Raw genomic sequence first — 72,089 nt, 5'->3', positions numbered from 1 at the left:
ACATTGCGAGCACGGTCATCTGTAACTCAGCATTATCTGCTCTCTCAAGTTTCAATTGTTCTCTAAGTAGATCACAGTCACGCCTGGCAATTTTCAGGGCATCTTCAGGGCTGGTCAAGGGATCGTCACTCACTGGTTCCGGCTCCGCTTCCCTGGGATGACTGGTTGAGGGTTCCTCACTGTTGGCACCGGACAGACACTTCTTTGGGGTACACGATTTCTACCTTGGGCCCTCTGGATATTCGGTTATCCGCGGGACAAATTCTCCATTTTCTCTAGGCTGCAGGGCAACTCGGAGCCCCTTTTCCTCCACAGGATCTGCGGACGTGTCTGTCCCTTCCACGGTAAGTGAAGAACCGCTTTTCTTTTTCCGCCTTTTTGTTTTGGATGATTCCGTCCCATCAGGAATACTGGGGTCTCCTTTATTTGAAATTTTAGCAGCATCACTGGATCCACCTGGCTTTTCTTGCAACTGTAATAGATGACGGAAATATTCGGTGATCCACTGCTCCCGCTCTGTCTCCTGCTGATCATATTCATCATCAAAGGGAGCGGTCTTTTCTGTTCGTGCCGAGTTCAGGCACACCCACAATTCTTGGGGTGTTTTGTGGGTGTGACTCGGTACGGGTTCCCCGTAAGAGATATCTTCCTCCTTATTGGACTGGAAGGGCCACTCTTCCGTGGGGTAGGGTTCATTACAGGAACGCTGCATCTTGTCCTCCATTTTTAGGCTATCAGGTGTAATTTTCTTCCTGACCTCAGGAGGCGCTATTGCAGCTGTTGCCACTGTATTTTCTAGAACCTCCAATTGTGGTAGTCCTACAGGTGGGCATATTTTGCTTGAAGAGGTCGTAGCTCTCAAAGGCATCCCTGTAGACTTTTATTTCTTGGGTAATTTTTTACAATATCAGCAGTACTGTGCATGCATTTTCTCTTATCAGGTATACAAGATGTGCAGTTGCTAGGTAAAAATGTCTATTTGCTTTACACCATTTACTTGCTAGATGTAATCTCTCATTAGGTATGCTGAATGTGTGGTTGCTAGGTAAAAAACTTCTGTTTGCTTTACACCATTTACTTGCTAGGTCAAATCCCTCCACTTCAGCAACAAAATTTGGTTTTCTGCTTGAGTTCAGTAATTTTCAGTCTCATCTTTGGGTATTATGGCATTCACAATTCACACTTTGGGTGTCTGTTTTGCTCCCAAGATATATATAGGCAGACTTTTTTACTTGCAGAAAAAAACATTCTTTGCAGTGGACTATTTCTTTCATTCCTGGCAGGGTGACTCAACACTCAGCAATTGGCTTTGAAATACCTTTTACACAGTTCAGGAATCCCTTTTCCCCCTATAGGGCAATTTTACACTCAGCATTTGTTTGCTAAAAATTCCCCTGCTTCAGCACAGTCTTGTATCAATTTTCACACTTTTCTGCATATACTCCATTCACAGCTGGTAGCCCTATGTGGTGTGGCAACCTTTATTTGCAAAATCAGTATCACTCGTGGGTCACCATCTGTATTCACTGCTTCAGCGAAACTTTTGAAAACAACAAACACCTACCCATTTTTAAGGGCGGACTCACTTCTTGAACCCTGACTATGGCTGAAAGGCAAAACCCCTATTTCAATGACCATATTACACTTTGTGATAGGCAAATAAGTTTTAGCTGCTTCAGCAGTCTCTCTCCTTTTGGGATTGGGGAAAAGAGTCCATCTGTGGTTTTGTAAGTTTCAGTGGTATGTATCACTTTAACTCTGGTCTCTGCAGCATGAATTTTTTTTTCTAAGTTGCTCAGACTGTTTGTTTGTAGGCAAAAAGCATAAAAAAAAATTTCACATAAAAAATCTCCGGTCCTTTTTAACTTTAAAGACACCTCTCGTCCCACTTTGGACACCATATGTAGACGGACGTTCACAGAGGTATGCAAGAGAGACTGATTATTGTGAAATTAAAGAAGGCTTTTTATTGCGCCGGTTTCCTCAACATCAGGAAACCATCCAAACAAAGGGTAAACAAAGCTTTTATTCATTTGGGAGTATTTGTAGTGAAACACTATGCAGTTCACAACTCCCCTAGATAAGCATGTCTCCCAGCCTCAAAACACATAGCATGAAATAAGCAGATATACGAAGTCTCTTAAGAATGAAAGTCTTATCTGTTCCTTGGAGGGAAAGTCTTCTCTGTTCCTGGTTCAGCTCCCTTCCCTCAGGGTGTGTCAGCATTCAGGTTTAGAAGTTTTCCTTGTGTCTAGAAAGCAGCTATGCTGTGTCTTCTGGCAGAGCTCAAGACAGGTTGTGAGAGTAAAGACAATCTCTCCTCTCTCTCCAAAGTTCAGCTCAGGTATGAGCTAATGAGACTCATTTCCTGTCTCACAAGACAGGCTTTTGTAAGCAATCTAAATCTGGCAGGTAGTGTTTATTAATTGACTACCAGCAGTTAACCACCACACTGCTAGATTAAAGGCACATTACTTGAACAGGTTATTACTCCCCTGTTACAGTTACAATAACAGATCTGTAAGGCTATATGAATATATCTGTAGTCTCTCTGTATCTCTATCTATATATGTATATACACACACACACACGCACACACACACACACACACACACACACACACACACACACACACACACACACACACACACACACACACACACACACACACACACACACACACACACACACACACACACACACACACACACACACACACACACACACACACACACACACACACACACACACATTGTGTGTGTGTGTGTATATATATAGATATATATAACTGATATATAGATATATATATATCTCTGCCAGTGCTGTCAGCAAACAGGCCTTGTGTTAATGAGATATAAATGTTAGGACACTTGCTACAATTATGGTATCAGTATGAGTGAGCCCCTAATTCACTCAGCTGTATTTAACTTTGAAAATGATTACAACAAGGCCTGCTTACACACATCTATGCCTTTAGTTTTGCACTCTATAAATAATATATATATAATCAGAATTAACAGTACAGGCCTTCATGGTGCAAAGAGGCCTTGTTTGCTGTTAAATACAACTTCTACACAGCTGACTCAATTAGGCCCTCAAATATACTCACCCAGTAATGTTATAAACTATAATGAACTGTTAAGATAATTACAACACGGCCTATTTGCACACAACAAGGCCTTCAATGTAGCAATATCTATATATATCTAGCTACTGTAAATATTACTGTATGTTCATTTGCACGTCTTATATACACACACACACACATATATATACACACACACACACATATATATACATACATATATACATACTATATATATACACACAATATATAGTTAAATATATATAGATATATAAATATCTAATTATATATATATATTTATTTATATATATATCTATATATATCTATATATCAAGAGAGACAAACAGAGAGAGTCAAAGAGAGAGAGAGAGAGAAAGAGAGAGAGAAAGAGAGAGAGAGAAAGAGAGAGAGAAACAGAGAGAAAGAGAGAGAGAGAAAAGCAGAAAAAGAGACAAAGAGAGAGATGTGTGTGTATGGTTAATTTTAGCTAAGTGTAAGTACAAATCTGTTCATCATAGCACTGTAGATGATTTCACACACATTGTTATTGTAATTAAAAGAGTAAACTTGTTTTGCACATTTTGATTGCCTAAGCCGAAAGTAAAGTTTCGATTCCTGTGAAAAGAGGGTATCTTAGACAAAGAATCTCAGCCAATTATTGTAACAAATTTCTTGTGGGAGAAAACCTAGACGTAAAACTGTTAGGTTGTATTATAACCTTGGAACAAACCGCGAAGATAACATGTAACTATTCACACATTCAGCAAACATCCGTATGCGTTCAACTTAGACACTGTACACTTGAAGAGAGAAGAAGAGGCAGGAGCTTCCACATTGCACAGCCATCCACGTAAATCATACAAATTTTTGATTTATGAAGCAATCGAGTCAACGCCACAGAAAAAGGCAACCATGGGGAAAATCTATGACTTGATTCAAAACAAATATCCATACTACAAAGAACCAGCCAAACAAAGAAATTTTAAAACTTCTGTACGTTTCACTTTATCCGCAAATGAATGTTTTGAGCGTGTCCATGATCGTCAAGATCAACGATATGGATGCTGGCATGTTGCTTCATCATTTAAACTTACCATGGAACATGGAACATATCTTCTGTTAAATAGCATATTTTTGCCTAATACCAGTTACATTGAAGCCGCACAGGCTGTCGCGTCTGCTGATATACCTGCACCGTCCATTCATCGAGACCAGATGCAAGATGGACATAACGACTATGATATGTTTCCAAACTTATATGGCCAATACCAATGTGGATGTGAAAACAACCAACCACTGTACGTACCTCCGGATGTCTTGTTTCAAGAAGCCACTGCAGATCCATATGACGGCCTCACGGAGTGTTTCTACTAACATTTATGTATTGTCATGTGATATATGCTACCCACATTATCACTCAGCAAACACATTAATCTACTATATATGATATTCTCACGTGTGACTTGTCAAATAATCTAAATGCTACATAACAACTCGTAGACATTGTATCTGAACGTACACAATAACAATAGGAAGGTGATAGAAACTTTTTAGTCGTGTGAATGTTATATTATCACCTAGGTTATAGTGGTAACCTAACATGCATGAGATAATGAATGTTAGATACAGATCATTACACCATGAACATTTGTGTGTACATTTAATTCACACGAGTAACTATAGTTTAGTGTTATTAGTAAACGTTCAACACATACATAGCTAAGTGACGCCGATGATAAAAACAACATTATTATGTAGGTTTATATTATTTTTGGTAGAAATACATGCATCACACAAAAACTAAAACACACACACACACACTATGTTGCTGAAATGTGTGAGTATGTAAATGTCTACTTCATTTATGTTCATATGTTGACAGTAGTTATAAAGGATCATGATCATTATGAATAACTAACGTGAATGAAATTAAAATTTTATTGACTACATTGTCATTGTGTTGAATGATTTAGGAAAAGTTGAGAATCCAAAGAACTATACTTTGGAATGGTGTTAACATTTTGACAAATGCTAGATGTACGTAAAATCAACACACATCTTTCACTTATACATACACATGTGACAATGTAGTAATCAACATGAAGATGAAGTGAGAGAATAAATAATCACATACATTGCAATGTTAATGATGTTGAACACATTTGGGTCATTTCATACAAACATGCATTGAGTGTTAACATCGCTCATGTGCATGAATGGATGTTGTTACGTTGTCAAAATTACATGTTATGTAATGTACGTAATGATTTCAATACACACTGCACAATAACCACCAAGTGTAGTTAATCGCATGGACACAATACAGAAACGACATTTTTCAATTGTCACATCTTTTTCATTACGTTCTCTTTATACATCCTGTAACTATACCTGTATCGAGGTTTGCACATCTTATTACAGATGTGAATTCAAATGCATGCCATGAGCAGTCTTTGGAGTGATATACCTTGAAAAAGAAAACATGAATGAATAAATCATTGTCATGACATGTTCATTAAGGTAAGCAACACACAGAAGTGACACCTTTGTATGTGATATGAAACAAAATCTAGAATACGTCAAATATGATCTTAAATACACAATAGTGTACACATTATTGTGACACACGTCACACTCCAAAAGAAAAATTGTATGTAACCATATTGCACTAGCTATTGGCTATCGACATAGTACTGTAGGTTTATTGTGTATGCATAACCAAAAAGAGCATGTACAGAAAATATAGATTTAGTACACATTATTTCCTCACGTACACACAACACCTTTTAGTGGTAAGAAGTATAATACAACCTGTTGATGAATGACATACTGGTGCCACATGCAATTGTCCACACAGCAGAGAACAGAAAGGTGTGAGAACCATGTTCATCTGTTTCCTAAGTGAATAGTATTTGGACACATGTATTTATCATTACAATGAATTAATACATCTATGTAGTACTATGAACATATATGTATTTGCTTAAATGAAAAATATGTGTTTATGACATTCCGACGTGTCTCCACACCACAGGCTGTTTGCTCAGTGTCAGCTGGTAAATTTACAGGATGCTCCTCCTCCAAGCCCTGACGTATGTCTGTTTCTAAATTATTGCAGAGTGCCAGATTGTGCAAAATTCAACATGCAATTATAATATCTGACACTTTAGCAGGCTTATATTGAAGTGCCCCACCAGTTCTATCTAAACACCTGAATCGTGTTTTCAGAAGCCCAAATGTCCTCTCTATGATGGATCGTGTAGATATATGTGCCACATTATACCTCTCCTCTGCTTCACATTGAGGGTTTGCCACCGGGGTCAACAGCCACGGCCTAATTCCGTATCCTGAGTCACCTATAATCCATCATGCACAAATATGATACAATTTGTGTTAACATTATTACATTCAACAGTTCATAGAAAAACAAGAGCTGTTTGTTAACACATCATAATATGTACTCACCCACCAGCCAACCAGGTCCAAAATAGCCTTCTTCGAAAGCATGGAAGACTGATGAGTTTCTCAGGATAGAGGAATCATGACTGGAACCAGAGAATTTGGCTACCACATGCATAATCTTCATCGTGGCATCGCATACCACCTGTACATTCAGGGAATGGTAGTGCTTACGATTGTGGTAAGCATGCTCACTCTGACTAGGCGGGATCAAAGCAACATGGGTGTAATCTATTATACCCATCACACATGGTATCCCGGCTATGGTATAAAAGCCATTCCTGAATTCCAGCCACTCTGTGTGCTCTGTAGGAAAATGAATATAATTCCTAGTGCGTCTATTTATTGCACATAGAAACTGGGTAAAGGCCCGCGAGAATGTAGATTGCGAGACCCCGCCCACTAATCCCACAGTTGTCTGGAATGACGCGGAAGCAAGATAATGTAATGAGCACAGCATTTTAACAAGCCCAGGGACTGCACAACCTCTGGCTGTCACAAAATCTAAATCTCCCCTCATATCTCTTCATAAAGAGCTAAGATTGCTGCTGAACTCAAACGATACCGATTTATAATCTCCTCCTCACTCATCCCATCTAACATGGTTCTCTCCCTGTACAAATGAGGACGAGGCACAACTTCTCTCCTCTCTCTTCTCCTCTCATCTCCTTGCCCTCTCCCTTGCCCTCTCCCTCTCCTCTCCACGTCCCTGTCCCTGTCTCTGTCCCTGTCCCTGTCCCTTCCTTGGCCTGTGACATCCTGTCCCTCAGCAAGCCTCTCCTCCAATAGAATCTTCCTCCGTCTCATGAACATTCGTATCATTTTCAGGTCTGTAGCTGTCAATGCGCAGGTAATTGGCCTCCTTTAAATACCTATGTGATGATGTCAGGTGACTTTATGAAGTGCAAGGTGTTACATTAACATATCCAAGTAGTTAACTCCAAACGGGTATCCAGTATGAATTAAAAGGATTATTTTTGTGTGTTCACCTGGCAATCATTATATTTGACAATGATGTAACGTTAAGCTTTGTACAAAAATTTATTCGCAAGTATTTATGGAATGTGTAATGCATGTACCACTTCTGAACGCAACACTCAGTCATCTCATTAGGATACAACCATGACATTGATGTTGAAAAACTACGTTGCAACATGTCTAATTTCACATGTTATTGTCAAATGTTCACATGAACTAATTGTAATGTGCAAATGCATAATTTAATGCCATCAGGATAGTTGCTATTGATTATGTTTCAATCGTGTAAAAATGAGTAACTATTATAGATCTGTGTATAACTTAGCATGAACTGATTATAATGCATCGTGTACAATGTAAACATGCAATGTTATTGAGTGTCCAATTGCGGACGTCATCAAAAGAGGGAGGTCACAAACAACATGTAAACATGAAAACAAACAGCTACATTTACATTTGATCATGCGTTACACATTCAAAGCATTCTCTAATGTATACCAACATTACTATACGCTGGATCTGTTAGATTTGTGAAATCTGTTACATCATATAATAATTTGAAGCACACTTAAGTAACATGTTTCATATTATGTGACCTCTGCCTTTAAGAGTTTACTATAGGAGTTTACCTTGACACATCATAACATTAAGACTAATGTGACACGCAAATCATCATAACATAGAAAAGTACAATGTTATGCCAATAATAAACGTAAGCGAAGTGAATCACATCGACACTGTAATGCCAAGCACATTTTTATTATGAGCAATAGAACGTAAACACTCCTATAAAGTTATAAGTCCCCTCTCCATTGACTCCATTGATGTAGAGATGAGCTGTTTTTCTAAGTGCCGTCCCGGCAACCTTGCCGATCCTTCTCCCCTCCAACTTGCCAACTTTAGTTGGCGGGACAAATTGCCATAGAAATCTCAATTTTTGAGTGCCGATCAGCACCGATAAGCTAATCGGGGCTACTAGAATACAGCCGATTTCAAAAAGTGCTGAAAGTGCCGATAAGTGGGTTATCGGCAGCCGCATGCCGATAAATTTTTATTGGGAAGAAAAAATGCCGATTTTGACCACTTATCGGCGCTTACTGAATCTGAAATGCAATTTTGGCGGGAAAATGCCGATAAAAGCCTTATCGGCGCTTACTGCATGAGGCCCATAGCCAGCCTGCAGTTACTCCTTTTCTCTGGGCCTTTCCTCTGTCAGTCCTTTTAGTGCAGGCAGTGGAAAGGTTACTTCTTTCTTTAGGCCTGTGTGTGTGTGTTACAGCCTTGAATGATGTCATCCGTATTCAAGGGCAGGCCTAGCAACTTCTGAGGCTGTCAATCTGAGGGGTGGATATTGGTTGGAACGCCCCTTGGTGTGTGTGGGCCAATCTGTATCCGGCTCTAACTTGCTATGAGTCAGAGTTAGAGACACTCCCCAAAGATACCAAATTGGGACAACCTCCTAAATTAGTTCAGTTGAGTTCTGGAAGGATTAGAGTGAACAGATAGAAGAAAGAGATAGGTCTGGAGATGGCGTGCACCGAGGGTACAAAAAGTCGCCAGGTAAGTTAGTTTGTAGACACCTTGAGAAAGAACAATGGTCGAAACGCATTGGTGAGGGGCCCCCTGACCCCCTCCATGTATTTGTTTTATATTTTGGAACAATAAATCTTTTTTATGGGCACGCATTTGAGTTAAGATTTCATTGAACATGCATCAGCTAGGTGGTGCTTTGTTTTCTTTTTCTTCTTCTGCAAGCTGCTGAAAACGGAGGCACACAGATATCCTGAAGGACTACCATTGAAATATACCCCACCAAAACGTGAGTTATTATACTCTTGTTCTTTTATTCTTGCATATCCACTCCGATGCGATTGTGACTGGACACCACGGGTGTGGATTCTCACTGCAGTGCAAGTGGAATCCTGGCCATCTATTCGGAAATATAGTGGAGTTACATATATACCTGTTTCTTCATAAAGTGAGATATATTATCTTGTTTATCGAGGATATCACCTCTATGTACATAGTTACAAATGTTTAAGGACTGTGCACTGATTAGTCTGAAGTTTGAAGCATCACACAGCTTTCTACAACCTACGAGGCAGGAAAAGGGCCTGATTTTTTCTAAGTCCCCACTTATTGCAGCTCATCGACGCATCTCCCCACCAATCTGCCCAAATTTTGAGGCGTACTGGATTGCGGAGAAGATCACCTTTTTAGGGATGCGATAGGCTGTGAAAGGCAGCGATAGGCGAAGTGCGGCTTCTAGAATCGCACGAGTTTATGATCATTCCGAAAATGGTCGATAAGTGGCTGATCGCCGCTCAATCTGCGATTTTATTTTGTTCATAAGATTTTGTGGCGATACAGGCCGTTATCGGCCACTTATCGAGGCTTACTGAATATGAGTAGGCATTTTGGCCGATAAGTGATCGATAAGTGCCTTATCGACTCTTACAGAATGAGGCCCCAAAGGCCTAATTCTATTAGCTTCGATGACTTTTCTGCTATCTCGAACGGTGTGGCATGACCCCATTGAATGGTTTGTCATTTGTGTTATCACAGCCTTCAGAAAGAATCTGAAACAATCTCAAACCGTGAGGTAGGAATGTTAGTACAGAGAGCAAAGTCCTTGGCGCACTATCAAGTGCATAAACCTGATAAATTAGTCCTGTTTGTTGAAGAACTAGTTGGAAAATGTCCACAGTCTGACTTCCTGGTTTTCTTCTGATGTTTGTTAATCTGCATTTCTTCTGATGTTTGTTAATCTGCAATCAAAGAGAACAGGAGACCATTGCGCAGTATCTCATGTGTATTGAAGCCTCATTCACACAGCTGCTAGATACTTACATCTAGATGGGTAAATGCAGGCCTTGAAAGGTATCTTTAAACCGGAGGTTGGTATCTGTCACCGGGTTCCCCACTGGTGTAGCTCCCGCTCCACAGATGGCCGATCCGCCCAATGGTACACAAAAGATAAAAGGCCCAATAGTGTGGTACAGTACAATTTAATAAAACAATAAAAAGACCAACATTTGATGCACTCACATGCTAGATGATCTAACTGCACGATTTACAATGTGCCGTCCGCAAGCATGAGGGGCTGAACCGTGGTGTGTGTGGAGGCTGGATCCTGCGTGTATCTCCTCCTCGCGGCCGCAAATCGGAGCGCCAGGTCCACCTCAGATGACGTCACCTCCAACAGCAACCTCCTCAGCTGGTACTGGCACGTAGCAATGCGTGCAGCTACGCTCCACCCTACGCGCGTTTCGTGACGTCTGACGTCACTTCCTCAGGGGTAATGGAGCATGGATGTTGTAGAGTGCTATTTAAGCACAACTAATTGGCCCTAGACTTGCCCTGATAGGATAATTATTCCCAGAGGGGTATTGGGCTGATTGACTGGAGTGCTGATGTTATCATTGCAAACTCCTGTCATACATGGTAGCTGTATCACAAACTTACTATAATAAGACTGTAACACAACACTTCTAAAATACAATTCACACACAGTACTACATATGGTATCAAAAAAACAACAAATAATACAATTGATAATTCTGATGCATAAAAATAAATATATATAAACATTCATGTCTGGGACCATTAATACAGTGATACTTGATTGTGTAATTAAAATGAGCTTATATAAAAAATGGAACTTCAAATAGTATCCATATGGTGTATATGGGACAGATTGAGCAGAGGACTCATAGGAATTTATTGATGCTGACTGACAAATTATTATGTTTGTGTATTTGATATTCTGAGAGATAGTTAATAAATCAAATACACAAACATAAAAATTTGTCAGTCAGCATCAATAAATTCCTATGAGTCCTCTGCTCAATCTGTCCCATATGGTTTATGGTTTAAATCCATGGTTTAATACTGGGCCAATCAATGGTTGGAGGGTGGGGGTAGTTGACCCACGGAGGGTGGTTAGGTCTCCCGGGCAGGTAGTGGGGGAGGTGGGTGGTTGACCCCTTAATTACTATAGTGGTTACTAACCGGTAAGGTGATTAAGGGGTTAGTGGCTATTAGTTTTTTTAATTATTGTAATGTTCCTGCCAATGGAGGACAAGGACGGTGTTGAGGATGACAGGGGTAAGTGCAAGTTTTATTTACTTTATGCTGGCTGGTTTTATTTTAATGGGCAAATGCACTATTATCCATATCTGGATAATAGTAATTTTGCCCATTACTGTACTGTATGTGTTAGAGGGGAGGGGGGTTGTAGGGATTATAGGGGGTGGGTTGTGTGTTGGTAGGTTGTTGGTGTTTTCATGTTTATTTGGGGTAGAGGGATTGGGTGATGGAGGTACTTTGCCCAGGGTGGGTGGTTAGGGGGGTGGGGGGTGCTACCGGGAGGGGGGTGGGGGGTGCTAACCCCATTCATTACCGTAGCAGATACCACTGCTGTTGGTAATGAAGGGTTTAACTCCTCCCGCAACTTTCCCGGTAGGCCTAACCACCCACCCTGGGCCAAGTACCCCCTTCCCTCACCCAGTGCGATCCAGGTTATGGACACGCTCCAATGCAGGCCGCCAATGTTATTTTATATATGTAAGTACAGAGTGCTGTACTATATTTTTATGTGAATACATCGCTTTTTAAAACAAATTTTCTCTGTGCATGATTATTGAATATGAAGGGAAAACACTATATCCTAAGAAGGGGTTCCATTCCGGTTTCAACTTAAAAACAAGCCTCTGCTTCTTTTTCTATATCGTATCTTCCAATACCTGGTAACTCTCTGCTCCTACCTCTCTCCCTGCCTCTTATTATGCCCTGCCTATTTGATATTTTCTCACTCGTTTGTAAACTTTTCTTTTCTCACCAACTTCCCCACTCCCCTCCTATCCACATTTCTACATCGCTCCTCCCCTCCACCTATGCATGCACCCATAAACTGCAACAATATTTACACAGCCGTTCCCAACTTCTACACCCCTGAATAAAAAACATCCACAAATCCTCTATTCCCCTCCTCCAACTCTCTCTCTCTCTACTCCTTGTTGCTGCTGGGGATATCTCTCCCAATCCTCGACCCAGCCATATATATGACTGCTCTCACCCATGCCTCCATGCCACCTCTTTCCCTGCTAATAGTATTAACCCATCTAATTTAATACCGACCAACCTTAAAACTCACATCGTAAAGAGGCTTCCCAATAGCCTAGACTCATAGCTACTGTTCCAACCACAGTCACTCCTACCAACAATTGTGGCCAAGCACAGCCATCAACTGTACTTATTCCCTCACCTGCTGTCTGTTAGTCTCCCATCATACCACATAGATTGTAAGCTCTCTGGGGCAGGGATTTCCTATCCTAGTATCTGATTTTGCTGCTCTTATTTTATTATTATACTTCCCTGTACTGTATTGTCTTTGTGAAGCACTGAGTACACTGTTGGCGCTATATTATTAAAGATATACTGTACACACATACATAAGGGTCAAGTGACCTGGATTTAGGGTCATACATAAATACTGTATGTGAAAAACTTACCAAAACCGAGTTGCAACATTTTTAGCTTTTTCCCCCCAAAATGGAATTGTTGTATGAAACATTTTCCCGAACCTAAAGCACAACATTTAGCAAAATCACACATTTTCACCATGAATTCGCTGTTTTGCTGAGTCTAGACACTGAAATACAGTAGGTGTAGAGAGTGCTTGGAAGGTTTAAAAGTCAATGGGTATGCTACAAATGTAGTCTCTATTTCTCCCTTTTCCCACTCATAAATGCCTTTCCATGGCTTATAATGGCAATTTTTGGCATAATCCATGTCTTATCATGTGACCGGCACACTGACTTTTAATGCTGGGTAAATTCTTTAGGCAAATGTAAAAAAAAATCAAGAGAAATGGCACATTTTGCCTGGGTCAAGAGCTGCAGTGAAACAGTCTCACAGCTCTACTAATGATAATGATATATATTTTGAATGTCTATCATATTGCATCTAAATTTGTCCTTTTTGTTTTGTCATGAACTAGTGTTTACTTGTCAAAGCAACTGTCATTGTGCATGCATATAATAATATAGTAATATGTCAATATTCAACAGAGGTTATCTGAAGTGTACACTCATTTCATAACCTTTGCTTTGGTGATGGAATAATAGGAATGATAAAGCTTGTAATTATAATGTTTAGTTTTGAGTGGAAAACATATAAAAGTGGAAAAACAAGGTCTGATCTCCAACAAAAAAAACCCCAATTGGTAGTTGAAAAATCAGAAAGAAACAATGAGAACAACATACAGCACATGTTATAAATTACGACTTTGTAGTCAATAGTTAACATGAATATATTTATATTTATATTATTTCCCCCAGTTTTATAGACTGAGATAATCCTAATGGAATAGCTTCAGATGGGAGAACTTAACTTGCATATACATTAACATAATGGTGGGACCGAAATGTGTTTCTTACTCAGCATAGTTGAACTATGTAGAGTTTTCTTTACAAAAGTTGGTGGTAGAAGTTGTTAAACAAAAAGGCAGAAAAGCCTGTGCAGACATAATAATTGGTAGTATTCTCATTGGTGGTATAAAATGTGATCCTGATGAAGGTCCTTCATATAAAGTAGTTCTGCATCAAACTAGTTACACTGTTTTAAAATTAAAGTCTGAAAGGACCATTGTCAGGGAAGACATTTTTTTCATGCACTGCTCCTGTGCACAATTCTAGAATTGCATTTCTTGAAAATGAACGGCTTTTTAACATGTTACTACTGTATGATGGGCATTTGTTTCAACAGAAGTGATTCAGAAGCTATTATTGCATCATCATGTAATAACTGTACTGGACAAGGTGGATGAAAGTAGAAAAAATAAATAACAAAATGGGATTCCACTTAAGAATGCTTTTATTATGCATGTCATGATGACATTTAAGTTAAAAGTTTACAGCTTCTGCTATTAATTCAAAAGTAGCTATTGTGTTTTATGCTTGTGGATTGAGAGCTCTGTGATTGATTTCAAATGCAAGAACTCTATATTGGTGAATATAATGTAGACCAAAATGATATTTTTTTACATTCAGATGAGGTACTGTGCTGTCATAATTTAGCTTCCATGAAAAAAAGATTCTAATACTATTTGAAAGAATAGAAGAAGACATTAGTTTGATGCTACTATTAATAAATATACTTACAGTAGTGTACGAAAACATTATAAAATATAATTTACATACAGATATTGCATCTTGTGTGCAAATAACAAAATTGCACAATTTGGTTAATTGCAGCTACTGTACATTTGTTTGCATGAAAAGAAGTGTAAACTGGAATGTATACGATATACAGTGTATCTAGCCTTACTCATGTAGACGTCTTAGATTCGAAAATCTCTATTGATTCTAATGGACACATTGAGACAAATATTCATAGAGCAGTATTACGTGCTGAAAGTGCACACCCCTTCCATCAAATGAAGTGAATCCCCATTTGGGAATTTTTCAAACTAAAACAGAATTACACTACACCTTCAGTTTTGGAGGTTAGAACAAAAAAGATAATTCTTTTTATCCTATTCCTCTGGCACCGTGGGCTCGGCTGCAGCTGGAGCTGGACAATGTCTGGGAAGAGCACTGGCAGCTGCAGATCAGAAATAGCGAAAAGGAAACAGATTTAAGCCATGCTCTGACTGAACAGGGAGATGTTGAATCAAAACTCAATTCCAAAGAAGCTGAACTGGCAACTGCATTGAGTGGAAAAAGAAGTGCAGAAGGACAGCTTCAAGAGCTACAAACACAAATAGCTATTCTTGAATGCTCTAAGTGATACCATGAAATGGCACGAGTCTAGGATAGTAGAAATACATTCTGGACATCAGGCAGAATTGAAAAGTAAGCTGACAGAGGCTTTGCAAGACCTGAGCAAGGGTTACAAGGAATGAACATTTAGTGCTAAATTGGAGTCCATAATGGTGAAAGAAAGTTGGCAAGAGGAAGCTATTTGCGTAAACGCTCAGTGACTGTCGCCATACAGTTTTCCTACAAAGAGAGGATCGCCCGACACAGAGGAAATCTCATGACCACACGATCAGTAGAAAGACTGTACTTGGAAAAAGTCCTCCTCGAACGACTGAGGTGTGCTGATCTCAAGCACCTTCTGGAGGAAACACTAATAACCTGGGCTCCAATCCCAGCGGGACTGAGGGTTCTCGTACTCCATCCACTCTCATTCGAGCTACAGAGATATCTCGAGGGAGAGTGGAAGGATGGGCTTTGGCCGTGGTAAGCTCGAGCTTCCCACAAACAGGGGAGTTATGTAACAGGGACTTATCACTGTTGAGAGAAACTGCCTCTAAATCCAGCAGTTTACTGGTTAATTGCACAGGCAATCAACCAGATTCCACCTGGCTGATTAGGACTGTTAGTAAAAGTCTGGTCTGAGTAACAGGAAAGAGATTCCTTAGCTCACAAGGGAGATGACAGAAGGAAAAGGAGGGCTGTGTCATTAGAGAAAGACAAAAGGGGACCAGACCTATATGCCTGGACCCTCAAGCAGACATCTACATGGACAACAGGGAAGGTTGGGGCAGTCTAGCTGCAGATGTCCCGTCCAGTTGCACTGGTAGCACCAGCGCTTGTGAACAAATTCTGCAGGCTTGGCTGCACACCCCCCGGAATGCAACTTTGTTCTCCACGTCAGGGTAGCGGAACGAGGATCAGCAGCTTTGGCTGCCCGGGCTGTGGGCACAGCAGCGGGGAGTAGGACTTGCTTCCTACACTGTGGCCGGGTGGTTACATACTCATCCACCATCAGGTCAGCCTCATGGTAGTAAGCCAGCTTGTGGTCCATCAACTACTCGCGGACGTCCGGCATGCACTTTTTGAGGAACTTCTCCCTAACAAAGAGATCCAGCAGCTCCTGGTGTATGTTGGCTTTGCACCTCTCTACTTACCGGCTGCTCCGGTGGGCTAGCCATGAGACAAACTCCACATGAGTGTCCAGGACTGTCTTGTCCGTGGTTCAGAACTGTTCCCAGTATGCCTCGGGGTTGATGGCATACTGGTTCATCAGAATTGCCTTGACATGTTCATAGTCCTGGCTGTCCTCACGTTCAATCTCCTGGGAAGCCCATAGTGTCATCCCGCTTAGTTGGGGCCAGATACTTTAACCACTCATCTCTGGTAAAGAGTGCTTCATGCATTGGTTCTCAAAGGACCGTAAAAACCCGTCGATGTCATCGGTGCCATCAACAAACTTGCCGAAGCTGTGGTAGGGCACCCGGACTTGACGGGCTTGGAACCACCGTGGCTTGACTGAGAGGAGGCAGGAGTGGGGGCAAAAGAACATAGGGCAATCTGGGCAAACTGGATCTGCTGCTCCAGTGGAGTTTGGACCCAAGGTCACAAACAAGGCTGCAAAATAACCGGGAGAGGTAGCTGCAGCCACCAGACAGCCACGGGAAGATCACCGGGCTCCCCTTCCTCCTTGGTATCGGGGTCTGCCTCTTCCTGGGCAACCCCTTCCACTACCGCCTTGATAGTGTGGGCTAGGTTAGCCTCGTACTTCTCCAGGTCCTCTGTGAGGAGCACCTTTGCTCGACAAACCATTGGCAGTCTATAGCCCTAACAACGGGCTGCAACTGCGACTTTGTCCCAGGTCATGTACTGTTCTCCTTGGAGGGACATCTTCCGATTCATTGGAACTAGCTAATGTGACAATTAATAGCAAGATTCCCTGCTTTGTGTAACGTATGTCTGACACAACTTGTCCTGAGATCTTGAAACTTCAAGACCGATTTTAAGTTATGATTCCCTGCAAGAAATCCTAGCTCAAAACCTAGTTATCCCACCTGCCTGTCATGGGAGACCAGTACTTTTAAAACCTTTTACCTTCCGAGATCAATTCCCTAGGCAGGACAAGGTAGTGGAATAAAATGGGATTTATTCTGGTAAAACCAGCAGACATACAATGAAACACAAAATACAGGTAATACACGCTTAACTGGGGGACTGGGGGGACTCTCTAGATTCACTAGGTGCAGGGCGTCAGCTTCAGGAAGGCTTACCCTGTCCACTCCACGTTCAGGAATACTATGGTATTATCTCCGAAAGAGATACCTGGCTTTCCCCACTGGCTGAGTCTTCATTAATTATTAGAACTTGGCCGCGACTGTAGAACTTGTCCTCAGCTAGTCTAGGCTTCTTCGGCAACTCTGTGCCTAGTGCTTTGCTATTCCAAGCAAAGTACTTTTGAAAAGCCCGCCAGCACTTCACCAGACCAAGTCCCAAGATTGTCTGGTTCTGTGATTGGGCAGTCCCCTTACATAGACCATGGTGTACTATGTTTAACATGGAAGAGGGACTGGTAACCAATCAGAGAGTGGATCATAACTGCAACAGCCAGTTGCTGGAGGCTCGTCCTGTTGCATGCGTCAGATGAGGGGGTGTGTCATACCTTCTGCTGGCTAGGCTCCACCGAGTCAGGGAGAACAAAGTGTCTCCCCGATGGGGAGTCTCTGTCTCTGGACCTATACTCTTCCCTTCCCCACTCACCAAACAGCCCGACACCTCTCGACTTCCATCCTCCCCATTGATCCATCATCTCTATGCATACTGTACATCCTGGCTTATCGAATTACCAGTACTGTCTTCATAGAGATTAATTCACATTTTAAACACATATTTCTTCTGGGATATGGATGATACATTTGACTTGGCGGGCGGGGAACACAATATTTCATAGGGAAAGTACAATGGTAGTAACATGCACACGCGTACCCGTAGACCAGACGCGAACTGCTGGTAAAATGGTGGGACAACCTGCACCTTTGTCTCACAACCCACTATTAAAGTCCTGCTCCCAGGTTTAAAGAAGCACATAGAGGGTTAGAACACACACCGGCTTATAGAACTGATAAGCCACCGGGGAACCACTGGTTTTAGGGGTAGCTAGCCGGGCTTCACCTTTTTTATGAAGGCTGGCTACCCCCACCATCACAATTTCTATCTGCCATCACAGTCTCCATGAGTTATGCATTACACATTTTAACTGCCCATACTGTAAAGAACAAGAGACAGGGGGTGCCCAATGCTGCATCCAATTGACAAAACATATAAAGTAAAATACTTCAATAATAATAATTGGTTATTTAGTTAACCCTTTGGCCAAAGGCGTCATAAGCCTGCATACCAACGTCAAGGTATAACCAAAATAATGCAGGTCCTACACTACACTGTGAACCCTTCCTTTTACCTCTGTGAGAGGGGAAAAACCATAATGGGTCTTGTTCCTGCAGCAAGTGAAATGACCTTCCAAGTTAAAAGGGTGAAGGAGGAGGAGTGAGCTCTGGGGGGAGGTGCCACAGCCTCCAAAGAAACATAGGTTAACACAGATTCCCAGCAAGCTCAAACTCCCACACCCACCACAAAGTGAATATATATTTATGTCAACCAGAGAGCTACTGAGCGTGGCAATTGTATATACTGCACCGACACACTTTATTCGAGCAAATACCCAGTATGTACCTGGCAGATACCTGGAATGCGCCGCTCCTCACCTCTGACAAGCCCCGTTGCGTTTGACTTCCCAGCCTGGGTTCATGCCGGGCTGACGGGCGGCTGATCTGTTAAATGATAATGATTAGGATTTAATAGGTTGCAATGCTTCGCGTGTCTACCAGATGGCATAAATTCATGAATTGTAATGCAGTATATATATATATATGCTGTGCAGTATTGCAGCCAGCGGGAATAAAATGCTTCAATCCCTGCTTGGAAAATACCTCAATGCACTCGGGCAGAAAACAGTCACAAACCTCAATACACCCGGGTATACCCGAATTCGTCGGACTAGCCGAGCTCGAATAAAGTGTGTCGCCAGTGTAACAAGAGACAGGGGGTGCCCAATGCTGCATCCAATTGACAAAACATATAAAGTAAAATACTTCAATAATAATAATTGGTTATTTAGTTAACCCTTTGGCCAGAGGCGTCATAAGCCTGCATACCAACGTCTTTGGCCAAAGGGTTAACTAAATAACCAATTATTATTATTGAAGTATTTTACTTTATATGTTTTGTCAATTGGATGCAGCATTGGGCACCCCCTGTCTCTTGTTATATACAATTGCCACGCTCAGTAGCTCTCTGGTTGACATAAATATATATTCACTCCATACTGTAAAGAAGCCTTTCTTTTGTTGCTTGTGAATTCTCCTTTCCTCCAACCTTAAGGGATGACCCTGTGTTGTTTGTACAGCTCTGCCCTTGGAATGAATAGTTCATTTGAGAACTCCCTATGTCCTGGAACAAGAATCATATTTCTGTTTGACTCCCCTTTGCAGCTTCTGCTTGTCAGTTCCTAATTTCAGCTGCATGTATATTTGCTCTGAAAACACAGTGCCTGTGTGATTGACACAATGTTTCTATCCCTGCCTCTGTACATTTAGTCAGGGGGTTGCTATAGTAACCTCTGAGATCCTTCTCAGAATGGGCTATTCTGTTTCTCCCCCTTGTCTTTGCTGACAGTTAGTTAGTCCCATCTCACTTCTAGTGTGACCCTTGCTCTTCACTTCCTTTCCTCCCAGAACACAGTGAGTACAGTACCTGCCTACTAACTACCAGGCAAGGCCTTTTTGTTTTTACCGTAGTCTAACCTCATACAAGCATTCAGACAGAGAAGCACTCTCCACTCACACTACACCTACAAGCACCCCTTTGTTTTATACTTCTGCAATTAAGTTAGGAAAGACAATAAGGACTTGTTATGCTTTGGAAGAGGGAAGACATGAGTTAAGATATTTGGGTCTATTCATACCCTATACATGACCCGGGGTCCAGAATAGTAAAAACAGAGACCGTGTGCTGGAAGTCAACACAGAAGCTGTTACTCACAGACTTTCATAGCAAAAACAAGCAGTAGTTTAAACAGCAACAGCACAAAAAGCACTGCCAGCAGATCAGTGCATAACACACAGTACTTTCACTGTCTTTTTCTGTTTAAGTCCACCCTCTGCACAGCTACACAGTGAGGAGCTTCCATCACAGCTACCTCTGTGCCACGTTCAACAGCTAGCACCACAAAGGGCCACGCTACCGGACACCGCCAGGATACGGGTCAGAGCCCCCGGACACCTGTAAGTACAGCTACGCCTACGCTTATCGCTGCAGGACACCTACTGGCACTATCTGAGACAGTCATCCATCGCTGATGCAAGTAACAGACCGCATGCCACATGCACCGGCTAAAGGCCTATATACACCTGCAGCATTGCAGAACTCAGACCCTCAACAGACACCACACAGGAGCGTGACCACTCAGACACAGAGACCGCTGCACAATTGCAAAAGACGCAGGAAGGCGCAAGGCCTAAACGGATAGCCACACTCACACAAAAGGCCAGCAAAAAATATGAAGCTGACATTGACCGCGCCAATTTAGAAAGGGCCTGGGAGAACACTGAACTTGAAATGAGTAATGTCGCGAATGTTAGCGATCAAGAAAGGCAGATTAAGCAAGCTATTACTCAGATTAAGTCATGCCACAGACGTTACGTAGCGCTGTCACAAGCATATTTCACCTATCTGACAAGGACTAACACGGGAGACAGCCTGCGGGAACGTTACCTGCAAAAAGCGATTGACCTAGAACGTGATGGCATCGTGCAGACCACCATCACGGACGCCCAAAGTGAGAGAAAAGAGCTCCTCCTGGAGACCGCAACGCAACGCTCCAGCACATCCAGGCATTCATTAAGGTCAGAAAAATCCTTGCAATCTAATGCGCCGCCGCTAATGCCGCCGTCGCTACTGCCACTGCCGCCGCCGCTACCGCCGCAGCCACTGTGCGTAGGAAAGCCGAATTTGATGCAGAACTAGAGGCACTTAATCAAGAGAAGGAAGCCGCCGCCATAGCCCAAGCTGAAGTCCTAGAAGCAGCTGCGCAACAGGACTGCGGGGAGCAACCATACATACGAATAATCTCAGAGGATCCAGTCCAATGCACTGAGGCCTATGTGAAGAGACTTTTCAGCGTAAACATCAGCACACCATCTCAACAGGACGAGGGTGACATCACAGATGCTAAAGACTTGCTAGGCACACTTGGAGAAGATGCCGTTCCTTCGAGGGTATACACAACCTGGGATAGCCACAGCTGCAACAGTGATCCACACGCCAGCATGCATACAGATGCACTACAACAGGCTCTCAATCCAGGTACGCCCACGCAGGGAAACACAGCTCATCACACTAACCAGCAGACGCCAAACACCCACACCAAGGAAGAGCAGGTCATAAGGCCCCTCCCAGCAACCACATCAGAACAAGACCAATACACCGATGCATCAGGCCTAACAGACATGGGCAAGTACATGATCCAGCGTGATATGGTGCAAACAGGACTTACCAACTTCGATGACCGTCCTGAGAACTACCGAATTTGGAAGTTCACATTCAAAGACGCAATCAAGAGCCTGGGCTTCTCTGCAAGGGAAGAACTCAGCCTGCTGACCAAATGGGTGGGGAAAGAATCCATAGAAAATGCGAAGAGACTCAAGGCAGCAAATGTGAACCACCCCCAAGTAGGTCTTGACTTGTTATAGGAAAGGCTAGAGGAGTATTACGGTAGCCCCGAAGCGGTCGAAGACACACTCTTCAAAAGAGTCGACGACTTTCCTAGAATCACAGCCAAGGACTACTCGAAGTTACGAGAACTAGGGAACCTGCTGCAGGAGCTGGAGTTTGCAAGAACAGAGCAATCCCTAACAGGTCTTAACATCCAAGACTCAGCTCGTGGAGTGAGACCCATCTTGGAGAAGCTACCCTACAACCTCCAAGAAAGATGGATGTCACAAGGCTCCAAAATACAAAAGGGAAAAGCAAGTCGCCTTCCATCCCTTCTCATTCTTCTTGAGCTTTATCCGCGAAGCGTCAAGGACAAGGAACGATCCCAGTTTCATTTTCGGTGCGCAGACCACACACAGTGTAAGCAACCTGAGAAATGAAAGGCCAGCGGCGAGATATGGTAATGCTAGAACACCTATCTCGGTCCAGAGGACGGACGTGTCCCCCACGACCCAAACAAGTCCCGACCAGTTGGTCGCTGAAGGCAAGAAACCAAGGGACCCAAACAGGGAATGTCCCATACACAAGAAGCCACACCCACTTAACAGATGTTTTGGGTTCAGGATGAAGTCCCTAGATGAACGCAAGAAGTTATTCGGAGAGTTCGGAGTTTGCTTCAGGTGTTGTGATTCCACAACCCATCAAATGTGCAGTGTGCAAAAGTGACAAGCACGTGACATCTCTACATCCAAAGGCGCTGACACTCCCCCAACTCAACAACCCATCCTCCATAGCGGAGCATGGTGGGCAGGGAGGAAGGAGAAGGAGAGCCAACATCTGTCACGTTTCAGTGCACCAAGGTTTGCGGAAAAGGATGTGACAAACGGTCCTGTTCCAAAATATGCCTTGTCGCAGTGCACCCCCAGGGATGACCTGAGAGGGCGGTTAGGATGTACGCCATCATTGATGATCAAAGCAACAGATCATTGGCGAAGACGGAATTCTTCAGCTTGTTCAACGCACAAGACAATGCCTCACCCTACACCCTCAGAACCTGTGCAAGGTTAACTGTTTCAACAGGGAGAAGAGCAACTGGCTACATAATACGTTCAGTGGACAACAGAGTGAAGATAGCTCTCCTTACACTCATCGAGTGCAGTCACCTGGCTACAAACAAGGACAAGATTCCCACACCTGACGTGGCACGCCATCACCCACACCTCAGAGGGATAGCCAACTACATCCCGCCGGTAGAACAAGGCACCAAGATCCTGCTGCTTCTCGGTAGGGACATCCTGAGGGTACACAAGTCCGCAAACAGCGCAACAGACCCCACAACGCCCCATTCGCCCAAAGACTTGACCTAGGATGGGTGATAGTGGGCAATGTGTGCGTTGACAGGGGGCATGAACCAGACTATGTTGACGCCTGCAGAACAGTACTAACAGAATGTGGAAACACATCCCTCTCTGACCCATGTCTTGGCCACATCCAAGTAACAGGAAGGCCAAGCGAGGAGAAGAGATAAGGTCATACCCCTGAGATCAGCAAAAACATCTTCACATCAGGGGAATGTGACAATGGCCTAGGATTCTCAGTAGTCCAGACAACTAAGATGATGAGTCGACTCCACCGAAGGAAGAAAGTAACCTCCTGAAGGTGACCAACAAAAAGATCGCCCAAAAGAATAGAAACAATCGGACAATCTTCCTGCGAGCAATGGCACATCTGAGACGTACAGCCATTCCTCTCCGCAGAATACCAGGGGGAAAAGCAGCCAGCCACCACGGCTGGCATCACTGCAAAAGATTGCACCCTGCAGGTGAAACTACAGGGGCAAAAAGACTGTCCTCTCGCATGCCTAAAAAGAGACGGACGCAGAGACATTTTACAAAGGGATTTACAAGGGCAAAAGAGATTATTCTTCGGTATGTCCAGGGAGAAAACAACCTCCTGGAAGCAACTAACAAAGAGATACAAAGATACATCACCAAAATACGTGGAGACGTTCTCGTGCAAGAGAAACGTTCAGAGGACTTAGGGTGCACAGTGTTCCAGACAACAAGAGACGACCACGCAAGCGACCTTAAGAACTTGGATCTGGGGACCTGGGGATCTGCCTACCATACAGCGGAGTCTGGGGATAAGCTGGGATCTCAAAACAGACGCATTCACATTTCAGGTGTCAATCAAGGAGAAACCCTACACCCGGCGTGGAGTCTTGTCCACGGTCAATAGTCTCTACGACCCGCTGGGATTCGTGGCTCCAGTCACTGTCCAAGGAAGGTCTCTTCTCAGAGAATTGTCCTTCGAGAAGCAGGATGGGGAAACCCCACTACCTCCAGAAAGACGGAAAGGGTGGGAAACGTGGAAGGATTCTTTGAAGATCCTAGAGCAGCTTCAGATCCCACGCCCCTACTCACCCACGTCTCTCACCACTGCACACAGCAAAGAGCTCTGCGTGTTCTCAGACTCCTCTACAAAAACCATAGCAGCGGTAGCCTACTTAAAAACTGCAGATGGAGGTTACCATATCAGGTTTATCCTCGGCAAGGCTAAGCTGGCGCCACAACTGGACCACACTATACCCAGACTCAAGCTATGTGGTGCAGTATTAGCGGTAGAACTGGCAGAACTCATTGAGAACTAAATGGACTGCAAGCCAGATGCTGTCAGGTTCTACACAGATAGCAAGGTGGTACTGGGTTGCATATGTAACAAGAAAAGAAGATTCTATGTATACGTGGCCAACCGTGTAGAAAGAATCAGGAAGTCAACCCAACCAGAACAATGGTACCATGTACCCACAGACCAAAATGCTGCAGATCATGCCACCAGATCAGTGCCCGCAGCGCAACTCCAGAATACATCGTGGCTCACAGGACCAATGTTTCTAACGCAATCCGCGGAAATACCGTTAATCCCAGCCGACGACTTTGAACTTGAGGAGATAAGGCCTCAAGTATCCATGTTACTCACGAATATACGGCCCAGAAACGCCCTCGGAAGATTCTTTGCCATCAGAGGAACAGTCAAACAAATACGCTCCCACTGCGGAACCAATTTAGTTGTGGCACGTCAAGAATTACAAATAAACACTAAACAGTGCCAGCTACTTTTGCACAAAGACATTGTGGTGCAACCAGCTAACCTGGAGCGGTGTATCCACCTGGCATCCTTTGCCAAAGAACCTTGGCCAAGGGACTTTGAATCCAGGGATACGGCCGGTATCTCATCGCTATGTAGATATGGACTTTCGCATTGTTTGAGAATGTGATTTTATATTTGTTATGAATTTACACATGTTCCACATAATTCAGTAGAGGGGTATCTCCAGATACCAGACGAGGAGTGTCCTAGAACACAAATCATATTTCTGTTTGACCCCCTTTGCAGCTTCTGCTTGTCAGTCCTAATTTCAGCTGCATGTATATTTGCTCTGAAAACACAGTGCCTGTGTGATCGACACAATGTTGCTATCCCTGCCTCTGTACATTTAGTCAAGGGGTTGCTATAGTAACCTCTGAGATCCTTCTCAGAATGGGCTATTCTGTCCCCCCCGTCTTTGCTGACAGTTAGTTAGTCCCATCACACTTCTAGTGTGACCCTTGCTCCTCACTTCCTTTTCCACCCAGGACACAGTGAGTACAGTACATGCCTGCTAACTACCCCGGCAAGGCCTTTTTGTTTTTACCATAGTCTAACCTCATACAAGCATTCAGACAGAGAAGCACTCTCTACTCACACTACACCTACAAGCACCCTTTTGTTTTCTACTTCTGCAATAAAGTTAAGAAAGACAATAAGGACTTATTATGCTTTGGAAGATGGAAGACATGAGTTAAGCTATCTGGGTCTATTCATACCCTATACATGACCCTGGGTGCAGAATACCCTGTATTTGTATATAGTTATCATATACGCTCTTAGACATCTCTTGTATAATGTAAACAAATATAATTTAGCTAGCCTCACCTCATAAGTCAAATTTTCTATTCCCTTTATTTGTTTGGTGGCTCTTCTCTGCCCTTTTTCTAGTTCCATAATGTATTTTTTATGGAGTGGTGCCCAAAACTCTACTCCATATTCCAGGTGATCTTTACTAATGCTTTATACAGTGGCATAATTATGCTTTCTTCCCTTCCATCCATACCTTGTTTAATGTAAGATACGATCTTATTTGCCTTTACAGCTACTGCCTGACATTGGACACTATAGCTAAGTCTGCTATCTACAAGCACTCCTAAATTCTTCTCTATCAAGGATTTACCTTCTGTAATATTGTCCCATTTCATTAGTAATTCGCCTGTTAATTCTTGTTTTCCAAATGAATAATTTTAAATGTATCTATATTTAACCTTGTGCCGTTAGGGGAAATGCTGCTCATATTAATATGCCATTGGCCCTACATCTGATGGAGGTGAAGGAATACCCTGAACCTCCATCTGCCTGTAGTTCACCTGGCCAAAATATCATGAGCAGAAGTGCATTAATATATAGGAAAGCCTTTATTTCATGTATACTTTGCTATGAATGTAAATGAAAAACACCGTCTGTGTGGCTCAAAGGCAGACAACCCAGTGGCAAAGAACCTAATATGATATTGAATGGAGGCTGATGGAGAATGAGAAGGGAGAGAGAGTTGGAGAGTAACTGCTAACAGATCTGTATTGTAATTATATTACCAGCTGCATAATGCACAGTGTAGTTGGATCGGTGTGGAGTTACTTGTACTCACAATGCTGCTTCCTCCGGTGCTCTCACTCTCTCTCCCACCGTCACGTATACCAGGAGGGATGGTGATGTCACTCCATGGCGCGGGCACGATCCGAAGTGAGTGAAAACAGAGTTGAAGATCAATGCAGCAGCCACTCCAAGGACTTGGACTCACCACGGGGAAGGTTAAAAACTGAAAATATTTATTAAACTACATAAAAACTACATAAACAGGACACTCAGGACAAATACAAATAGGGGAACCTCCTCCCACGTGTTTTGAGTATAACTTCCTTGAGAAAGGGCAGTCCAAGCCCGAAACGCGTGGGAGGAGGTTCCCCTATTTTGTTTGTCCTGAGTGTCCTTTTTATGTAGTTTAATAAATATTTTCAATTTTTAACCTTCCCCTTATTGAGTCCAAGTCCTTGGAGTGGCTGCTGCATTGATCTTCATACTTTGCTATGGTTTAAATGTATTTCTTTGTTCCCTTGGCCGTTAAGACAGCGAGGCACCTATCTGATCAGGAGATAGCAAAACGGCACTGAGAACAGAGGCTGGTACGCACTGTTTTTATTGGTCTATTCGTAATTTCCGCTCATCTTGACTCAGCCTCTCATCACACCCCCAGCCCAGATTGGCCAACAAAGGCAAGCCCTTGCACTGTGACTGGTCCAAAACACAGCATCCGCACTTTGATTGGTCGCAACACCCCGTTCTTCATGCTTTCCAATGGAGACATAGAAACTAGACAGATGCAGCCAATCTGAGTTCCACAGCTCATTTTGGGACTGGCGTGCATGCTCCGAGGTTGTGCCAAAGACACCCAAAACAGAGGCTGCGTGCTATTCCAAGCAGGACATTTGAAGTTGTTCGGTTTCAACTTGCATCCACCGTCTCCTGGAGGCTCCGGACTCCTACATGGAGTACAATGTGCGCAGAGTATGCCTTTTCAATGATACCAGGCACCAAGGATCTCTTGAATTCCCCCTGTATTCCCCTGGTTGTGTGATTATAGCACTGTTACAGGATTTGTGTTGGGTTTTACTGGCTCTGGACAGAATAAAGACTCTTTTTTTGCCCTCTTTGTCCTGTCTGGTGCTTGATCCGGTGAAAGAATTCTGGTCTCCCATGACAAACCTCATCTACAATTTTTTCATCAAGAGGGCTGGTCAGTGTTACATGTCCTGTCCAGTCCCCTTAAGATGTAAATGACCTAATATGATGATATGCCTCCCTCTCATGATGTAGCAACACATATAAGCGCATCTACATTATCCAGGGCATTTGGCAAGGAAAAACAGCCTGCATCTTATATTCAGCACTGCAGGGAGATGGCTGTGGTTGGAGAGACATCTGTAGATGGGGACAGAGATGGCTGTGCAGCTCATCTAATAGGTTAGTACCTATATTCTCTCCCAGCAGATAACCCACCGAGTGAAGATTTAACACTGTGTGGTCCTATTCAGAAGCATGGACCCCCCGCAGCGTTAATCCTTTTATGCCCACAAAACTTGCTGTTTTGGGGGCCTCGTACCTGGTTTTCCGCATTTTTTTCTGTGCTTACAAGAACAGTAAATTTTGCAGTAAGTCTGTACCTGCCCGAGTTTTCGGTCTTTCCAAGTCCTTCTGAAGAGACATTAAATCCTGCTCTGATTTTACTGCCTTACACAATTTAGTGTCCTCAGCAAAGAAGACTTTGCTCTCTATGCCAACCTCAAAGTCATTAATTAACAAGTGAACAAAAGAAACCTATAAAGAGAAAATAGGAGTAAAGAAGAAGGCCCCTATAGGCACTCCCAATAGTGTAATTATGAGATTATTAAAACAAACTTTATTAGTATTATAATATAAAATAATTGTGGACTAACCAACAAAGATTTTGTATTTTTTATCACCTTGCAAATTATGCCTCTCAGCACTATGCCATAGTGATGTAACGGACTATTGTGTATGGTATTAAACTAGAACAAGAAATTATCCTCCTAGTGTCCTGTTGGACTAAATACTTGAGTTCCGTTTTATCAAAAAGCAAAAATTGCCAGTACAGATGCAGCAACGAGTATTAGAACTCTGCCTGGGTAGATTCTGGGGCAGTCTCACAGTAAATGCCTCAACATTGCCTCAACATTTCTATGAGATTCTTAATGGCCCATAGGATTAACACAGCAGGGGGTCCCTGCAAACTAAATGGGACTGCAGGGACCCCCCGCTGTGTTAATCCGATGGGCCATTAGGAATCTCACAGAAATGTTGAGGCAATGTTGAGGCATTTACTGTAAGACTGCCCCAGAATCTCCCAGGAATTTTTCCGGTAAGTGTTCTAATACTGGTGGCTGCATCAGTAGGTGAGAGTGCAGTATGTCTAAAGTCCTCAGTGGAACTGAGTTCTGCTACTCCCCATTTACATAAAGCGATGTTCACCACTATTGGGAGTGCTGTAATAGGGGCCTTCTTCTTAACTCCTATTTTCTTTTTATAGGTTTCTTTTGTTCACATGTTATTAGACCCAGCACCCCAATCTCAATCAGACAGTAGCAAGAGTGTCTTCCCCCTTTCCCTTTCCCCTATTTGAACCTAATTAATTAACAAGCTATAAAGCAGGAGTCCCAGTACCAATCCCTGAGGTACTCCACTCACAACTTAGCCCAACCTGAAAAAGTTCCATTTACAGTATGACAACTCTCTGTGGTCTATCCTTCAACCAGTTTTCAATCCAGTATCACTTTCTTTTTTGTCTAACAGCAATGAAGATACAACAGTTACCTCCCCCAAGCTATCTTCTGTCTTTGAATTATATTTCTACATTAAAAACATTTTTGGGAGTAACAATTTCCCAATTACGAGATCAAACATTTTTGACCTGAATAGCTTGCCCATACAAAGTGCAATTCGTCCATTGAAAAATATCACCAAAAGAGGTGTTGGTATTTTCTTCTGTTTATGCTACTGAACTATTATGGCCACAACATTATTTTAGTAAAGAAAATTATGGCTGTGTGCTACTGTATCCCTATACGTAAAACATATTCCTTGAATATTTAGCAATGCTTTCTTGTGGTATGTAGATAGAAATGATGAGTAATCTTTATAGTTTTCTGTTACCTTATAGCAGTTGTGACATAGATGTACTGTATTTACTAGATAACAGAGTACCAATGCTTCATCCTATTGCAGAAATATTTAAGTAAATTACAGATATTTTCTCCAGAACCTTTTTTTTACACAATAGTTTCAGCCTTTTTTGAGTTTGAGTTGCATGCTTTGGAGCTCCCTGTGAGAAATAAATGGACAAATTACCCATGTTTCATGAAATATGGAAATTGTGCAACATTTTAACACATAATATTTACTCAAGTATGCTAAATTAGTTAAAATGTAAAATGCAATTACAGTTAACTAATGGACTTTCAGTGAAATCTTATTAATCTCCACATAACATCATTTTTCAATGTTAGCTCAGTAGAGACTAATAAATTCCACAAAGGAAATACTGTAGATCTGAGAAGCCTAATATGTATTCATTATTACAGCATTTAAAGCAAATAACAGGAAACACATTATTTAAGAGTAAAATATGCAAGGTGCAAATAAAGATAATCCTGAGTGGCATAAATATACGTTTATGAGACACATCATATTAAATCCCAGATTCCCACCATTTGGTACTTCCTAAGGAATCTTCTTTTCGAGGCTCTATTATTCCTTCTTCTGGAAGGAAAGATATAGCAGATGCTATTAAGCACTGTTACTTACACGCTGACTATGTGCACTTAAGTGTGAGTGAAGGTGATCGCCCAGTTTGACTCTCACCTCCCCAAATCCTTACACAACACCCCAATTTTGCTGCCACTGCCAGGAATATTTCAAGGGATTATTCTGGAGTACCTGGCCCCAGAAAAATATACAAATGAACATTTACCCCACTCAGCAAAAAGTGGCCAAAAATAAGTGCAATCACTTCAAAGGCAATAGGTTCAATTTGAGCTCAAAGACAGTACTTGCTGTATTATATTATTTTATTAAAAAAGTTACATACAAAGAGAAATAGACAAAAAAACTGTGTAATACATTCCTAAATGGGGGGGTCTAAAGGCCGGTAGGTTATACAACTTGCATATTCCATGCTTTAAAATCACATAAAACAAACAATGGCAATCTCTGCAGGGGTAGTCTGGTCGGCAGAAAGATCTCATGGGAAGAAATGAGACACAATAGTGCAGAGAGTATAACATTTATAGATTATCAGGAATACTCACCCCACCTGATTCATGCTCCGGATTCACCAACAACATCCCTCGCTGCTGCCACACTTCCATGCTGCAGGTTTTTCATTGGTCGCTCGCTCCTACTTATGCTCAGTTGCCCCACTGGCAAATTGGCTGAGCATAATTCAATGTTCCGTTGTGTTCCTTGCTTCCTAGCCTCGCAGTCTTGTCTTGTCCTCTTGTTCGCAGCACTCTGTCATTGACCCGGCTTCTTTTGTACTCCACTCTTCTGTACTCCTGATCCTGGCTATATACGACAATCCGCGTGACCTCGACATCCGTACAACGACCATTCTCCTCTCTCCAACCTGGACCCCGGCTAATAGTACTTGCAATGATCCGTACCTCTCCAACCCAGACCCCGGCAAGTATATCGATTATCCGTACCTCTCCAACCACGACCTGAATACCTCAACCAACCTACACTCCAGACGCGCCCAATTTGGCTGTGGGTGGTGTTTATATCCATCCCCACCTCGACCCCGTGGTCACGCCTTGTTTGTGGTGAACACATCGTGACAGTGGTGTGTCAGGGGTGTTTTTGGGGGCGTGGCCATGACATCATGGAGCTGGTTTGCCCTCATTGGGCGAACTGCTCACATGACCCAGCCATCACTCGGCAGATCCAAGATAATTTGTATCCACAAGCTTCTCTCCAAGGAACTCTCATGGGCACTATGGCCAATCACATTGCCATAATGTAATTCATCGCACTACACATGAGTGCGCATGTGCATGCGCTTTCACCCTGGCCGTGGCCACCATGAGTTAAGAGACTGCTACACTGTTGTATAGAATTTACTGTTTTAATAAGTATCAATAGGATGTTTGTTAGTATAAATGCCTAAAGAGTTATGTAAGAAACAGTATTGTTAGTATTTTATATAATGACCCATAATTATTGGTTAGATTTGGGTATTTAATCTGAGCCATAAAGATTTAACACTAGGCTATTTATCCACATGGTGCTATGCCACTATGTTTGAACAACAGAGGTTATACAAATCTATATGTAAATGTAATTTGCATTTGTATTAGAAAGATGGAAATACATACTACTACATCTTGAATCCAGTGAGGTGTGTTTGAATTCTCTATTGCGGTATATGTTTTAAGCATGAGGGTATTTCAGCAATATTTCCCTGTGTTCTCTAATTGATTGATTAGGTATTACCATTGGGTGAATATATGCTGTAGTAGAAGTCTGGTAGTCAGTGAGTATTGACTCCTGCAGAAACTGTTTATGGTGAAACGTGTAGAGTCAGGGGATCGAGTCTGATGCGTCATTCTTCCCTGACATCAAGGTGAGCATACAGGAAGGAATGACGAGAGTGTCAAGTGGGATACTGACACACATAGAGGTGGTGAGATTGCAGGGTGTTTGTAACCTGGGAGTTCCTGATAATATTACTATATGTCTAAAAGGTTTTAAATTTGAGATATAAACAAAAATGTTATACAGTCTTCACTATTGTGTCTCATCGCTGTTCTCCGGAGATCTTTCTGTTGACCAGACTACTCTTTCAGAGATTGTCACCATTTGTGATATGTGATTTTAAAGTGGGGAATATAGTAGTATAACCCACTGGTTTTTAGACCCCTTACTACATTTGGGAACGCATTAGACTATATTGTGTACCCCCAGAATAAGGTTCACCTTGTGTTTGTCAAACACAAATTCTTATAGCCCACAATCTGCAAGAGTAAATCCACTTCCCCCCCAGCTACAGACAGTTTTACAGCCTGAGGTCTGGGAGAGGAGGAACGCTGTAATTCCAAATGTAATCAGATTGTATAAAATACTTAATAACTCTCTCCCAGTAGTTAGTAGATTAATTATACTGACATTGTCATATTCAGGATAACCTCCTGGATGTACATCATGACAGTCATAGAATGTCTACGTTAGAGAGAGCATGCAGTATGCATGCGCTCCAGCAATCAGGAGATTAAACTCCTATCTAGGCAAGCATCTAGGGTTTGCTGGTTAACTGCTGATTGCAAAGGCTTTAAAAAACAGTCAGCAGCCTGACAGAACTGAGCATTGCCACAACCAGCAAGGACACCGCTTGGAACAGCACCCAGGCCTGCTGGATGCAGGGCTTGTGGTTTGGACCAAGCCCACAGCCTGAGAGTGTTACAGAGATAGACTTCAGGTGTCGCTTACAGAGGTAAAAGGGCTAAGTATTGGTAAAGCGCATAGTGCTCTAATCTACAGTTATGGAACTGACAAGTATATTAGTTAGTGTTCCAGAGGGAGCTAGGTATTTTGATTTTGTTCCTGCTCTGTTTTGTGCCCTTGATAAGCGAACCCTACGTTTCCTACCTTAATGAGAGATAAAAGACCCTACAAAGTGACTGAGTTGTCACTTACAGTAGTTGTGACATACAGTATGTAATGTAATTAATCTGTTGTTAACTTTGATGATGAGATAGACTCTCTATTATGTGTCATAGTGCAATTATAATAATTTTTACATTACAGTTCACAGATTTGTATATTGTTAAAAATGTTACAGGTTATCAAATATTTTACTGCAATTCATGTGAGCTTTTAATGATATAGAATATACTGTCCTTTTGGTAACCCCTGTGTATCTGGTCTCAATATTGTCTTTGATAATACAGAGGCACATTGAGTAATTACCTGAGATATGTCGCTCCACCCCTGCTGTCATTTTAATATAATCAATTAGAGCAAGTTGATCCCTGGAAAAATATAACATATTCCCTTAATTAATTTATTACATGCACCTGCAAATGAAACCTAATCTTTTATGAGATTCCCATGCAACAGAAATTAAAAACACATTTATCAAGGTTAACTCCTTGTAACCATATTGCACACAAAATGTAACCTGTTTATTACTACATTGTGACAAACCCTAAAACAGCAGATTCAGCAATAATGATTAAATAGTTTGGGCTATACTGTTACTTCAGGATTGTGGAGAGGTATATATCCCAGACTGCACATCTCAGCACTAAACTATTGCTGTGATGCCACTATTACTATTTATATTTGCTGTGACCTCACTTCTTCACAAAGTACGCACTTCTTTCTACCAGCCTCATTATATCTCTAAATTTATTTATACTGTATATTTCCATCTCTCCTTCCTTCACCATTTCTCAGCTCACGTGAACTCCTTTCTTTCCTGCGCCCTCTGTCACTACACAGCTATACTCCCTGCACTAAAACACACCCCTACAAATCATCCTCACACATTCTCTTTCTATCCACGCTTCTCCTCCTTGTTTCTGGGGATATCTCTCCCAATCCTGGTCCCTGCCTTACTTCTACATGCTCTTGTCCTCGTCCTACCACATGCAATTTCAACTGCCTCTGGTGTCAATCCCTCTAACCTCATACCCATCCCCTGCCACCCTCCCTCCTCTCTCCCTTTCTCCTGTGCCCTTTGGAATGCTCGCTCCCTTTCTAACAAGTGCCTCTCTGTGCATGACTTCTTTCTCTCTCTCTCACTCTCTGCTCTTCTTTGCTATTACTGAGACTTGGCTCACTCAGTCTGATTCTGCACTGGAATCTGCCCTCTCTTATGGTGGCCTTTCTTTCTTCCACACTCCATGCCCCGATGGCAGGGGTGGAGGCGTTGGGCTCTGGCTCTCCTCTCTCTGCCACTATTGAACCCTTCCTATTCCTCCCTCTCTTGCTTTTCCCTCCTTTGAGGCTCACACTGTCCAGATTTTCTCTCCTCTCCCTGTACACGTGGCGGTCATCTATCGCCCACCTACCTCTACTCATCCCCCTTCTGTCTTTCTCTCTCACTTTGAATCCTGGCTCTCTTTCTTTCTTTCCTCAGACTCCCCTGTTCTTCTCCTTGGGGACTTCAACTGCCATATTGATGACCCCTCTGTCCCTTGGGCCTCCCTCTTTCTCTCTCTAACCTCTTCTTTTGGCCTTCAACAGTGAACTGCAGCCAGCTCCCACAAGGATGGCCACTACCTAGACCTGGTTTTCACCAAAAAACTTTTTTCTCTCTGATTTCTCCATTTCCCCCGTTCCTCTCTCTGGCCATTATCTCATCTCATTTTCTCTCTCGCTTCTCCCCTTCTCCACCTCTATCTACCCCTCGTTTCTGCAGAGACCTGCACTCTATTAACCTACTAGCTTTTGATTCCTCCCTCTCCTCTCTCTGCCCTGCTCGAGACCCTGACAACCTGGTCAGGAATGACAACTTTGACCTATCCTCCTCTCTTGATCTACATGCCCCGCTTTCTCTCTGCCATTCTCGCCCTTCAAACCCTAGACCCTGGCTAAATTCATTCATGCGCATGCTGCATTCCTTCACTCTGAACGCCTCTGGAGGAAATCTGACACTCTCGCAGACTTTTTCTCTACAAATTTATGCTCTCCTGTTTCAACTCTGCCCTCTCTCAGGCTAAACAAACCTACTTTTCTTTACTAATAAGCACTTAAAAATCTTACCCACGCTGACTCTTCTCTGTCTTTTACTCCCTACTGAGACCACCCTCTGCTGCCTGTTGTGCTTCCTCCATCTCACCTCAGGACTTTGCGGACTATTTCAATGAAATAGTGGAATCCATGTGTAAGGACATCCCCTCTGTTTCCTCCTCCCATCCTAGACATCTTCCTAACTCTCCTCCTGCCTTCCTTGTCTTTTTTTCGGCTGTCACAAAGGAGGATGTGTCACTGCTGATCTCCTCTTCTCCTTCTACCCCTTGTCCTCTTGACCCCATTCTCTCCCATCTCCTAAAACCTCTTGCTCCTACTATAATCCCTATGTTCACACACATTTTTAACTCCTCCCTCTACTCTGGTACCTTTCCCTCCTCCTTCAAACATGCAACAGTCATACCATTACTAAAAAAACAGCATGCTTGAACCTACCTGTCGTTCTACCTATCAGCCTGCCTCCCTTCTGTCTTTTGCTTCTAAACTCCTTGAACATCTTGTATTCTCTCGCTTTCTCAACACCTATTCTCTCCTAGGCTCTCTACAATCTCGCTTCCGCACTGCTCACTCCACTGAAACAGGCCTCACTAAAATAACTAATGACCTCCATGCTGTCAAAGACAGAGGTCATTACACTCTGCTCATATTACGTGAACTCTCTGCAGCGTTAGATACTGTTGAGCACCCTCTTATCCTTCACATTCTCCATACTCCTGGTAATCGTAACACAGCTCTATCCTGGATCTCCTCTTACCTCTCCCATTGTACTTTCAGTGTCTCTTCTGCTAACACCTCCTCCTCCTCTATTGATCTCTCTGTTGGGGTACCCCAGGGCTCTGTCCTGGGACCTCTCCTTTTTTCTCTTTACACACTCTCTCTAGGTGACCTAATCACATCTGTTGGGTTCAAATATCACCTCTATGCTGGCGACACACAACTTTACTTTTTAACCCCTGACCTTATACGTGCTGTACAGACCAATGTTTCTGAATGACTCTCTGCGATATCAACCTGGATGGCCCTCCGCTGACTTACAGTAAAGTTAACATGTCAAAAACAGAGCTTCTCATATTTCATCCCAAACCTGTCCCTACTACCCTCTTCCACATTACTGTTGGAAGTTTTGTCATACACCCTATAGCGCAAGCACGTTGCCTAGGGGTCACACTCGACTCAACTCTCTTACATTCTCCTCTCACATTCAAAATGTTTCTAATACTGTCGCTTTTTCCTCCACAATATTAAAAAGATACGCCCTTTCCTCAGTGGCGGGATTCAAAATTTTTAGCAACAGGTTCTCTCTCACGGAGGGGGGGAGGGAGGAAAGAGGGTAGGGGGGAGGAGAAAGACGGGGGAGAGAGAGACGGGGGGAGAGAAAGAGAGATGGGGGGAGAGAGAGAGATGGGGAGAGAGAGAGATGGGTGAGAGAGACGGGGGAGAGAGAGAGAGATGGGGAGAGAGAGGGACAGGGGAGAGAGAGACAGGGAGAGAGAGAGAGAGAGATGGGGAGAGAGATGAGGGGAGAGAGATAGATGGGGTAGAGAGACGAAGGTCTCTCCCTGAACCCCTCACATCTCTCCCAGCCTCCCCAACCCCTCTCACATCTCTCCTTGACCCCCCTCTCACATCTCTCCCAGCCTCCCCCCCAGTCCCCCTCACATCTCTCCCAGCCCCCCCAGCCCCTCTCACATCTCTCCCAGCCCCTCCACAGCCACCCTCACATCTCTCCCAGCCCCCCTCACTTCTCTCCCATCCCCCTCTCACATCTCTCCCTGACCCCCTCTCATCTCTCCCTGACCCCCTCTCAAATCTCTCCCAGTCCGCCTCACATCTCTCCCACCCCCCCAGCCCACCTCACATCTCTCCCAGCCTCTCCCCAGTCCCCCTCACATCTCTCCCAGCCCGCATAGCTCCTCTCACATCTCTCCCAGCCCCTCCACAGCCCCCTCACATCTCTCCCAGCCCCTCACTTCTCTCCCTGACCCCCTCACATCTCTCCCTGACCCCCCTCTCACATCTCTCCCTGAGAGAGAGAGATGGGGAGAGAGAGAGAGAGATGGGGAGAGAGAGATGGGGGAGAGAGACGGGGGGAGAGAGAGATGGTAGGATAGAGACAAAGGTATCTCCCTGACCCCCTCACATCTCTCCCAGCCTCCCCTCAGCCCCCTCATATCTCTCCCAGTCCCCCCAGACCCATTCACATCTCTCCCAGCCCTCTCCCAGCCCCTCTCACATCTCTCCCACCCCCCTCTCACATCTCTCCCTGACCCCCTCACATCTCCCCCGACCCCCCTCTCACATCTCTCCCTGACCCCCCAGCCCCTCTCACATCTCTCCCTGACCCCCCCTACAGCCCCCTCAAATCTCTCCAAGCCCCATTCACATCTCTCCCAGCCCCCTTCACATCTCTCCCAGCCCTCCTCCCCAACCCCCTCACATCTCTCCCAGCCCCCTCACATCTCTCCCAGCCCCCTTCCCCAACCCCCTCACATCTCTCCCAGTCTTCCTCACATCTCCCCCACAACCCCTCTCCCCCAGCCCCCTTACATATCTCCCAGCCCCCCTCACATCTCTCCAAGCCCCCCTCACATCTCTCCCAGCCCCCCCTCACATCTCTCCAATGCCCCCTCATATCTCTCCCTGACCCCCCTCTCACATCTATCACTGAACCCACTCACATCTCACAGGGTGAGAGACCAGGGTGGGTGGGGTGCAGAGACCAGGGTGGGGGAGCAGAGAGACCAGGAGGAACCAGTGGAAATACGTGCAGCCTGCAACCAGTGCAAATACAAATGGACACAAGCAAACTACACAGACACAGGCAAACAACACAGGACAGACACAGGCAAACTACACAGGACAGACACAGGCAAACTACACAGGACAGACACAGGCAAACTACACAGGACAGACACAGGCAAACTACACAGACAGACACAGGCAAACTACACAGGACAGACACAAGCAAACTACAAAGGCAAACTACACAGGACAGACCCAGGCAAACTACACAGGACAGACACAGGCAAACTACACAGGACACACTGTTACGCCGGTGCTGCCCGCATACCAGACCCGACCCTTACACTGAGGTGGGGATGTATATGTGCTCGCACCCACAGCAGAAGGAGCGTGTCTGGAGTGTGGTGTTTTGGTGTTGCCTGGCCAGGTGGAAATAGCTGTAGCAATACTTGCCAGTACTGGTAAAAAAAGAGACATAGTAGTTGCCGTTAGCCAAGGTCAGGGAGAGGAGAGATCTGGAAGTTCGGGGTCCCAGCTGAGATCAAGGGACATGAGAAGCCGCGTAGTCAAGAGGGAGCCGGGGTTGGGAGCCAGAGAGTGTAGTCCGCTGTGAGGATCCGGGGGTCACGACGGCCGCGGCATGACCTCCTCTCACCTCATGTCCCGCCCGCTACTGTGGGGCGCCCCCTTCACCAGCCCCGTCTGGTTGCTATGGTTGGGGGACTCCCTCTTCGTCGCCGGCGGGTGGTTGCTGAGCTGCAAGCGGCTCGAGCTATGGCGGCTGCCTCTGTACACGGGCGCGTGCCCTCTCCCATTACAGAGCGCGCGTCAGAGCCCTTTAATTTATTCACTACTCCTGCAGTGAGGCCCCGCCCCAACACTCTCACAGAAGTCAATCAGGCATAAAGACTGCTCACCTGTATTCCTCTTTAGGCATCCTATCCAGGACAGCTCCATGCATTCCTCCAGGTCTGCCCCCTCTTCCTATTCGCCAGCCTCACTATATTATGCCTGTCCTGCCATTTCCACATCGCTCATCTTGCGGATGTCTACTCTGGTACTTTCTCTCTTTATTTACTCAGGACACGACTTGGCTTGGCGGATGTCAACCTCTGGCTCTCGATCCCTGCTTGGACACCGACCTTCCTGAATTCTCCAATCCCTGACCTTGGCTAATGGCAACGACTACGGAAATTCTTTACCGGTACCGGCAAGTATTGCTAAAGCTAACACCACCTGGCCTGGCAACGCCTAAAACACCACACTCCGGACACGCTCCTTTTGCTGCAGGTGCGTGCTCAGATACGTCCCCACCTCAGTATAAGGGACGGGTCTGGTCTGCGGGCAGCACCGGCGTAACATCCGCCAAGCCGAGACGTAACCTGAATAAGCGAAGACAAGAGAGAGCCAGAATAGACATCCACAAGGAGAGACTATGTCGAGCAATGTGAAAGTGGTACAACAGGCATTATATAGTGCAGCTGACCAATAGGAAGCGGAGGCAGGCCTAGAGGAGCACGAGGAGCTGTCCGGGATTGGTTACCTTGATAGGCAGACAGGTGATCAGATTTGGGACTAAGTAACAGCCTGCGTGTGTGTTGGGGGCGTGGTCTCACTGCCAGAGCAGTGAATAAATTAACTTCGCCTGGTGTGCGCTTTGTAATGTTGGAGAGCGTGCGCCCAGGACAAATGGCAGCCGCCTGATTGCGGACTGCCTGCAGGGCAGTGGTGGCCCATTGGGGACGATGGGAAGCCTCAGATCCACGGGAACCAGGTGGGACCGGAGGCGAGGACATTGTCAGGATCGCCTAGACCTCATGCCTAGCCATAGCTTCCTTGTCCACTGGGTGTGCTGCTGCCTTCTGTTGGCTCTGGGTTCCTCTGTCTGTCTGTCTTCTTGTTGCTCCTGTCTCTGTCCTTTATAGCTTGCTTCCTGTCTGTTGTTTTTGCCTTTGCTTGAAGTCAGACTGCTTATGCACATGCTTCTGATCCTGATCTGTTTTCTGTACCTGTACCTGTATTATAGAAGTCTGTTCACAGTAAAAGCCCTTGCTGGTAATCTGGCTTGTCCCTGTTTGTTCCTGTTCTCAGTCCCTGCCCCCAGACCTGTCCTTGCTCTCCTGTCATGTTCCAGTCTCCTCGTTGCCGACCTCTGCTTGTTACCTGACTTCGCTACCTGCCGCCTGCCTCGGACCTCTGCTTGTTTCCTGACTTTGCTACCTGCCGCCTGCCTCGGACCCCTGCTTGTGACCCCTACTATGCTCGTGCTGTTCCGGCCACCGAGATCCTACCCGCCACAGGAGTCTCCCATGACAGACATCCAATGGCAGCGGGAGCTGTAGGAGGTAAGGGGGGTATGCAGCGACTGCCGTGACCCCCGAATCCTCACACACACAAGACACAGCCTCACCTCTCTTTGCTGCATGCATTTTCTCGGTTCTTTGGCTCCATCCCCAGGCTCCTGCCACCTCCTGATTGGCTGCATAACACAGCAGCAGCCAATCATGATGGAGCAATCTGCTCAGTCTTTTAGCAGAAGCTCTGCTCTCTCCCTTCTCACACCGACTCGGCGAACAGAGGATATTTTAGGTAAAGGTGCGCACGAACCGGTGCGAACCGGCTGAATCCCTATACTGCCTTTCCTCTGTTGCTCCACTGCTAAAACTCTGACTTAGGCTCTCATTCGCTCCCGTCTCGATAACTGTAACCTCCTGCTGTCCAGCCTTCCTGCCTCTCACCTGTCTCCACTACAATCTATCCTAAATGCTGCTGCTGCCAGAAAGACCACAGTGGGTCTATATCCAGCAGAATGAGGCACTTGCAAACTGGGGAAGTGGAGAGGGGCGGGCTTAAAACCTGGGAAGGATGCTGGGGTTCTGTGTTTTGTTAACCCATTCTCAGCTGTTTCAGCTGTTGGAGGTTAGTGGCTCCTCCTTCCCAGGTTTTAAGCCCGCCCCTCCCCACTTCCCTAGTTTGCAAGTGCCTCATTCTGCCGGATATAGACCCACTGTGGTCTTTCTCCCTCCTAATAGAGGTAAATGAGAATTTTAATCCTAATAGAGGTATATTAGTATTGTATCTGGTAGTGTTAGGCCTTGCGAACAGGTGTCTGCCTTGTCGTGGCTCGCAAGCTTACAACGCTTTGGCCAAAGGGTTAAACTAAATGACCCTATTTCAAGAGAATATATAAGTATTTTACTGTGTATTTCTGTTATGTTGGATGTAGCATTGGGCTTCTCTGTCGTTTGTTGTATAACCATGAATGGTTACCCCTGATTCGTGTGTTGGGGTTCAAGTAGAGTCAGCTCTTGAACCCAGTAACTGTTTATGCATAAACTGTAAAATGCGACAAGAAAGAATTTATGTGTTTTTGCTTTTCCAGGGATGCCAGCAAGCAGGGATTGCTATGGTATGAGTTTCAAGGGGGGTTGTGCAGAGAAATTGTTGCCAGAACGTGCCTACAGATGCAGCAGCCATTATTTTAACAAATCACGCGGTGTATACCTCGGAATACCCATGACATGGTGCGAGATTTCTTCCAACCGTACCGCCTTAAGACGCGAGTGCAGGCGAGTGCATAAAATGGCATTTTAGTGTTCTGGCTTTTAAACACCTGAAATAGACACAGTAGCACAGTAGCACATTTGCACAGTACTGTACACATTACAATTCATTCATTTAATTGTATTTAATTGCACACAATCCATGAAATTCAAACAAAGCAACCACGATAAACACGTGTGCTTGGGGCAATTGGCAACGTTCATGCCACCTGGAGTACAGCAGCCCACACGAAAATGGCGCTGTGATTTATTAAAATAATGGCTGCTGCATCTGTAGGTAGTTGGGGTCCGGCGTTGTCGTTTCCCCTAAAAATGTACCCGAGAATCATGCTTGGTTCTCGGATTCATGTAGGCACATTGTCCCGGCAATATCTCCCCTTGAAAATTCTTGCGCGACTCACCGCTAGGGTACCCTGCTTCAGCACAGCCCAGAAAGGTAAATGGGGCAAAGGGATGTAAAGTGTCCCTGTAACCATGAGGGGTCCCTCGGTTAAAGGGGATACCCAGTTAATGCCCAGATAGCCCAGAACCTGTATTGGGGTTCATGGGCACTCCAACCATAATTATAAGGTTGTGAGGGGACTCTTAGGGGGCTATGCACTAAGAAGCGCGTTTTTTCGCCCGATTGGAAAGTATTTGCTTGGCCGATAAAAAGTGAAGCCAAAAGCGGAATTCACTAACAAGTTCAGGGCTTTATGTTCCGGCCGAGCAAAAATATGCTCGATCGCGCAAGATTTTTTCCCCCCTTGCTATCGTGCTTAAACATGTAAAGCGCGATAGTTGATAGAAAAAAAAGCCTGTAAGAACTGCATGGAGACGCTGCGTCTCCATGCAGGGCTCTTACAGGTTATCATGAAGCATAAATATACATTTTAGTACTAGTGTAGGGGGTCTCCTGAGCTGAACCGCATTGGTTTCAGCCTCGGGGACCCCTTACTATATGAGATTCAGGCCCTGTTAAATTTTGCAGGGGGATACCGGCACCCTATAACGGGGCCTGTATCTCATGAAGTATGGGGTCCCCAAGGCTGAAACCAATGCGGGTCAGCTCAAGAGACCCCCTGCTCATCTACACTAGTAGGAAAACACACATATCAATAAAAAATATAATTAATTACCGTAGCGGCTAGCCGCTATGGTAATGAAGCTGCTTTAATATAATTTTTATTAATATTGTGCGGGAGCGGGGGGTCCCGTGAGCTGAACCGCATTGATTTCAGCCTTGGGGACTCCCTACTTCCCGAGTTTCAGGCCCAGATATGGGGTGCCGGTATCTCCTCCGTGGACGCTTTAAAAATGGCGGCGACACTGGCATCCGATACCCTTGTAACTCGGGAAGCAGGAGGTCCCTGAGCCAGAAATCAAAGCGGTTCAGCTCAGGAGACCCCCTGCTCCCGCACACTATTAAAAAATTTACATTAAAGCAGCTTCATTACCTTAACGGCTATCCGCTAAGGCAATGAAGGGGTTAAAGCACAATAGCATTGTCCCCAATAAATATTGCAATACACCCCCTAACATACATAAAATATCTGATTTTTTTTTACTGCACAGGAATTATACTATAACCTGGCAGTGGTCTACGGGGGTGTCCGGGCACCCGCAGGGCCCCCGGGTAGCCCCCACGGGTGTCCGGGGGTCCCCGCTTGCCTGAGATACCAATCCTGTTGCTCCCTAAAAATACATAAATAAATACACCCCCCCCCACCCCCTGTCACATACAGTACAATAATGGTCAAAATGACTATTATCCAGATATAGATAATAGTGCATTTGCCCAATTAAAATACAACATTAAGCAGCATAAATAAAGTATATAAAGCTTTCACTCTCCCCTGCCAGGCTGCCACGATGAAGGCTGTCCTCATCCTCATCACTGTCCATGTCCTATGTTGCTACAAACATTACAGAACAATAAAAAAGACAATCTAATGTACCCTAACCCCTTTATCACCTTAGCAGTTAGTAACCGCTATAGTAATTAAGGGGTTAACCCACCCTCCCCCACTACCCGCCTGTAGGCCTAAAAACCCATCCTTGGGGACAATACCCCCTTCACCCACCCCCGCTACCCACAATTAAAAAAATATATTCAACAGCCCCACTACCCACCTAATAGGCCCCCAATAAACCATTACAATATTTAATAAACAACAATACAAAACCCACCCACCCTGTGCCCCCACATAAAACCATTATTTATTTATTTTACACACAGGCTTAAAACAACAGGCCTGGGTGTACCCTGGGTGGTCCCTACAGGTGTCTGCAGGTCCCACAGCACACCCCGGGGGGGTACCCATGGGTATCTGGCGGCCCTTGGGTGGTCCCTGCTAGGCTCTGTGGCCTCCAGGTAGTCCCTGCAGGTCCCTGTAGCACCAATGGGTTCCACGGGTTGTCCCTGTGGGCATCTGGAGGTCCCCAGGTCATCCCCATGGGTGTCCAGGGGCCCTCGGGTTGTTCCCACAAGGGTCTGGGGGCCCTCAGTTTGTTCCCACAGGGGTCTGGGACCCTTGGGTGGTCCCCATGGGTCCCCAGAGCCCCCACAGCTGCGGGGCCCCCAGTTCTTTCCCACAAGTGTCCCCCATTGGTCATCAGGTGGTCCCCGTAGGCATCCAGGGATCCTTGGGTGGGCACGTCGGCTTCCGGGGGTCCTCGGGTGGTCCCTGTGGGTCCCCGCTGGCCTGCGGTACCATTCCTGTATTTAAAAAAAATGAAACATGTCCTACATTTCAATAAATACACCCCCCACCACCACCAAAGCACATACCGAACAGTAATAGTCAAAAAAAATATTATCCAGATATGGATAATAGATTATTTGCCCATTATTAAACACAACATTAGCCATGAAGCATAAATAAAGTAAATAAAGACCATTCTACTTACCCCTGGCAATATGAAGGGCATCCTCATCAGCATACTGCAGGTCCATGTCCTCCGTTGCCAGAAAGAATACATAGCAAAATACATTCTAATGTCCACTAACCCCTTAATCACCTTTGCGGTTAATAACCGCTATAGTAATTAAGAGGTTAACCCACCCTCTGCCACTACCCACCCAGGAGGCCTAACCACCCTCCCAGGCAACTACCCCCACCCTTCACCCATTCATTGGTACAGTGGGTACATCATGCCCATATAATATGGGCATGATTTACCAATATACCAAGAAATGGTTAAGGATTAAAAAAAAGGTCCAAATAAAAAACATTACATAGCCAAATAAAACACAGTACATAGCAAAATAAAATACAGCACATATCAAAATAAAACACATCACATTGCCAATTAAATAGATAACAAATGCCAATTAAACAATTGAATGGTACAGTGGGTACATGATGCCCATATAATCTGTGCATCATTTAACACTATGCCAGTCAATGCTCAAAATAAAATAAACAATCAAGATCCAAAAGCCATCCAAAATATAAGAAATTAAAAACAAATTAACAAGTAAAAAGAACTAAATTACCACCAATCAATTAATCCAAAATAAAGACCACAATTCACAATTAAACCACCAAAACAAAACCATTATGAAATAAATGAAAGCTCAAAGTAAACACCATCCGACAAAATCTAACTACCAAAAAGAAGCCACTATTAAAAAGCAAGCCCCCTCCCTGAAATAAACTATTTAAAACACCACTAAAAATACATCTTACTAAATAAAAATTAAAATTAAATTGCCCAATCATTTCTAAACAAAGAAGCAAAATACATTTAAAATACCTAAAAACAAGCATTTGCAAAAACAACCTTAGATTGTCCCCTGTATCTATGTATATCCATTGAGACATACATAAATTCAGTGGCAATGAATGGGCATCCAAAAAAAAACAAACACAAAGAAAATAAAAATAAAAAACCTGTAAAAGAAAAATAACATACATTCAATGTTTTTACTTACCTTTAGATGTCTTCACCCTCAGATTCCCGGGGACACCGCAAGCTCTCGAACCAATCCACGAACAGGCCACAGGTAAAAAAAATCCAAAGTCTTTTTCTTCTTTCTTTTTCTTCATCTGTTATTTGTCATCCAATTTTGGGGTCTTCTGGGGTCTTCTTCATCTGTATCTTCTTACATTTTCAATAGGCACACCCTTGAGGTTCTCTTGGGGGAGCAGGTCCTTCCTCCCCGGTTTCTTGCCGTAAAATGAGGCTGCATAGGCTTTCATAGGCCTATAACATCACATTTTCGGCAAATGGTTCCCACGGCTCTGATTGGCCAGTGAAAACCATGTGCCTTTCCTTTTTTTTTTGTGACGTCATGTAAAGGAAATGAATCCAGCCAATCAGAATGGCTGTGCTTCCTTTCCCTATAACATGACGTCATCAAAAGCAACATGGCTGCCGTCACATGGTATTTTAGCCAACCAGATTGTTTGAACTATATCCCCAATCTGATTTGTTGGGGATATAGTGGTTGTAGTAGACCATGTGACTCCCTTTATCTACCCAATACTGTACTGTATGTGTTATGTGTATTTATTTTAAAATGTTTCCTTTTTTGGGGGAACACGATTGGTACCGCAGGCCAGCGGGGACCCCCGGACTCCCCGCGGGGACCACCCGAGGGCCCCGGACTCCCGCTGGGATCTCCCGGGGACACCCACCGGCCTGCTGTATTAATGGTGTGCCGGAAAAAAGGTAAACACAGATTTTTTGACTGTGTTCACTTCTTTTGCACCAGGCTTTAGCTGGCGTGTGATTCTGCGTGCTTTTAAAGCACGATTGAGTTATCTCTGCTTAGTGAATCAAACAAAAAAAACGGACGTGTTTTTCTCACGGCTGAAAAAATGCCTTTTAAGCCCGATAAAGCGCTGTTATCACTGCTTAGTGAGTCGCGTAGCAGGCTGTATCGGCCTTAAAAGCTTTGCGATCTTTAAAGCAGTAATCACTACTTAGTGCATAGCCCCCATTGAGTCCAGTACCAGTCTATTAGATAGTGTATAGGGAATAAAGACTAGTAGAAAATAAAGTGCAGCTTTCTATTCTAGTCCCCACACCCATAGACTTAGGACATATAAAAGTATATTTTTATTAACAGTTTGTTTAATATGGTATATACTGTTGTGCACGGTAAATGAGCTGGGACTTTCAGAGCCTTGGTTGCCTGTCGGAACATTGGTTATCAAGTTAGGTGCCAGTAAGTCTGCAGGACATCGTAGATGAAAGCCACCAGAGGATGCCTGGGGTGTAAAGATCCTTTGTGTTGCAGGGAAGGGCTCAAGTACCCACGTCTTGGGATGAATGAAAGTTGTCCGGGCTACCATTTGCCTCACCAAACTTGAAGGAGCCTGACCTAGTGGGTGGCATCTGAATAGCAAGGGACTAAGGTGGCAAACTTGCGCATGTCGCTTGGCAGATTCAGATTCTCCGCTTACCCGGCTTTCCAGACTGGCATCGCTCTGATTGGCTGAGGAGAAAGTTCCCACACTCTGATTGGCTGTAGTATTTTGTGAATGATCTCCAAAATACTATAAGAAACTTCTTAGCCAATCACTGGTGTGATTCTCAGCGCCAGAACTGCAGGCGGGCTTTATTAAAGTGCTCTTGCACGAATAGCAGAGCATCGGTTTCAGAAAAGTCTGCCCGGAAAATATTCTGTCCAGCTTTTTGCGACCAAGTTCTCAGAAAGGAATGTAGCGGTCGCGGTTGGGATTTCAAGCCGATTTTAGTTCCAGGACGTTTGGAGCTAAGTCCCGGTCAAGGAAAAACTCTGTTATAGAGTGCACATCAGCTAGGAAAGTTTAGTTTTTTTACCCCAGTTCCCAAGTAAGTGTGTCTTTTCACCTGTAGTTTGTGTTCTATTGTGTGTATGCCTATTTATGCGAATAAATTTACAATTTATTTCACTTACCTATTTTGCTCAATGAATGATCCTGGTAAAAAGGTGTAAATGCCTGTTCTTATGTGACAACAGTGAAAAGTGATTAAACTGCGCTCAGTGATATAGCAAATATGTTATTAACAAAACCTATATTGTGATGTTTATAGTATAAAAGTGGTTAAATAACCAATGAGTGTTGTGATAGAAACAGAACCAAGTAAATACAATAAAACCTGTTCTGTTCACGTGTGTAAAGATGAGGTAACTGCAGCTGTTCAATAAGGATGGCTCCAGAACCAATACTAGATCAGAAAACAAAAAGAGAAAACAGCGCAAAACCTCATTGTGTAGTATATAAAGAAATATTGTATTGATCTCATTCAGCGGGTGAGTATTACACGTACATTAAAAATGAATATAACAGGCATGACATGTTTTGGACATGTTACCACAACAGCAAACAGCGTGGAATCATTCAAGACTCTGCTGGGCTAGGGATGGGATGCAATCCTGTCTCTCCCCAAAGGCTCCTGGACTTCCTCTTTCCTCGGATCAGCGTCGTCTCACCAGATGGAGGGCTGGAATGTCCTTGCACAGGATCCGCTGCATGCTATTAAAGTGTGGCTCCGTTGCTTAACGTGCACTGGCGTCGTCGCTCAGGAAGTCCCATCCAAGATAGAGAACTATACACTGGCAATGTGTGGTGTAAAACTCATGGACCTCACGATTTTGATGGAACAGGATGCAGTTGAATAAAAGATGGAATAAAAAATGGAATAAAAAATGGAATAAAACACAGTATTAATGCATAACATCCACATGTGTGGGGGATGAGGGGGGGGGTGTAGGTGGTGGATATGATGGAAGGGGTGATAGTAGATTTCCACTAAATATACAATCAATGAAACATATAGTTTCAATGACTCACACGGGCTTGTGTGAGACTTCGCCCTCAACGCAGACTGTAGTTGGTAAGTGCAGACTCCTATGGTGGAGTCACAATAAACATAAAACTCACACGGCCTAATGGGAGTTCTTGCCCTCAGAGGGTGATGTCAGCCTGTATAGGTGATGTAGAATCGTCTCAGCAAAATATCCCCCAATAGGTGTGGTGTGTGAGTGGCTCCTCTCCCCGTTGCCCATAGACCAAAAAATGTGTACAAAACCAGGGTTAGCAATATAACAGGTCTTTATTGGTAACAGTATAAAACATAAACATAGACAAGTATAAACGTTATAAAAACAAGGTGAATAAACAAAAAGCACACTCACACTGAATGGCAACTCTTGTTGCCCAGCCTCAGCCGCGTGGTTTGATCCTGCAAGATCTCCTCCTCCGTTGATGCTCTCACTGGCGCGTCCGGCAGTGGAACCAGAAGAGAGGATCTACACCGGATGTCCTGCAGTCGGCTGGGTCCCTCTCTCAATGAGCTCCGGCAGGGAACAACTCGTTTCGCAGTAAGCTTCGTCAGGTTCCTGCCGGATGCTCATTGTGTGCAGTATATATAGGCGCCGTGTCTTAATTAATTAGTAAAACACTTGGCTTTCCGTAAATGTTGTCTACTTCAATTAAAGTATAGTAATGTATGAGAGAATTGAACCAATCTTTCCTAGCCCTTGGAAACAGGAGCAATTGCTCCTGTTTTACAGAAAGCCAAGTGTTTTACCTGTTTACAGTCTGCGTTGAGGGCGAAGTCTCACACAAGCCCGTGTGAGTCATTGAAACTATATGTTTATGTTTCATTGATTGTATATTTAGTGGAAATCTACTATCACCCCTTCCATCATATCCTCCACCTACACCCCCCCCTCATCCCCCACACATGTGGATGTTATGCATTAATACTGTGTTTTATTCCATTTTTTATTCCATTTTTTATTCCATCTTTTATTCAACTGCATCCTGTTCCATCAACATCGTGAGGTCCATGAGTTTTGCACTGACCGTCTTCATACTCCCATTGCCACGTTAAGAAGGACATGGGGTTCCCTTCTTCAAGGTCAAGCAGCAGCCAAAAAAACCATCAAAAGGGCCAGTATATATTTTTATACTCTTTTACATCACAACATAATTTTGACATTTTTTTAATATTTTAATACATCACAGGCGTTGTAGCATTTTCTAGCCACACATCCCAGGGAGCGCCCCAGTTCAAACATCCACTCAACGTGTGGTGTAGCCTGGTTCGCATCAGTGCTCCACGACGGGCTAACCGGTGCGCACTAGTGACGTCACTCCAAGCGTCCCGTTGCATGAGAATTTAGCAATTAAATGTCCATGGACTGGCTAAAATGTCTAATAAATCCAAAATATCGAACTCCACAAAGTACAGACTGGAATACGTCCTATTCCTGAACCATATTAAACAACTATTAATAACACACACACACACACACACACACACACACACACACACACACACACACACACACACACACACACACACACACACACACACACACACACACACACACACACACACACACACACACACACACACACACACACACACCAAAATCCATAGCCAGCACTCAGTAATAATGTAAAGTAGAGGTGTTAGTCCTATAAAAACAGTATAAAAGATATTACCATACTTGCAGTAGGTAAATAAAGACAGCACTCAGTCCAGTAATTCATAAATAATGTTTTCAGCACGTAGAAAAAACAACACCCATTCTGACTTTCACACCTCCCCCCCCAAGATGAAGGCTCTGTAGCAGTCACCTCATCTGGTGGCTCCGCAAGCCTGGATGTTCTTGAGGTTTTTTGACTCACTAGGAATGTCCTGTCGGGAAAGTCCATCGGCATTACCATGCTTACTACCTTTCTTGTGCATAATGGTAAGTCAAATTTGTCATATTCTCTCGCCTGCTGTACCCATGCTTGGCCACCGGGACTGCTGCCACTCTCAATGTCTTGTTCTAGCCTGCAGTACCTATACTTGTCCACCGGGATTGCTGCTGCTAAACTAAGGAACATTCCAGACCCTGATACCTGACACCTCTGCACCTGTGCTCCACCTCTCAGCCTGCATATATAAACCTCCCTTTCCTGTTCCTCCTTGCCTGTTTATACTGGTTCCTTAGCTCCTGCAAGGTTCCTGTGTTTACTGCTGTGCTAGCTATTGCTATCATCCTGTTCCAGTTTCCTTGTTGCCGACCTCTGCTTGTTTCCTGCCGCCTGCCTCGGACCACTGCTTGTTTCCTGACTTCGCTATCTGCCACCTGCCTCTGATCTCTGCTTGTGACTCCTACTTCACTCCCTGCTGTTGCTGCCACTGGGATCCACTTCAGCCGAAGTCCAATCCTTGACAGAATAAACAGGACCTACCATGGAGCCTGCTGGAACAGACCCGGCCCAGGCTCAGACACTCCATGACGTACAACATATCATGGTTGGTTACCAGGAATAACAAAGACACGTGTTTACCATGCTTACTACCTTTCTTGTGCATAATGGTAAGTCAAATTTGTCATATTCTCTCGCCTGCTGTACCCATGCTTGGCCACCGGGACTGCTGCCACTCTCAATGTCTTGTTCTAGCCTGCAGTACCTATACTTGTCCACCGGGATTGCTGCTGCTAAACTAAGGAACATTCCAGACCCTGATACCTGACACCTCTGCACCTGTGCTCCACCTCTCAGCCTGCATATATAAACCTCCCTTTCCTGTTCCTCCTTGCCTGTTTATACTGGTTCCTTAGCTCCTGCAATGTTCCTGTGTTTACTGCTGTGCTAGCCATTGCTATTATCCTGTTCCAGTTTCCTTGTTGCCGACCTCTGCTTGTTTCCTGACTTCGCTACCTGCCGCCTGCCTCGGACCCCTGCTTGTTACCTGACTTCGCTATCTGCCGCCTGCCTCTGATCTCTGCTTGTGACCCCTACTTCGCTCCCTGCTGTTCCTGCCACTGGGATCCACTTCAGCCAAAGTCCAATCCTTGACAAAATTCTTGAAGTGCAAGGCTCCAGCATAGTATCTTGCCAATCTCCCCCAACACCATTTGTAGCCAACTCAAAGGATTACAGATGTAGCAACAAGTATCCAAACACTTGCCTTTGAAAATCTGGGGCAATCTCCCAGAAATGCTGCAACATTTCTGTGACATTTCTGCAAACAGACTAATGGCCCATCGGATTAACACAGTGGTGGTTCCTGGCAGTCTTATTCAGTTTGAATGGGACTGCCAGGGACCCCCGCTGTGTTAATCCGATGGGCCATTAGTCTGTCTGCAGAAATGTCACAGAAATGTTGCAGCATTACTGGGGTATTGACCCAGATTTTTCCAGGCAAGTGTTCGGATACTCGTGGCTGCATCAGTATGATCTATGATCACTGTAAAGGACCTGCCATACAAATAGGGCTGCAAATTCTTCAGTGTCCAAACTACAGGTATGGCCAGGCACTCATTTTCAATTGAGGCATAAGCCACTTCCCTGGGTAGCAGTTTCCTACTCAGGTACATGATGGCGTGTTCACCTCCTTCCTTCTTACAACACTTTCTCAGCAAAACCCACCATGAAATGCATACCCTAGCAATCTGTGCTTGCTGGCATCCTTGGAAAGGTAAAAACACAAACATTCTTTATTGTCGCACAATTACATAGCATGCATATACAAAAGTTAGGCTCAAGTGCTGACACGCTTGAGCCCCAAAACACAGATCAGACGTAACCAAACGAGCTTAACCTTTATTTGTGAGCCTGGTTAGCCCCTCACCATTACAGGAGGGACCCTATGGCATACAGAGGATTCCTTAATCAATGCTCTATCCAATTTGAATTGCAACCGTCCATGTTCACCACACAATGAGCCCAGGTGGCCTACATCATTTCTCTTCTCACTGATGAGGTACTGACTTGGAAATCACCCCTGATCAACGACTCCCCTGCTTTCATCCGTATGCTCAAATTGGTGTTTGACGCTCCTGGACGTGTATCTTCTGCTTCTGCTTCACTTCTGCGGATTTGCCAGGGAACTTGCATGGTAGGCCAATATGCTTTGAGTTTTGTACCCTTGTGGCTGAGACTGGCTGGAATAATGAAGCTTAAGTATCGGCCTTTTGGCAGGGACTCTCGGAGCACTTAAAAGATGAGTTAACCAGTCAGGACCTCCCTAAGGACCTTGAAAAGTTAATTTCTCTTGGCATATGGATCGATCTCAAAATGCAGGAATGCCTGTCTGAGAAGTGCCGTGCTGTTAGGAGCCCACGATTCGGTTGGCCCCAAATTTCGTTCATCCATCTCTTCCAGATGACGAGCCTATGCAGCTGGGTACTATCAGTCTGTCAGAAGAGGAGAGAAGCAGGAGGCATACCTTAGGTTTGTTCCTGTATTGTGGGTCCCAGGACTACCGGATCCATGAATGCCCGATCGTTGCAGGGCCGGGAAAATGCCTGTGTCCAGTGAAGTTGGAAGAACATTCACTGGACATCGCTACCATCCCTCCTCCCTCCGTGTGTTTCTGGATTCTTCTACCGGTTTCCCGCTCATTGGGTTCGGCCTCAGGCCTTCGTGGGTTCCGGAGCAGCCGCTAACTGCCTCAATCTTTCGTTCACCAAACAGCACACAATTCCCCTTCAGCTCTTTGGAGTATCCGTTAAAGATTGCGGTGATCGACGGAAGATCCCTAGGACCCGGTACCATCATCCAGGAGTCCCTTCCCCTGGTAGTTTACATCAGAGTTCTACATAAGGAGCTACTCCTTTTCATGGTTATCAATACACCCTCAGCACCTATAGTATTAACTCCCTTGGTTGCATGCCTACAACCCTACTGTCGACTGGTTAACAAGGCAAGTGATCACCTTGGGCCAGCGATTTCATGGGACTTGCTTGTCTGTACCTTGTCCCAGCTCTGACTTAATGCTGTCATCTGTATCTCTCCACGGTGGCCTTACCCTTGCACACCAGGATTTGGGGGAAGTTTTCAACAAGAAGCAAACCGAGGAGATACCACCGCATCAGGCATTTAATGAACCAATCTACTTGTTTCCAGGAGCCATTCTACCGTCTCAGACTATTTAGGCAGTTTCTTATACACTTCCATCGTCCACCTCCATATCTGGAAGTCCCACGCCAGAAGACAAGGTCCAGGAGCTAAAGTCTCTCTGGAGAAGGATTCATACCAACGTAACTAAAGCCTCCATTTAGCAGAATGATCATGAAGATAAGCGTCATCGGCCAGCCCCACAGTTCCAGGTTGAAGATCTCGTATGGTTATCTACCAGGAACATCCATCTGAAGAGTCCTTCCCTGAAGCTCGGGCCCATGTTCATAGGTCCCTACAAGATTGTGAAACAAGTAAATCTAGTCACATTTAAATTGGAATTACCAGATACCATAAATTTTCCTCTGGGCTTTCATGTGTCTCTCCTAAAGGCTGTGGCCCGCAACAACTCCTCTTCTGCTCCCACCCTCCCAGGCCTGGTTCCAGTAGATGGCCAAGTGGAGTATGTAACTCATCGGATCCTGGATTCCCATAGGTCTCGAGGCAGTCTCTAGTACCTTGTATCTTGGAGGGGATACAGTCCAGAGGGGAATTCTTGGTGCTAGTGATGTCAACGCTTCATCCTTGATCTGAGGTTTCCACCAGAGGTTCCCTGACAAGCCCAGATTAAATCGTCCAGAGAACGATTCCGGGTGGGGGGGGGGGGGGGGTGTACTATGAGGTTTTCAAAATCCGTCCCGAGTTTTCTGAGTCTGGACCGGGATTTTGATCTAGCTCGCCCTTTGTGGCAGGATCCTTCTTTTTTGCTCATGGCAGCTTCCTTTTAAAGGACAGCCCTGTAAGCAGGAAGTTGCAGAGCAAAGTTTCAGTTCAGTCCAGTTCAAATGCAATGCACTTACCTTTTGTCTTCCTCATTACCAGACCCGACTATGTACCTCGACAACTCCTGTCTTCTGCTGCCTTCACCTCTGCATTCTCATTGACTACGCAACTCTGCTGCCAGCCTTGACCTTTGGCTTACGACACTACTCTATCTGGACTCTGTCCATAGGCTCAGGTCGGTTCTTTCATATTCTTAACTCAGCCCTGTGGGTCCGTTTCCTGCTTGAGATGAGCATCGTTACACCTAGCCCACTAGCCAATAGAAACAGGAGTTCATCTCCTGGCTGACGTCAGAGTAGGAGACGTGCCAAGCTGGCTCGAAAAGCCAGGTGAGTGGGAGATATGAATTAGCCAATGGGAGAAGCACCTACAAGCTGTATCTCCCACTCTTTGCCACCCACTGGGAAGGCTCTGCCAAGTCTAGGGGACTCAAACGGTGTCTGACAGGATGCCCTTTGTTCTCCGGACCTAGACAAACCCTTCCTAACCTACCAAACGTTTTTCTCACCTCTAGACATCCTCTCCTATTTGAACTACAAACTCTATGCAGACTTGCTGGCACCTTAAGCAGATGCCCTGGCTGGCTGTATAGACCCTTATAAGAAATGTATAAAACACAGAAAATATATTTTAATACATGAGGAACTTGTGGAGACTCATAGCTGTAAGAGAAATAGGACTAAGATATCTGGGCTCGAAAACCAGGAGTCTGGGGGACACTGGGAAGCCCCAGTGTAATTCACCCCATGTACTGGCAAATCATGCCTGCTCACCAGGGAGAATTAGGGGACTACTGGTAGTTCCGGCTCCCGAACTCCTGCAAACATTATAATTGTATGTCTACCCAAATGTCCCACCTAAAATGTACACACAGCAAGTTTCATGAGTCTGGGGCAAAGGGAACATGGAAAGTGGAAAATCAGGGGTCACTTTAACTTTTCATGCAATGATACCTGGCCCCTGGCTTATGGTGCAGGTACTGTAGCTGCCAGGGACCCACGGGGCCCAAGGGAAACCAGATGGGCTTAACCTTTATTGTGGAGCCTGGTTACCCTTGACCATCACAATCTCCTCCACTGAAAGAAAGCAATGTGTTCTGCCTGCTCCTTTAGGGAAGCTACAAACCTGTATTCTCCTCTTCAGTGGGATTGGGAGGGGGGTGGGGTGAGGGGGGTGGGGTGGGGGGTGGGGGGATGGGAGGGAAGTGTTAATCATAATTTCGCCGCACCAAAATTGGTACAGTATAAGGATTTACAGCACAAGCAGAATGTGGAAATATATAACACCCATGTGTACTAATGAAATCTTAATTGATATCCCAAAATGTAGGACTGGAATATTTTATCTGTGGTTTTTATATGATTTTCTGTATATGATTTTGTTTCTCTGATATAAGAACTGCTGTATACACTCACCTAGCCCTTAGGGCAACACATATCTACTTTTACTCTAATATGGCAGAATCATAATCTCAAACATATAAAAGATATCTTCATTTATTTATAACTATATTAGCATTTCAAAATGTTTCATCTATGGCCTCTTTTACCTCTTTCCTTTATGACATCCGGTGCCTAGTCCTATAACCACACTGTCCCATATTTCCATTTCACAGTGCAATTGTTCAGTGGGAGAAGGGATATAAAATGCTGGCTGCTTCTGAAAACATGAAAGTCAGAAAAATGAGAAGTCTTAACCCTATTCATCGTAGATACTCAGCATGAGGTTTGCTCCACCTGTTATTTTAAACATCTTTTTATTTCCTTTGCTCTATTGTTATTAAGTCAGACAGGTTTCAGTAAGTATTTTCCCAGAGAGAAAAACTGAATTAAAAAGTATGTGGAACATTGTCACGGAAGACCAGGTTATTTACACCTTTTTACTGGGTTCATACACTGAGCAAAACAAGGTAATTAAATAAATTGTCATTTATTCGGCATAAATTCGCTTACACGCGATACACAAAATACAGACAAAAAGACACACTTACTTTGGAACTGGGGTTGAAAACTAGACTTTCCTAAGAGCAGGGAACTCCTTGGGTGAGTTTTACCCTGATCAGGACTTAGCACGGAATCTCCTGGAACCCAAATCTGCATAAAGTTCCACACGCCACCGCTACGTTCTCTTCTATGAACTTGGTCCTTACTGACCGCGAGTTACTCCAAATCTCCTGGGACTCATATCGGCATAAAATTCTAGCTGTGTCCGCTACGATCGTTTCTGAGAACTTGGGGGCAAAAGTCAGAACTTAGACTTTGTTGGCAGGCAGGCTTTTCAGGCTTGAAATCGAAGCCGGTTGCTCTGCTATTTGTGCAGAAGCAACTTTGAAATGCCCGCCCGCACTATTACGACCGGAGAACTACAATCTGATTGGCTCACAGATTCTTATAGTATTCTGAGTTTCATTCACAAAACTCAGCAGCTAATCAACACGTGGGAACATTTCCAAGCAACCAATCAGAGCCAAGCCGGCTAGAAAAGCCGGGTCAGTGGGAAATCTGAAATAGCCAAGGGACATGTGCAATCTTGCCACCTTTCTCCCTGTCTATCTCAATGCCACCCATTGGGACAGGCTCCACCAGGTCAGGCAGAGCAAGTGGCAGACCGGAGGACTGCCATTGATCTCCAGAACCGGTTCTCCGCCTTTCCCAGCTGACCAAATGCTATTCTCACCTCTGTGCATCCTCTGACTGCTTTGAACTCCTATGTCCAGCAGACTTAAACGGCGCCTATGGGTTTGCTCGGGCAGCCTGTTTTGAGATCGGCTAAGCACATTACATTTGAATAAAGTATATTTTACTATACTTATGAGTCTTTGGGAACAGGGGACAGAAAGGAAAACATGTCGTTTTATTTCTATCTGCCTTATTCCCTACACACTTTCTCTCAGTCTCTCAGACTGGACTCTTATATACGTTGGGGCACCCACAAACCCTATATTGGTTGAGGGTCACCTGGGCACTAGCTGGGATAACCCCCTTAACCTAGGATTCCCTCAGCTACCGGAATAGAGGTTTTATCCCTGTGCCCCATTCTCCTTTCTGGGCTGAGCTGAAGAAGGGGTTAAAACCCTTGGGGTGAGTCGTGCTTACGTTTTCAAGGGGAGATATTGCCGGGACAATGTGATTTCTGGGTACATTTATGGGGTAACTGACAACTCCGGACCCCAACCTCCTAGACACTTTCTGTCAACGGTTCCTCGGCAAAACCCCCCTTGAAACTCATACCAATCCCTGCTGCTGGCAGGCACGGAAATGGAAAAAAACACAAAAAATACTTTAATTGCATACACTACATTGGCATGGTACAATGTTACTGGGCCCAAGAGCTAATTTTCTTGGACACTTATACACGGATCAAGGGTAACCAAAAAGGCTTAACCTTTATTTGAGAGCCTGGTTACCCCCTACCGTCACAAAGATGTACTAAAAAGGGATATTATTTGGTGGGACAAAGTCAATAGAGCGGCCTAAAGAACAGGTTAGAGATCAAAGACTATAAAATAATATAACTAGAACACAAAATAATATTTAGCGTGCATGCAGTTTGGGATGATTCATCAGGTTAAAACTCTGGAATGTATTAAATATGTACATATACAGCTCAACCTCGTTATAGTGAAATCCGCTACATCGCGGATCTGCTTATAACGTGGTTTGAGTGTGGCTTCCGATTTATAAGCATCTCCGTTTGTTTTTTTTGGCCGCCGTGCGAGGAATAACCCGGCATTTGGAGTGCTCTCCTCGCTTCATCAGGCTGCGTCCACGTGCACTGCGCACATCTCCAAGGTTTTCTTTTATAACATTCAATGCTTTATTACACACACACACACACACACACACACACACACACACACACACACACACACACACACACACACACACACACACACACACACACACACACACACACACACACACACACACACACACACACACACACACACACACTATCCCACCAATCCTATGGTGTAGTGGTAGAGAACCCCTATTAGTGTATGAAGCGTCATGGGTTCAATTCCTGCATGGCATGGTATCATTTATAATTTAGTATTTTATATAATAATTAATAAAATAATTTATAAATTATACATTATAATAAAATGAAATCATAATTTTACCATACCATACCATATATATATATATATATATAGGGTAAGGGGGAAACAACGGCGCAAATACTGCTAACTATACAATAAATTTAAAGCATAAATAGACTGGGGGTATAAGTTTGGATCGCTGGTTACTCTGAAATGAAATAAAGAGAGAACAAAATATAGTGAAGTACGTTTAGTTCCCCAGAAGAAGTCCTAGTTCCAGGACGAAACGCGTAGGGAGGAGGCTCTAAGACAAATTTTCAGCTCCCCTATTGAATATCTACATGCCAGCAGAATCCCCTGATTATTCCTGGACAGTATACTTGAATTTTGGCCGAAATCTCGGCTGAGTGACATCAGCGGGCTAGTCTCGCGAGATCGGAGGAAAAAACAGGAAGTCAAGGAGAAGAGCTGCAGCCAGAGGAGAACCAGCACGGTGGATTCCGGCGTTCCATGTGGAGGACAGTTACATCACAACTCCAGGCAGCAGGACGGAGAGGATTATAATATCCTATATGCTTGTTTACATCTACTACTTTGTATGTAGCGATCTACCTTTGCGCATATATTTTTACTAAACGTACTTCACTATATTTTGTTCTCTCTTTATTTCATTTCAGAGTAACCAGCTTATACCCCAGTCTATTTATGCTTTAAATGTATTGTATAGTTAGCAGTATTTGCGCCGTTGTTTCCCCCTTTCCCCCTATATATATGCTATTGTGTGTAGCTTAACTTCAGGCAGCAACTGTTACTAATTTTTGGTTTAAATTGAATCAATTTGCGCACTTAGTATTCTATAGTGTGTATACAGTATATATATATATATATATATATATATATATATATATATATATATATATATATATATATATATATATATATATATATATATATATATATATATATATATATATATATATATATATATATATATATAATATATATATAATGATAAGCAGGGTTGCAGACCTGCCTAAGACATGCAAATGAGCATACAGTTATATTTCCATTTGATATATATATAATATATATATATATATATCAATCACACACAGACTACCGCATGCACACCACTAATGAAGATACTCAGAAAAGCTGGCAAATCTACCAATAAAATATATGTGGGGCCAAAGGAAAAGATAATGGGTGCTCCAAAGGAAAAGATAATAGGAAAACTATACAAAAAAGAAATCTTAAAGGAGCACTCGGGTGTATCAAGAAAATAAACAATTGTATTACAAGGTAAAAACAGGGGAGGAAATGGGGAAGGGGTCCAAACCCCTACCTAACAAGGGACACACACAGCAAGTATGGAGGCACGGGATAGAAAAAACACAAATGGAAAAAAAAAATGCAGGGTCTGGAACTATAGCAATGAGCAGTCAAAATAAATGACACAGAAGCCAGCTAATGATGAAAAAAAGCTGGCAAAAGTCAATGACGTAAACAGGTATGTGGGCCAAACACACACTGGATGCACATACATGCTTAAGCTACATAGTGGTATAGGACAGGCAAGAATACACTACAGTCAGAGCAATGCATGAGAAAATAACAAGTAGATGAGTTGCAACATGTACTGTGGCCAAAGGAGATGTACAAGAGGAAAGCATTTAAACACCTTCGCGACCCTCTCTGTTATAGCACCCTATCATGTGAGATCCGTCAGTTAAATTTAAATCTGAACTTGACTGTATTTTACAGTCTGCACTTAGGGATGGTGTCATCTCTCAACAGAATTATGATGGCCTTTTGCCTCGGGGCCTGGTTGTCCCCACATTTTATCTTTTATCTTTTACCTAAGATCCATAAAAACCCTTCCCACCCCCCGGGGAGACCTATTGTCTCTGGCGTGGGGGTTTGTGTGAGCCTGCATGTAAATTCATTGACTCATTCCTGTGCCTCTTTGTTGTTACCCTTCCATCTCATTTGTGAGACACGATGGATGTGCTGGCTAGATTAGACTCCACCACGGTCGATGGGAATACCATTCTTGCGACCTGTGATGTGGAGTCACTATATACCAGCATTCACCATCGTGTCGGCCTTCATGCATCAAAATTTTTTCTTTCTATGCAAAATATTTATGTTGAGTTAATTAGTTTCATTATGCAATTATTGGAATTTAATTTGACCCATAATTTTTTTGTATTTAAAAACAAATTTTATTTACAGATCAGAGGCACAGCGATAGGGGCGGCTACGCCAATCTCTTCCAGGGGTGGTGGGACGATATTTTGGTTATCTGGCAAATATATCGTGTGATGCCTTTCTTTTTTTTGAAGTGCTGTGACATCATCAAAAAGTGAGGGAAGATAGACAATCAGGTAGAATGCCTCCCTTCCTTTATGAACACATAAAAAGACTCTAAAAAGGTAAATCAATTTTTTCTTTTTGCTGAATATATATCTTAAAGAGAGTGAAGTCTATACTACCTGATTGGCTACTTCCCTCGCTTTTTGATGATGTCACATCCTTAAATTAATGGAAGCTGTCACATCATACACCGACCAATCAGATTGGGGGTGTAACATTTGACACTCAAATGTGACATCACAGGGCTTATATAAGGCCTGTCCCATCTCATTTAAGACCAAGAAGACTTCAGAGTTACATCTTTGGGCCCTTTTGGATTATAAAGAGAAGAAAGAAACAACTCACCGGAGATATCTCTTCAATCAACAGATGATCATGGACTTCTGTGCATCAGGATATTGAGCTTTGCATCGAGGGTCTATAGATGGTTCAGGTGCAGGGCCAGGTGAATACGGCAATGGTAAGAAACACATTGATTGTTTTTTATTTTATTGCGTTTTTTTTAGGTTGCCCATTGACTGGCAATGTGCTTATCTATACTCCTTTCTGGGTATAGATCACACAACAATGGGAAAGGGGGAAAAGGGTGGAGACCCTCGCATCAGCCTCTAATCAAGAAAGAATTTACAACGGTGCAATAAGGGGAAGGAGCAGAATTATAACAATTAAACAGAAGACACCCTATGGGCAGCACTCGTTGTAAGCAGATATGAATTAGTGATAAATTTAAAATTAAAATGCTTTAATCATATAATTTAAAATAAATGTCAAAATTGTTGAAAAAATGGTCAACTGACTGTGGTGACAAAATACAAAGAAAACAGACAAAAATATATAAAATACTATAACTGAGATCTGGGGGGGTAGGTGGAAAGCCCACCTAGCTGCTAACTAGCAGAAAACAACAATCAAGGACTATAATAGTCAACCCCCTAGTTCAGCAATAACAAGGTTAAAAGGCCTGTAAAGTGGATACAGGTGACGGAGAACTACCCATGCAAAGGTATATACCTATGTGCTATGCACAATAGATTGAGAGCTCACTAATTACTATTTGATAGTCCACAATAAAGGTGGTGAGGAATACCCTAAATAAAGGGTTAAAGCAAGCCTAATTGTAGGAGGGTTAATATGGTAGGCTAAGTGTTATTTTATAGTGTGCACAAGAGCTCACAAAGTGTGGTACTTAGCTCGGGGCACGGTTCTAGTCCGTATCCAGTTATAGCCCCCTAACATAAATGTGCCACTTAAACATGCTTAATAATACCTCACAGTATACACATAGGTCAGTCAGTGACTATCAATAGCTAAATGTACATGAGCTTACAAAAAATGTTTTTTACAGCTCTGGGGCACGGATCTAGTCCGTATCCAGTTATGGCCCCCTAATTCAAATGTGTCACAGTAACAGATAGGTAAACAGACTGTAATAACGTTGTGAGCAAACACATAAATGAGCCGAGGGGAGAGGAAATGCACGCAATGAAAAAAGTAGTCAGCAGCAATTGCATTTACACGTGCTGGGTGAGGTAATTGGATATATACCGCATCCCTGTGTTAAACCCTCGTCAGGGTTAATATCGCGGGGTAACGCTGACATAAGCAATTGTACCTGTGGTTCCTATTCAAAGTCCTGCTGCCATAAGATACCACATAAAGTACCTGGTGTCTGTGATGTATGGACCCAGACTCCCTTAACACGCGTCTCGGCTCTGTACAGAGCCTCTCACCCTCTGCTCGGCATGGGGACGTCAATGCGTGATGACGTCAGTCCTGTAGCCGCCTCCCATCTCTGGGAGGCGGCTACAGGACTGACGTCATCACGCATTGACGTCCCCATGCCGAGCAGAGGGTGAGAGGCTCTGTACAGAGCCGAGACGCGTGTTAAGGGAGTCTGGGTCCATACATCACAGACACCAGGTACTTTATGTGGTATCTTATGGCAGCAGGACTTTGAATAGGAACCACAGGTACAATTGCTTATGTCAGCGTTACCCCGCGATATTAACCCTGACGAGGGTTTAACACAGGGATGCGGTATATATCCAATTACCTCACCCAGCACGTGTAAATGCAATTGCTGCTGACTACTTTTTTCATTGCGTGCATTTCCTCTCCCCTCGGCTCATTTATGTGTTTGCTCACAACGTTATTACAGTCTGTTTACCTATCTGTTACTGTGACACATTTGAATTAGGGGGCCATAACTGGATACGGACTAGATCCGTGCCCCAGAGCTGTAAAAAACATTTTTTGTAAGCTCATGTACATTTAGCTATTGATAGTCACTGACTGACCTATGTGTATACTGTGAGGTATTATTAAGCATGTTTAAGTGGCACATTTATGTTAGGGGGCTATAACTGGATACGGACTAGAACCGTGCCCCGAGCTAAGTACCACACTTTGTGAGCTCTTGTGCACACTATAAAATAACACTTAGCCTACCATATTAACCCTCCTACAATTAGGCTTGCTTTAACCCTTTATTTAGGGTATTCCTCACCACCTTTATTGTGGACTATCAAATAGTAATTAGTGAGCTCTCAATCTATTGTGCATAGCACATAGGTATATACCTTTGCATGGGTAGTTCTCCGTCACCTGTATCCACTTTACAGGCCTTTTAACCTTGTTATTGCTGAACTAGGGGGTTGACTATTATAGTCCTTGATTGTTGTTTTCTGCTAGTTAGCAGCTAGGTGGGCTTTCCACCTCCCCCCCTAGATCTCAGTTATAGTATTTTATATATTTTTGTCTGTTTTCTTTGTATTTTGTCACCACAGTCAGTTGACCATTTTTTCAACAATTTTGACATTTATTTTAAATTATATGATTAAAGCATTTTAATTTTAAATTTATCACTAATTCATATCTGCTTACAACGAGTGCTGCCCATAGGGTGTCTTCTGTTTAATTGTTATAAAAATGGGTATAGATCACCACAGTGACAATCAATGCTTTTTTGGCAAATGATTTGTTTTTATTTAATTGTTATGTATTGTATTTTATGTTATGTTTTTTTTTTAGCTTGCTCATTCATTGCCATTGTGGTAATCCACGTTGAGGGGGTGGGTAGTAGAGTTGTTATTTTTTAATGTTTCTTGGGGGTAGAGGGAGTGGGTGAAGGGGGGTATTGCCCCAGGGTGGGTGGTTAGGCCTCTCTGTTGGGTAGCGATAGGGGTTAACCCCATTACCATTTCGGTTTCCACCGCTATGGTAATGAAGGGGTTAACTCCGCCTGCAACCTTCCCAGTAGGCCTGACCACCCACCCTGGAGCAACCACCTCATTCACTCACCCCCTCTTCCCAAAGAAGCCAGGTACTCTGGCTTAACCCCTTCATTACCTTAGTGGCTAGCAGCTAAGGCAATAAAGCTATTTTTTTTTTCAATCAGGGGGTCTCCTGAGCATAACCACATTCATTTCAGCCTCGAGGACACCATGCATCCAATTTACAAGCCCCGGTATGGGGTTCCGGTATCTCCCTGCATTATTTAAATGTCCTGCATCACGTGACCGGGACATTTAAACGCACAGGAGATAACGGCACCCCGGACCGGGGACTGTAACTTGGGAAGCAGGGTGTCCCCGGACCTGAAATTAATGCAGTTCAGCTCCGGAGACCGCCTGCTACAACACAGTGTTATTAAAAATGTAATTAAAACAGTGCGATCACCTGTAAGAGCTGTGCAGGGAGATGCAGCTCTCTTTGTGTAAAACTTAGAAAAAGGCTGAGATAATGACACTGCTATCCCGAGCGGTATTGGCATTTTCCCACCTCACGGTTTCTGACTTGCGATAATTCTTTGTGAATACACAAATGTCAGACCATGATGTAGGGTCATGCCAAACCATTCAATTTGGCAGTGATAACATCAAAGCTACGTGATAAGCCCCTTAGGCTCCAATTAAAAATGCTGTAATGCAGCCTTCATTCTGCTGGAGAAGATTTTAGTCCCATTCATTTGAATGTAGCTGAACTGTTCCCCAGTATGGAGAAAATGTCATCACAAAATATTCAACAGCCGCCTAAATACTGTATCTTATTTCTGCAGATAGGGATATGTTGTCTATGTTCAAGGTGGTTTAAAGAATCCTCCCCTCAAAAATATAAATGTAATGTACTGAAACGCTGGACTCTATATTTGATCTATATTGCCAATCTTTGAGCCCATATTTATTAAATGGTGCTAGGACATCAAGCACCATACGGTTCCCCTCAAAGAATCACCATTTAATGAATATGGCTCCAAATATTTGATACATATTGGTGGCTTTCTGTTCATATGTGCATGGAAGTATAATTTGGTTCAGGTACAGCATGCTTTAGGAAATTTGAACAAAAAAAGGAATCTGAAACTCTGTGTCAACATTTTTTTGCTATACTGTAGCTATGAGAAAAAACATCACTTTCATATACAGTATGTAACTTTTTTTTAGGGTGATACAGTAGCTTTTATGATAGTGAAAAAGGAATAGCAGGACATATAGCTCTTTGTCTTTTATTTTACTACAGATGTTAATCAAAGCCATGACCATCAGTCCCATACTCCCGATGTAATTTACTTTGAAATGAGAAAAGCAGCAGATTAATATCAAAAGGTATGCACAAGGCTTACTTTTCGATGTGACACATGCAAATTAATGTAGTCAGTCAGACAGTGTACAGTAGACATTGCTGAATATGTAAACAGACGCTTCTTAGTAGCTGCTTTGATTACATTGCACACCTTTACAAAACCTTGTTACTGAATGTGGAAACCCAACCTAATCAGATGAGTCAGTTATAATCATATTTCCATGTAAATAGACATCTTGAGCCCCTTCATTTCAATGGTTATTAATCCCTTTGGTTTTCTTAAAAAGTTAGGATATACTGTATGGGAGAAAAGTGTAGCATAAGCCTTGAAAAGAGATCAACTTACATGCTGCCAATCTGATTTCTGTCCAAATCCTGCTATATTTTGCTTAAATGTCTGGTCCATGATAGCTGCCAACGAAAAAAACCCACACACGTTGCAAAGAGTTTAACAATATAATTGTCTTCCTTAAAGCAAAGTAATAAATAATAATAATAATAAAATAACAATTGTTTTTCTTACTGATTTAGTTTATTTGGAAATAAAGCCCAAAGCCCTTTTTCTTCAAGGACCTTTAAATGGGGGAGTGTTTGTTAATCAAGAGGTTCCATCCTCTCCTGGTCAAAGAGTCTATAAAGATAAGGGGAGGAGGAAAGAAGGGTCTTTGCTTGTGGAAACTCTTGTTGAACATACCATACTAAAGGAAATAACCAGGGGAAATACAACCCCTTCCTAATCTCAGCTCACCATGTTTACCAACTACAGTAGTTTAAAATATATATTTTAAAGAACTTGTAGGTGTTGGATTTTGGTAAAAAGTCCTAATTGACTGGAATTTAAGCCCTTACATATGTCACTGCCATTAGTACACAGAGGGGCCTATTCTAGTACAGTAGCTTCGATACAATAGCTGTGATCTTGAACGGTTTGGCATTACACCATTGAACAGTTTGTCATTTGTGTATTCACGGTACTTCACGGTTTTCAGAAAGAATCTGAAAGCATTTCCACAAGTCACAAACTGTGAGGTAGGAAAATGCCAATACCGTACGGGAGGGACAGCAGCGATGGTATCTCAGCCTTTTTCGCAGTTCTCCCCCATGCAATCTGGCTGCAGTCTGTAAGAGCTGCACAGAGAGCTGCATCTCCCTGCACAGCTCTTACAGGTGACCGTACTGTTTTTATTTCAATTTTAATAACAGAGTATTGTAGCAGGGGGTTTCCGGAGCTGAACCACATTAATTTTAGATCTGGGGACCCCCTGCTTCCCGTTACACTCCGGTATTGGGTGCCGGTATATCCTGTGTATTTAAATGGCCCGGTAACGTGGCGTGGGAAATTTAAACATGGCTGCTGGGATACTGGAACCCCATACAGGGCCTGTAACTCTGGAAGCAGGGGGTCCCCTGAAATAAATGCGGTTCTGCTCCAGAGAAACATTAAATACAACAACCCTACTACCCACCTCCTCAACCCCCCTCACCACAACACATACAGTACAATAATGGGCAAAATTACTATTATCCAGATCTTGATAATAGTTTGTTTGCCCATTAAAAATAAAACATTATGTAGCCAACATAAAATAAATTAATGTTGCAATTACCCCTGCCAGTTTGAAAGCTATCCTCATCTTCCTCCTCGTCTTCCTCCCCGTCCTCAGTGGCAGCAACATAACAATAAAAAACAAACTAATGGCCACCAACCCCATAATCACCTTAGAGGTTAGCAACCACTATAGTAAATAAGGGGTTAACCTCCCTCCCCCACTATCCACACAGGACGCCTAACCACCCTCTCCGGGACAACTACCCCCACCCTTTACCCATAGGTACACCCTGCCAATATAATATGAGCATGATTTGCCATTATGGCAGTCAATGGGCCTACAAGCTTACTTTTCTTGACTAATCAACATGCACAAGTCTAACCCACGCCGACTCTTCTCTGTCTTTGACGCTCTACTCAAACCACCCTCAATGCCTCTTCTTCCTCCATCTCCGCTCATGACTTTGCTGACTATTTTAAGGAAAAGGTGGAATCCATATGTCAGAACATCCCCTCTGTTTCTTCCTCCCATTCTACACCTCTTCCTAACTCTCCTCCTGCATTCCTTGACTCTTTTTCCACTGTCTCAGAGGAGGATGTGTCACTGTTGATCTCCTCTTCTCCCTCTACCACTTGGTCTCTTGACCCCATTCCCTCCCATCTCCTAAAACCTCTTGTCCCTACTGTAATCCCTACGCTCACACACATTTTTAACTCCTCCCTCTACTCTGGTACATTTCCCTCCTCCTTTAAACATGCAACAGTTATACCATTACTCAAAAACAGCAAGCTTGACTCTACCTGTCTTTCTAACTATCGACCTATCTCCCTCCTTCCTTTTGCCTCTAAACTCCTTTAACGTCTTTTATTCTCTCGCTTGCTTCATTTTCTCAACACCTATTCTCTCCTAGACCCTCTACAATCTGGCTTCCGCACTGCTCACTCCACGGAAACAGCCCTCGCTAAAATAACTGACGACCATGACGGTTGAGCTCTATTTGGAAATTGAAAAGTTTTGCTGCTTCTGTGGTGAATTTTATGCAAATTTTAGGTAGCCCATCCATTGATATTGTGTCAATGGTTTCCCACATTCATAATCAATGGTTTTATTGTGAAATGCTTGTATTTATTTTAATGTCGTGTTTTATTTTGTAGCTTTTTTTTTAGCTTGTCCATTCATGCCAATATTGGGGTCATGGTTTACCACTGTGACAATCAATAGGTAGAGGGGTAGGGTTGGGGGTAGTTGTCCTGGCGAGGGTGGTTGGGTCTCCTGGGTGGGTAGCGTGGGATAGGGTTTAACACTTTAATTTCTATAGCGGTTACTAACTACTAAGGGGATTAAGGGGTTAATAGCCAGTAGTTTTTTTAATTATTGTAATGGTGCTCGAGGACAGTTATGAGAAGAGGGCGGCCTTCCTCCTGCCAGGGGCAAGTACAACTTTTATTTACTTTATGCTGGCTGGCTATTGTTTAATTTTTAATGGGCAAATGCACTAGTATCCATATCTGGTAGTAGGAATTTGCCCATTACAATGTGAGTTGGGGCTGGTGGGGGGGGAGCAGGGAGTTGTATTGATTTTTATTGTATTGCACTGTAATGTTTTTTTGAATGGAAAAAAGCACTATAAGCCATCTTTGGCTAATAGCACTTTTACCCATTCCGGTGTGGTGTTGTTGATACAGGGGGTGGGTGAAGCTTGTAGTTGCCCCAGGGTGGGTGTTTAGGCCTTGTGGGAGGGTAGCGCAAGGTTTTAACCCCTTCCTTACCTTAGCAGTTGTAACCCCTGGATACTCCCGGAGGCCTCCGGAGACCCCACGGTATCAATCCTATGCAGTAAAACAAAACAACTCCTTTTTATGCATATCACAATTCTGATATCGCCCCCTGGCATGCAAATAATGCAAGCTTTTATAGTAATATATGCATATAGCAGTGAATAGCAGTTGCTGCAATAATGCGAGTTTGGGCATTTTTTCAGCTACGGCACTACTTGTTATAGCCAGAGTGTTATAGCTCGGTAAAAAGCTTTTTTAGTGCGATATTGCCCTGTTATCGAAGCTTTGTGAATAGCTACACATGCAATATCACACTAAAGGGGCATTTATAGTGGGAATTTGTAACTTAAATTGGCATTTATAACTTAAAGGGCATTTATAACTTATTGAAGTTTAGTGAATAAGCCCCTATGCCTTTATCTCTCTCTTTTTCTCTCTCTCTTTCAGGATCTGGATGGACTTAAGTTCGACTAAGTGAATCTTGGTGGAGCAATTGCATGCTTTTTTTTGCTTGTTTTTTTTAAATAAACGTATTTGGTTTTGCGAAGAAATAAAACATGTGTGAAAATCCATGGGCCAAACTTTTACACATTTACCCACCTCTAATCCCTACAGTCCATGAAAGAGGAAGTGTTAGTTTGTCCATCAGGGCAGGCTCAATGTATTCATCTTCAGTACACTAATTGGTCAAAAAATTCTGATCTCTATGGGTCAACTTGGACAAACTGAGGTGAGAGAGAGATAGAAAAGTGTGCCTTTAAATAATCTCAGAGAAAGTAAGAAGGTATTGAGTTTTGTGCAGTTGACCCCAAAGGTGAGGAAAGAAAAGGAGACTTTTCATTGACAAGGCAGCCTTAGATATTCATGCCAGGACAGTGCAACAACCCAATAATAAAAACCAGCAGCTCCACTCTAAGTGGACTGCAAGTGATGCTCAAGGAGTTTAAATACCTTTTTATTGTACCTTTATAAATATTTAACATTTTCCGCTTCTTTGAAAGGGACAACAGAGCAGTTGTGCATCAAGACAGAACCGACCTGGGAAATCAATGCATAGTTTATTTTAAAGCTATTATTTTTTCATGCTAGGCTTGATTTCAATTAAAGGGACTAATATTTGGAAATTGAAAAGTTTTTTCTGCTTCTATGGTGAAATTTATGCAAATTATCACAAGCTGATGTAGGTGTCCTTCACATAAGTGTTACTGCAAAGACATCCACTTCCATTTTTATAAGCTGTTTCCCACCTTAAAAATAGTATTTGAGTGTAATTTTCTTTTGCAAAATACATATAAACAACAAAGAGAAATCTTTAATGGCAACTGCATTTCTATTATAAAATGCATGTGAAAGGTGGTTGACCTGGAGGTTATTTTGTATGTGTGGGTAATTACCCAGAAGGTTGTATTTACTAGAAATCTCAGTCTCATCAGAACCTACAAAGACCAATATATGTATTTTCTAATGTACTGTGTAGTAGAGTTTGATGAGTTTTGGTTTTCCACTTCAACAAGTTTGCAGGCTTTTTGTATGCCCTCTTTCCATAAAAGAAACAATGAAGAAAATTACTCAAATGCAAATAAACACAGTACAGTACAGATGCGGTAGCCGTTATTCGAACATATCACAGAGCCGTTTTGTGTGCACTGCTGTACTCCATGCGGCCAACCACGCGGCTGCTTTGTTTGAATTTCATGGATTCCAATTTCTTTGGGTGCAATTCTTCACGTTTCCGTGGCAGAAATGAATGAATTGTAATGTGCACCGTACAGTACGGTGTCAATTTGCAGGTGTTTAAAAACCAGAACACTAGAATGCCATTTTCTGCACTCGATAAAACACGAGTCAACACGCGGTAATGACGCGCCATGACATGGGTATTCCGAGGTATACAACGCGTGAAATGTTCGAAAGGCCGCTGCATCTGTATGTGGTGCATTGAAACTGTGTTGTACTTTATCAAGGTTGGGGAAAGAAATGCATAACTGTAATGGGTAAGTTCAAAATAAACAAGCAAACAAAATAAAATAGGTTAACGGTACATTTTTGTTTTACCTTGTTCCTAAAGTCATAAATAATGAAACATTTGCGTATTTAAAGCCTTAATCCTTGAAATATTAAGGCAGCACACTCTTCAAAGTATTTTACATTATGTATATCACAACAGAATAATAGTGTGTATGTGAGGAATATGATTCCAATCAGAAATCTTCAAAAAAGCAAAAAATCCTCCAGCATTCCTTCCAATTTAATTTAAAAAAAATGCATTTATTCAGTTATTACAAATACTGTACCATTGATAAAAAAAATAATCACACTTACATTTACTTTATAATCACAGACGGTAAGGCGACAATATGGGCGACGTTTCAGGCAGCAGCCCTTTCTCCAGCAGACCTATTAACGAATGAGACTGGCACCATTAAATAGTGGAAATCCTATGTGGGATCAGGGGTGTAACGTCATATTCCATGACATAGTGCCCAACTTGCGTATAGTGAGAATAAGACTCCAATGGGGTGTCATCATATAATTGTTACCATAGCAACATAATAGCATCCTCAAAGACTTAACAGCACAACGAAATGTATATCCCTCATCTGATATGATGAGACCCCCTGGTATGTCCCGTACTAGTTGTCATGACAACATAGTAACACCCCTACAATTTCTCCAATCCTGAAACGTATAATAATGGGACTTATTGTCAAAGCATTTCAATTACTTTGTCAATACAATTCCTGGCTAATTCTATTAGGCCTTCATAACATAGGGGATACACCCCAGCTTTACATACAGTATATTAGAAAAAAAGAAATGTGTAAACATTTAACAATTCAACCTAGTAACTCTAAACATAATTACATGACAATAATATGTAAGTAACATTTAATGAAGAACATATATCTAATTTTGATCATATTAAGGTTCATGTAGAAGTATATCATGTATGTAACTCTTATCTATGTCAAGAAGATCAAGGGGCCTATGCTATAAGCATTCATAAGCCACTTATCGAGCACTTATCGGCCAAAATGCTACTACGATTCTGTAAGCTTCGATAAGTGGGCGATAAAAGACTGAATCGCCCAAAATTTTGAGCCTTCACAAAAAATTGCAGGGTGAGCGGCGATAAGCCACTTATCGGCAGGTTCTGAAACTCGTGCAATTCTAGTAGCTGCGATTAGGTTATCGAGGCTTACCGCGGCATTAGAATGGAGAGTTTCCCCCAAAATCCTCACGACAGGAAAAGCTGAGAAGCGGTGGGAGCGGGACTTATACATCCTAAATAAATAAATGTATTACTTACCTCTGCCAGGAGG

At 43.5% G+C, this 72,089-nt stretch overlaps 1 long non-coding RNA gene across 1 annotated transcript; it reads left to right on the top strand.

The window, feature by feature from the left end:
* The first annotated feature begins 33,082 nt into the window (after positions 1 to 33,082).
* LOC142470874 (uncharacterized) lies at positions 33,083 to 65,447 on the top strand. Its single transcript, XR_012789351.1, has 4 exons — positions 33,083 to 33,202; positions 45,694 to 45,759; positions 61,134 to 61,317; positions 65,376 to 65,447. It is a non-coding gene; the product is annotated as an uncharacterized LOC142470874 (long non-coding RNA).
* Positions 65,448 to 72,089: the final 6,642 nt, after the last annotated feature.

Source organism: Ascaphus truei, chromosome 1 (genome assembly GCF_040206685.1).
Source record: "Ascaphus truei isolate aAscTru1 chromosome 1, aAscTru1.hap1, whole genome shotgun sequence".
NCBI classification, from domain to species: domain Eukaryota; kingdom Metazoa; phylum Chordata; class Amphibia; order Anura; family Ascaphidae; genus Ascaphus; species Ascaphus truei.
Note: the sequence above shows the minus strand (reverse complement) of the source record. Positions and strands in the feature narration are given on the sequence as shown.